Here is a 69,970-nt window from a genome sequence, read left to right on the forward strand (position 1 = left end):
TGTTGAGATTGATTTTTACAGCTCAGATGTTTCATTCCTTTTTTTTTTCTCTTTGTCTTGGCCCGGTGTCAACACAAACAGCCCTCATTGTCCTGGGAATGCTCCGCTGCACAGCCCAGGTCTGCGATCTGTGGCTCCCTGTGTTCCCTGAAAATCCCAATGGGTTCCCGAGCCCATTCCCAGGCCAACACAAACACCAGGCACACGACTCTGCCGTGCTGCTCTGAGCAGGAAAATATTGATTTACCAGGGCCAGTCCCACAGACCCCGCTTATTTCCCTGCGCCACAACCCCTCAATCAACCCTTTTTCCTCAGAAAAGCTCCGTTTATTGCACGGATGAATCCATGCGGTGCCAGGAGATCCTGTCAGGGAGGTGCAAAAACGGGATTGTGCTGAATGAAGGGATTTTTGGGGCAGTCCTTGGATCTCTGTGGAGCCCCTGGTGCTTTCCTGAGGCATCCAGGCTTTGTAACCTGCACTGAAAAATGAGACCAGAGCCGTGATTTCCTCTCCTGCCTCCGGATATTGTGATCTCTGAGGTGTCCAGTGTTGTGTTTCACGGATTTTACGTTTAATCACTTTATATTTACTGGATTTCCAGTCTCACCTCAGTGTTTTGAATTCATGGAATCCAGACTTTACAACCTGCTCTGAAAAATGACATCAAGGCCATGATTTCCTTCCCTTCCTCGGGATATTGTGATCTCAGAAGTGTCCAATATTGTGTTTTAATGGATCTTATGTTTAATCATTTTATATTTACTGGATTATTGATCCCAGTCCCATCCCAGCATTGCTCTGAATTCATGGAATCCAGACTTTACAACCTGTAATAATACCAAAAATAGCTGTAAAAATAACGAAAATGACACCAAAGCCACCATTTCCTGTCCCACTCGGGATATTGTGCTCCAAGAGCTCTCAGTGTTGTGTTTGCTGGGGTTTGTGTTTAATCACTTTCTGTCTGCCGGATTATTGATCCCAGTGCTGTTCTGAACCCATGGAATCATCACATTGCTAGGGAAGGATGGAGACCCAGATTTAAGGCCCTGGGATCACGCTCCCAAACTTCTCCCTCCAGAGAAAAGAGCAGGAAAATCCCAGGCTGGTGGCAAGAGTGGGAATGCCCTTTTCGCCCTGCAGGGCCCTGGAAAATTGCCCTTTTCCTTCCCTTTTCCCTCTTTTCCAGGCCTACATGTTCAAGTGTGTCCTGAGCTGCTTTAAGTACATCAAAGCCAGCAGGAGGGAGGAGGTGAAAGTGGAGCCACACATAGTGGAAAAGGTGAGGAAAAGTGAATTCACTCCTGAAAGTGGAGCCAAAACAGTGGAAAAGGTGAGGAAAAGTGAATTCACTCCTGAAAGTGGAGCCAAAACAGTGGAAAAGGTGAGGAAAAGTGAATTCACTCCTGAAAGTGGAGCCAAAACAGTGGAAAAGGTGAGGAAAAGTGAATTCACTCCTGAAAGTGGAGCCAAAACAGTGGAAAAGGTGAGGAAAAGTGAATTCACTCCTGGAAGTGGAGCCATAAGAAGTGGAAAAGAGGCATAAAAGTGAATTTGTTCCTGAAAATGGAGTCAAAAGCAGTGGGAAAGGTGAGGAAAAGTGAATTTTTTTTTCCATCAAAAGGAATCCTTCAGACTGGTGATCCTTATCTCTGCTTTTTTGGGATCTGAGAGAATTTCCAACCCTTCAAACCCCCAGCAGCAAGTGCTAATAATCAGTTTTTAATTAAAATATCCATTTAATTTTCCTTCTGCATAAAAATTTTAAAGTCAATGTTCAAGGAAGGTGAAACTCAGGCACAGCAGATAAATGGGAATGAATTCCCTGTGATCCCTGATCCAGGAATGTGGGGTTAATTCCAGCTGCACTTTGGCTTCCATAGCTACGAGTGTTTAAAATCAGCTTTTTCTTCACCTTTCTGTCTGAGAGTTCTGGAATTTCAGTGTTGTGAGGATGGATGGGCAGGAAAGAGGGAGGGGCATGGAATGCTGAGGGATGGGGAATGCTGAGGGATGGGGAATGCTGAGGGATGGGGAATGCCGAGGGGATGGAATGCTGAGTGTTGGCTTTTATCCTGGCACATCAGCTGAGCCCTGCCTTGCCAGCAGTGGTGCCCCAGCTGTGCCGCTCTGCAAAATTCCTCAGCTTTCCTTGGGAATGGGGCTGGGATCCCGCACATTGGGGGTCCTTGGGCCATTTATTGTGCTGGGAATGGGGTGGCCCTGGCACTAGGTGGATCCGTGCCCTGCTGCCCCAGCCCTGCTGGATTCCTGCCCTTGGTGCCCCAAGCCCCGCTGGTCCTTTGTCCCTGCTTTGGGGCGGGCAGGGGAGCCCTGCAGGATGGGATCCCCGCCATCCCATCACCTCTGATCTCTTCCAGGCCGCGCTGCCGTCCTATGAGGAAGCCCTGGAATTGCCTTCCAAGGATTCCCCCCCTCCCTACGCGACCGTCTGAGCCCAGCCCGGGGGGAGGTGACGCTGCCGCTGCCTCTCCCCTCCTGGGGGTCCCAGGGCTCACTCCAGAGCAGTTCCCAGCTTCTCCCAGCCTGGGCTCCTGTCCCGCTCTGGAACCTCCGTTTCCTGACCCTGGTTCTCATCCCTGGGCTCTGGGATTTGGCTGCTGTGGGTGCAGGGCTGGCCTGACCCCGCCAGCTGTGCTCGCCCCACCAGGACGGTGATTCTCCTCTGGCTCAGCAGGGACGCCTTTGGGAGGTGGGATTGAGGGATGAACAGGGAAGGAATTTTCTCTGGGATAACCCAGCCCTGCAGCTCCACCAGCCAGAATTCCCAGAGAAAAGGGATCAGCCAAAAATCCCCCAGGAACTGCAGCTCTAGCCCTGTCTGCTTGTGACGATTGACAGCGACCCAGAATATCCAGCATTGCTCTGCCATTTCATACCTGAGTGGGTGCCTTTTTCTGTGCTTTTATGTGACTTGGAAGACGAGTTTCAATTAAAATAAAAATGTTAATGGCTTCCAAACTGGGAGTCTGATTTCTGAGGGTGTCTGATTGCTGAGTGAAGGAAGAAATAATTTGATTTATAAAACATCAGTGAGCAAAAAGTGGTGCTTTGACCTTGGCCTGATCTTTTCTCATGTTTGTGCTGCTTGCAAAGGAAAAGCTGATATTTCTTATTCAATTTCCTCTCAAAATCTGCCTCTCTGCCTTATCAGCAGTGATAAGGATCTGTGGCCCGCTCACCAGTGACTGCACAGCTCAGGCCCTGCAGATGTCACAGATGGCACTGCTGATGTCCCTGGGATTCCACACCTGCTCCCCTTTTGGGATCATTTCCTGCTCTTTTCAAACATCACAGTGTGAAAAAAAAAAATAAAAAAGTGGGGTTTTCTCGATCTTAAATAAAGTCTCCATTCCAGTCTCCTGCAGAGCTTGGATCACAGCCCGGGGGGCTGCTCTGCTCTGAACCAGCCTCAATGGAATATTCAACAGCAAACTTCAATGGAATATTTGCAGAGGATGAATAAGAAATGTGGTGCTGCCCTGCTCTCTCCACTGGATGTGCATTTCTGTAATGGGGATGAAGAGGATGATGTTGGTTGTGTATTTTCCTGATGATTTCCCCATCAAGGGGGGATAATTCCATTTTCTGTGTTCCATCTCCTTGTTCTGGGCACTAGGATGCTCCACAGCAGACCTGGAGCCTGGAAGGGTGCCCCAAGTGACACCAAGTGGCTCCAGGGCTTCTAAACAAGCTCAGAAATCACCCCAAAAGCACAAACCACTCCAAATCCTCCAAGCAGAAAATCAATTTTCTGCCCCCACTTCTGCCAATTGTAACCAAGGAGCAAGAGAGCAACTCGAAATTCAACCAGGAAACTTTGCAGAAGAGCCCAGACTATTGCAGCAAGGCCCAGCCCAGTCTCCTGCTTTGTTCTGTGGAGAGATTAAAAATGATCTTTGAATTGTCAGTGGAATTGGTTACAGAACATTCCACACCTCTCTTGGTCACAGCCACAGGAGCAGGCTGGCTCTGGAGCTCTGCTCATTCCTCACCTGGCTGCCCCAAGCCAGGCCTGCAGGAGACCTTGGGATGGGCCTTCCCTTTGGGAAAGAGCATCCTGCCCTGGATATTCCTTACCAGAGCCTGGGATGGGGTGGGACAGCTCTGTCACAGAACATTCCACACCTCTCCTCTGCCACAGCCACAGGAGCAGGCTGGCTGCTGGAGAAGTGCTGTTCTCATTTCTCACCTGGCTGCCCCAAGCCAGGCCTGCAGGAGACCTCGGGATGGGCTGCCAGGGTGGAGAGAGCCTGGGACAGTGTGGGAAGGCTCTGGGGAATCCAACCAGGCTCTTCCCACCAAAACCCCATTAACTGGGGCTGCCCAAACGTGAAATGCTGGCAGTTCTCTTGTTTCCAAACCAGAGCGGGGTTCCTCAATGTGACCCCACTAAATCCTGTTAAAACCCCTCCTCCACCTCTTTCAGTGGTTCAGATTCTCCCTCTAATTAAATTCCCGCTAATAATGGGGAAGGCTCCTGGCTCTTGAGTGGCTGCAGCAGGGTAAATCAGTCCCTGGGCCTCTGGCTTTAATTGACTTTGCTAATAGAGCTGCAGGAGCTAAAATACGGTCAGGACGTGTCTGGCAGACACGGGGTTGGTTTAATGTGGGTTCACACCTGGTCTAACTGAGCCTGGCTCTAACCACGCCAGCCCATCTCCTGCCTGGGGCCGGGCTTTCTCTCCAGGGCTCACATTCCAGCATCCCAGCTCCCTGTGAGAGCCTCCAAACCCCAGATCTGATAAATGTATGGATTTATTGTGAGCTCCCAGCCAGGCCAGGGCCGAGCTCGAGACAGGACGTGGGTCTGGGTTTCTGAAATGCCACAGGGCTCGGCCAACACAAACAGCCCAGCCCAGCCCAGCCTGCCCCAGGGCCCACCACGGCCCCACCAGCGCCGGGCTGGAGACTCAGAAAAGTCTTTTTAATGCCCCCGTGATTCTGGTTTGGCTTCTCCAAACTGATTTATTGCTGTCTCCCCACAGCTCACACAAGGATCTCAGTGCTGCTCCAGGCTTGATTTTGGGCAGTGCAGAGGAGAAATGAGCAGCAGTTCTCTGGTGGAGCGGTTGAGCTGATGATGGAGCTGAGGACCTCAGCACTGGCAGCACAGAAAAGTGAGAGGGTCTTGACTGAAACAACAACATCTCCTGGAGTTTGAGATGTTCCTGGGTCCCAGGGATGACCATTAAATTCCCTGGCTGCCTGTGGCTTTTTCCACCCAGCAAAAGCTCCAGTGGAAAAGGGGATTTTGTGGAACATTCCTGCCAACGGAAGCATTTTACAGTGATTTTGGATGGGCTTGGAGCAACCTGGGATAGTGGAAGGTGACCCTACCCGTGGCAGGAGGCAGCACTGGATGGGCTTTAAGATCCCCTCCAGTCCAAACCATCCCAGGATTCTGGGATCCTCTGATTCCTGGGGCTTTTGTGTGCCTTGCCTTGATCCATCAGGTGTTTGGGGGCATTCACCTTGGAGACAAGGAGCTACCCACACAGTGACCACATTTACAACTGGAAAATCTTATCCTGCTGTTCTTTCAGAGAATCATCAAATTGTGGAATATCCTCAGCTGGAAAGATCCACAGGGATCATGGATCCACAGGGATCATGGATCCAACCCTGTCCCTGCCCAGACCCCCCAACAATCCCCCCTGGGCATCCCTGGAGCGCTGTCCAAAGGCTCCTGGAGCTCTGGCAGCCTCGGGGCCGTGCCCATTCCCTGGGGAGCCTGGGCAGTGCCCAGCACCCTCTGGGGGAAGAACCTTTCCCTGCTCTGCAGCCTGAGCCTGCCCTGGGTGCTCCAGCCGTGCCCTGGGTGCTGGCCCTGGCCCAGAGCAGGGACTGGAGCTGCAGATCCCTGAGCTCTGCCCTCAGGGTGCTCTGCTCCAGCTGGACACTCCAAGTGCCCTCAGCTGCCCCTCCAGACCCTTCCCCATCTTTGTGTGTTGGTTGCTCTCTAGCACCTTTAGACCTTTTTTCTGCTGTGACAACCAAAAATGTACCAAGTTCTCGAGCCATCCCAGCCATTTCCAGCACAGAAACAACCTCAGGGACTCCTGGGCCAGGCCAGAACTGGGGAATTGCACAGGTGGAGAACTCCAGGCACGGCTGGAGGAGCAGAGCCCTGCAGGTGGTCAGCAGGAGAAGCAGGAGCTGTGCCCAGGAGGCAGCTCAGTCCCAGGGGAAGGTGTGGGCAGGGGAACAAACAAGAAGTGATCCCTGTGAAATAAGTGTGACCCATAAAACACACAAACAAGGCCCGGCCATAAACAGCATTTGCTATTTCCAGCAGCAAACCCCAGGGATATCTGCCAGCTCTTTGCAGCTGGAAGGATAAACAGAAATCCCTTTGATCCTGGCTCGGTGCAGGGGTTATTTTCAAAGCCTCTCCTGCCTCCCCAGCCTTTCCTTTGCATCGTTTGCTGGATGCTTTGCTCTGTCCCCACTGCTGTAATTCCGCTTTTCCAGGGTGGGAAATGGGCATGCAGGAGGTTTGGAGGGATCCCTCCATCCCTCAGACCAAAACAGAAACATTATGGGGGTAAAACACAAGAATTGGAGCTTTTGTCATCATTCCTCTGCAGGGTGAAAAGTGGAACTGGGAATCCAGCTTGGAACACTCACCTGGAACATCAAAGGAAGCCAGAAACAGGCAGAAATTACGGAGCATTCTGTAAAACCTTGGAGCTTTCTGGAGGCTGGAGGGCAGCAGAGCTGTGTTTACTACAACTCCCGGGTTTGTTTAGAATGAAATAAAAACCAACAGCAAACAACTCAGAGTTTGGCTGCTGCTCCCTTCCCAGCCTTTTCATTCTGCCTCATCTGTGGGACTCAGGCACCCTCCAGATCCCTCTGGAGAAGAATTTCTGGACCAGGGCTACAAAAAAGTAAAGAAAAATCCAGCATTTAACTCACAGAATTTTTAAGGTTGGAAAAAACCTTTAAGATCTTCATGTCCAACTATGGCCACCACTAAACCACATCCCAAAGTGCCCAATCCAGACACCTTTTGAGCAATTGCAGGGATTTGACTCCACCACTGCCCTGGGCAGCCTGTGCCAATTCCTGACCACCCTTTCCAGGATGAAATTTTTCTTAATATCCATTCAAATCCTCCCCTGACCCAACCTGAGGTGATTTCCTTATCCTGCCTTCTGCTGGAGCTCCACTGGAAGTCTGGGAACATCTTGAGATTCCTGATTTCGTTTCTTCCCCCCAGAAAACTTTCCCATTTTTCTGGGTCATTTCCATGGCAGTGACTCAGGGATTGCTGCTGCATTTTGAATTTAACACTTGGGCTCACTGCAGGGTGAAATTTGTAGCGAGGTATTAAACGCAATCAGGGGGTGTTCATTGGAAATATGGAAATCCAAAGCTAAAATGCAGTTTTGAACTAAAACTGCTGCAGAACGAATGGCATGAGTGCAATCCCACCTCTAAACAACAACTGTCAGTCCCATGGGAAACCCAGTGTTGTTTTTCCTGGCTTTTCCCAGCTGATCAGCATTCCTGGGAAGGGCTGTGATGGAAAATCTGCACCTACATTGTTTATTTCATCAGAGTTATTTGTGTGATGACAAATGAGGAGTTGCCACCTCTCCCAGATTTAATTTTGCATTAATGTTTTCATTTTTAGTACTGTCTTGGTTTGGACAGACTGGTGTCTGCTAGGGAAGGCAGGAGCCTCCCTTGAAGATGTAAACCTCCTCCCTCCAAATTATTATAATTTTGAAATTAAGGGCCTTTCCAGCAAAGATTTGGGAATAGGAATAACAGTTCTTTACCAGGAAAATTAAAATAAAAACTCAATAGTACCAAAAAAACCCCTGCCAGAGTAAGAACACGGCCTGACCCCCTGTCGGTCAGGCTGTTGGTGTCAGCCCAGCCAAGTCCTCCTGCAGTGACAGCTGTGGTTCTGCTGGAGCAGAGATGATCCTGGAGAAGGGTCCAGTGGTGCTGAGATGGGTCCGCTCTCCCTCTGGGAATCCAGTGCACACAGGCTGTGCTGCTGTTCTGAATGCCAGCTTTGATCCAGGCGGGAATGCTGGGCTCCTCCCCCTGGGTGGAGCCTCTCCCCATGGGATGATGGGATTGGATCAGCCCTGCAGTGAGCCTGGATGGCCCATGGACAGCAGAGATCCCCTGGAGGGAGGATGGGTCCTGGAAGGGATAAAGAACACGGCCCCGGCTGCTTTAACAGCTGCCCAGTAACAGAGGATATCCACCCTGAGTTATGAGGGATGGGTCCTGGAAGAGACAAAGAACTCTGCTCCACCTGGTTTTAACAGATGGTGATAGAACACACACTGCTGGTTTCATCTTGCATTGCACCCTAAGACAAGTACTTTCAGGATTATCCTTAAGCTGGGCTTTGTTTCCCTGCCCCAAGACAGGCAGATTTGGCACTTCAAAGGTGAAGGCATCCAGCAGAGTGCGATTCGGTCATGGGGAACTGGCAAACCAGGGATTTGCAAACCAGGAAATTTGTCTGGAAAACAACAGAGGATCCAAAGGAGAACAAGAACAATGAGGAAACCGTGAGGAATTTGGGGAATCTTGCAGAACTTTGAAAGTGAAGGAAAACCAAAACTCCTGCCTGTGTGCAGATGATGATTCCCAGTTGTCCATGCAGGGGAGGACAAACTGCAGCTCCTGAGCTCATGCTGGAGTCTTGGAATCATAGAATTCCTCAGGCTGGAAAGGACCTCTGGGATCACCAAGTCCTTCTGTCACCCAGCACCACCACAGCCACCTCTGACCATGTCCCCCAGGGCCATCTCCACACCCTCTTAGGACGTTCCAGGGATGGGGACTCCACCACTTCCTTGATTCCATCTGAGCCAATGCTTCACAACCCTTTCCCTGAGAAAATGTTCCCAAATATTCACCCTGAGCCTCTCCTGGCCCAGCCTGAGGCCGTTTCCTCTCCTCCTGTCCCTGTTCCCTGGGAGCAGAGCCCGACCCCCCCGGCTGTCCCCTCCTGGCAGGGACTTGTGCAGAGCCACCAGGTCCCCCCTGAGCCTCCTTTTCTCCAGGCTCAGCCCCTTTCCCAGCTCCCTCAGCCTCTCCTGGGGCTCCAGACCCTTCCCCAGCTCCATTCCCTGCCTGGACACATTCCAGCTCCTCAAAGCCCTTCTTTTCCAACACTGCCCCCAAAATTCGAGGTGTGACCTCACCAATGCCCAGCACGGGGGACTCTGACCCTTTTGCCTTCAGCAGGAGCAAGGTGGGACCAAAATCTTCTGGTTCTCCATCAGCAGAAAGGGAGGATTTGGTGTTTTAAAGCAGCATTTTTGGAGTCAGGATCCATGGATTTGAGGGTGTTGGAGGAGAGGCAAAGCCTCCCTGTGCCAGGACACGTGAAGGCCACAACAGCAGCAGGGCCACGCTGGGGCCAGCACGGGCCATTCATGGTTCGTGTGTTTACCTTGCAGGCAGGCTGGGGAAGAGCTCGAAATGCATATTTTCCTCCTGAAATATTGACTCCAGTGTTCTCCTTCTCGGGGGCCTGGGGAGAAATGATGTTTCATATTTTAAAAATAAACACTGCTTTTCCAGAGGCATCAATGCAGCCCCAGAGCTCCCAGCACACCTTTGCCTCTCGCCCTCTTTTCAAGGCTTTAATGCTGCTTGTGTGCCGCAAGCTCTGCTGGTGAAAATATCCACCTGAAATGTATTTATCTTTGCTAATTAACAGCAGAATGACACAGAGCATCTTTATACTTTCCCCGCAAGAACAGCCATAGAGGCTTCATTTATGGAGAGCTCTGAATGATCCCCATTCACGGGGAGCAAGTGCTGTCTGCACCAAGAGATCCTTGTGTGCAGGGCAGGAAAACAGGAGCAACCCCAGCCCGGATGGGTCCAGGGCAAAATCTCCCAGATTTCTGGTTTTTATTTCACTCTGGGCCCTGATGGTCACAACCGGATGGGGGCAGTTTTGTGTGTGAACACGGGAGGTGATTGATGTGTCAGCACAGCCCTAAATCCGTGATTTTATAAATATATCCATGAAAGCATCCAGAGAGGATGGGAAGGGGGTGGAACGGAGCTTAAATCCCATCCAGTCCCACCCCCGCCATGGCAGGGACACCTCCCAGTGTCCCAATGTCCAGCCTGGCCTTGGGCACTGCCAGGGATCCAGGGACAGCCACAGCTGCTCTGGCAATTCCAGCCCAGCCCCTGCCCACCCTCACAAGGAAGAATTCCATCACAATATCCCATCGAATCCTACTCTTTTTCAGTCTGAAGCCATTCCCAGTGTCCTGTCCCTCCATCCCTTGCCCAAAGTCTTTTCTCCATCTTTCCTGCAGCTCCTTCAGGCACTGGAACGTCTCAGTGAGGTCACCCCCAACCTTCTCCTCTCCAGGTGAACGATCCCAGTCCTACCTCCCTTTCCTCATGGCAGAGCTGCTCCATCCCTCACCTGGAGCATTTCCTCCTCCTGACTGAAAATCCCCAGAGCTGTCAGCTCCAGAGCTGGCTGAAAGCCTGGGATCGATGCTGTGGGAAGACAGTGCGACAAATCCATGCTGATTTTGCATGAGAACATCGCCAGATTTTGATATTTTAATTAACATTTTTAATGTTAAAGAGTTAAGAAGAGCCTGGGAGCTTCAGTGAGGACAGGCCCTTTTTTCCCCTCATCAAAGAGCCTTTATCCCCAGGAGCTCCCAGGCTGCTGAAGAGCTTTTGGAGGAAAGAAAGACTCTGGAAAAGGGAAGAGAAAGTGGGCTTTGAGTTAAAGGCACTTTGCATGGCCCTGCACTCACACAATGCAGATTAAATGGATGAGGGATCCAAGGATGTGCTGCTGGAAAAGGTGAGCAGAACCTAATCCATGCGAGGAGAAGGGCTTTAATCAAGTGACAGCAGTGTAAAACAGTCGTCAAAAAACCAGAAAAAGATGCACTGCTTTGTGACAAAGCCATCATTAAATCTCTCTTCCCCCGCTACCAGATCTCCCTGCTGCTCCTCCACAAAGGAAACATCGGATTTCGCCTCATTTGCAGCACCCTCAGCCTTGGTGGCTGATGGAGATTGTTGGGTTTTCTGACGGGAGCTGCATCTCCCTCGTGTGTGCGCAGCTGAACGCTGCACTGCCACCTCAGTCAAACCCCGCAGCTGTCCGTCTGTCTGTCCGTCCGTCCCCAGCCCCTCCTGTTTATCCGCTTTGGGTTCTGGAGGCCTCCCTCCCTCCCCGCTCTGCTCACAGGGCTCAGCCACACAGAGGAGCGCCTGTTCCCGGCAGGAAAAAATCTTCTGCATCCCGGGTTTTCACCCATGCTCCCAAACCCTGCCCTGCTTGCCTGTGCCTCTCCTCCGCTGCTGGAAAGCCCCTGATCCCACAGGATGCTGTCCTGGCCTTGGCACAGCTGGGCACCGAGAGGGGACCCGTGTGACGCTGGCGCTGTCCCCTCCCTGGGCTCGGCCAGGGGAAGGACACGAGCCTGGCACCGCAGCGCCTCCGCTTTCGTGCGCCTGTCTGCTGCTCCGAGCAAAACCCCCGATCCCACAGGACGCCTTCCTGTGCCTGTCTCCTCTGCAGCTCTGACCAAAACCCCCGATCCCACAGGACGCCTTCCCGGGCCTGTCTCCTCTGCAGCTCTGACCAAAATCCCTGATCCCACAGGATGCCTTCCTGCGCCTTTCTCCTCTGCAGCTCGGAGCCTTCACCCGAGGCAGGGAACCCCCAGGGATCTCCAGCCCTGCCCTCGGCACCGGGGAAATGAGGGGACCCGTGTGACGCTGGGTCCCCTCCCGGGCACCGGGGGAATGAGGGGACCCGTGTGACGCTGTGTCCCCTCCCGGGCACAGGGGGAATGAGGGGACCCGTGTGACGCTGTGTCCCCTCCCGGGCACCGGGGGAATGAGGGGACCCGTGTGACGCTGTGTCCCCTCCCGGGCACAGGGGGAATGAGGGGACCCGTGTGATGCTGGGTCCCCTCCCGGGCACCGGGGGAATGAGAGGGGACCCGTGTGATGCTGGGTCCCCTCCCGGGCACCGGGGGAATGAGGGGACCCGTGTGATGCTGGGTCCCCTCCCGGGCACCGGGGGAATGAGGGGACCCGTGTGACGCTGTGTCCCCTCCCCGGCACCCCAGCTCTGCCCGCCCCAGCTCTGCGGGCGGCCGGCGGTGACTGGCCGCCCCACCCCAGGGCCGCTCTCACTGGCGCCACTGTTCCAGCCCCACATTCCGCACCTTCCCCCGCTCCGGGGCTCTTTATAGCTGCCGGTGCCCTCGGCAGCAATGGGGCCATTGTGGGGGGCTGGGGGCCGGCAGGGCAGGGCAGGGCTGCCCATCGCCCCCTCCCCACCCTGCAGCAGCATCTCCTCCTGCTCCTTCCTCCTGGCCCTCTCCCCTCGCTGCCCCCCCGGCCCCGGCGTGTCAGGGGCTGGCTCGGAGCCCCGGCAGAAGGGCAGGTTAATACTCGTGGCCAGCCCTCTGCCCCGCACTCCCAGCCCGGCTCCGGCCCCGGCACAGCCATGGCCAGGATCTGCTGTGCCCTGCTGCTCTCGCTGCTGCTGCTCCTGCACAGCCGGGGCGCCGGCGGGGCCCCTCCGCAGCCCCGCGGTGAGTGGGGACCGGGGGGCTGGCGGGGCTGGGGTCCCTCTGTGCCTCCGGCCGGCAATGGGGACCGGGAAGGAAGGGGGAATGCCCGGCAAGAGGCAGGGAAGTGAAGGAGCTGTGCCCAGCTGTCCCCAAGGCAGCGGGACCTGCGGCTGGGTTGGCTGCTGTGGGGACAGCACAGGTGGCTCCGGGTCACCCCTTGCGGCTGGAGGAGGCCCAGGTGGGACAAGGGCTCTGCCTTCCCTCCTCTCTGCAGCTCCCCAGGGGCTGGGAGCTGGGCAGGAATAGCCCGGGCACCCCTGGGCCACCTCCTGAGTGGGAGCTCTGGGTCGGGTGGTTGGGAACGGGACTTTCCTTGGACTTTGTTCCTCTGTTCCTGAGCAAAATCCTGCTCTGTTTGGCTTCCCGGGTGGGGAGTAGGGCAGCCAGGAGCAGGTGAGCTGCCTGCTCTGGAGCTTGCACGGGCTCTGAACCCCGGCCTGGAATGACTGCCAGCAAGGGCTGGACACCCGGGGCAGAGCTGGACACCTGGGGCAGGGATGGACACCTGGGGAAGGGCTGGACACCTGGGGCAGGGATGGACACCCAGGGAAGGGCTGGACACCTGGGGCAGGGATGGACACCCGGGGCAGGGCTGGACACCCGGGGCAGGGCTGGACACCCAGGGAGAGGAGAGTCTGGTCCTCAGGAGCATCTCTGCTCTTCCCTGGGCTCCAGGCAGCCTGGAGAAACCACTGCAGGAGTCGGCTGCAAGGCCAAACTTCAGGGAGTTCAAAGTGTTTGGATGGTTGGGTGGTGATGCCTCGCACACAGCCTGAGCTGTACAGTGTGACAGTGACTGCAGAGGTACCTGGGGCTGGGGGGATTTCAGATAAACTGACCCCTTTCTCCTCAGGAATTTGGGAAAGGAGGGTTCTCTTCGCTGTGCAAAGTGGGGAAATGAATCAGAGCAGTGAGTGAGCTCAGCCCTGCTGTGAGCAGTCACCAGTCTAAAATAAACCCCTTTTAGTCCTTGGTTACTGCGCTGTTTTCCTGGTGTTTTAATGGATATGGCAAAGATGCCCTGAGAGGGATTTTCTGCTAAATCAGGGAATTAATTCAGCTATTCCTGATTAATTCGTAGTGTGGATATTTGTAAATATAGAGGGAGATTTTATTTCTGGTTTAATTCCAGTTTTAACTAAACTATGCTGAGTCAAGATGTCAAGCAGAGCGAGTGACTGTCACCTCCTGGAGAGAACAGGGCCTGTCCTGCAGACACTGGCTGTGGCTGAGATCCCAAACATCTCCCACTTTATATCCTTTCTTTACTCTTCTTTTCTCTGAAATAAACTCCACTGTCACAAAAAGAGGTTAAAAATGTTATTTAGGGCCAAATCACAGAGCAGAAATAAATAAAATAGACAGACTTCAAAATTTCTATTAGCTCCAGCTGTTCTTAGGGAAATAAAATGACTTTTCCTGCTTGGTTTGTCACTAAATCCAGGCATGATTCATCAGCACAAAGGGGGATTTGTGTTTTATTTCTGGAGGAGTTAATTGCAAGGCTTTGAGCCTTCCCCTGGACCTTCATTTCTCACCTGTGAACTGGGCACAAGCAACCCCTGGAAAAGGCATTTCCAGTGCTGCAGATGGATCTCCCAGGGAGTTTTCCTTCCTCTGCAATGAATTAAGGGGGGGGGGGGGGGGGTTGGGAATGAAATTCATCCATGTGGGAAAAGGTTAGATTGGATTTCAGTGGGAAGTAGAGTTCCTGACAAAGTGGCCACTGCCTGCTTTGCTCCCATCTTCCCAGACCTTTCTGGAGCAGATTCAGCCTCGATGCCTCTCAGGAAACAAACCTGATTATTTCCTTTACGGATCCATCGCAGGGTATTTATTTTTATCTGCCTCAAAGACTGAAAGCCCCATTAGATCTCACACTGAGGACCAGCTGTAATATTTATGTCATCATTTGCAGCAGATTTGTTGGCCCAAAAGCTCCCATTTAAAAATCTGTCCACAGAAATCTCCTTTATGACAGGAACTCCCTGGGCCCTGCAGAAATCAAATATTAACAGAGCACTTGGTGCCTGACAGAGACAGGCTAAATGAGAGGAAAAAATTAAAAAGAACAGGATGCCATAGATCTGCTGGGGGAAATGGGGCTATTCATTTAGGAAATCATAAAAAAAAATCCAGGCCTCTTTTTATACTTGCCACAGCTGAAAATGAAGATGGAAAATGGAGTGAAAGTGAGAAATTTAAATAATAATAATAATAATAATAATAATAATAATAATAATAATAATAATAATAATAATTCAGTTTGTTGCATTGCTGGTGCCTCCTTTTTATAGCCTCTCCTTTTCACTGTGGGTGTTCATGGGGCTGTAGAGATTAATTATAGATTATTAATTATCAATTTCAGGTTCCAGATTTCTCTGTTGTTTCCCCCTCACCGACACGAACCAGCTCTGTGCTGTTACTGGGGTTTATTATCGGTGCCATCACTGGGGAACAGGGGTCTGGCTCCTGCTCTGCTGGGGATTTAACCTGGGAATGTTGTTCCCAATCCCGGCGGATTGCTGGGTGTCGTGCTGGGGTCTGGTCCCATTCCCATTAACAGAGATACATGTGGCTTGGTTATCCAGGTCTGAGGTGCAGTAATCACTTTCCAGCCTTTTTTGGACGCGGAAGTGCAGCTCAGGTTTCAGTCCACAGCTTTATCCCTCCTTCCCTTCCTTCTCCTCTCCCTCCTTCCCTCAGTGCTGCCACAATGCCTTCCTTCCTTCCTTCCTTCCTTCCTTCCTTCCTTCCTTCCTTCCTTCCTTCCTTCCTTCCTTCCTTCCTTCCTTCCTCTCCTCTCCTCTCCTCTCCTCTCCTCTCCTCTCCTCTCCTCTCCTCTCCTCTCCTCTCCTCTCCTCTCCTCTCCTCTCCTCTCCTCTCCTCTCCTCTCCTCTCCTCTCCTCTCCTCTCCTCTCCTCTCCTCTCCTCTCCTCTCCTCTCCTCTCCTCTCCTCTCCTCTCCTCTCCTCTCCTCTCCTCTCCTCTCCTCTCCTCTCCTCTCCTCTCCTCTCCTCTCCTCTCCTCTCCTCTCCTCTCCTCTCCTCTCCTCTCCTCTCCTCTCCTCTCCTCTCCTCTCCTCTCCTCTCCTCTCCTCTCCTCTCCTCTCCTCTCCTCTCCTCTCCTCTCCTCTCCTCTCCTCTCCTCTCCTCCCTCATCTTTATCCCTCCCTCTCTCACTCCCTCCTTCCTTCCTTCTCTCCAGGCTGTCATTCCACACGTTTATTCCTCCCTCCTTCTCTCCATGCTGCTGTAGGGGGATGAGGTTTCCTGCAGCCCTCAGAGACAGCCCAGGGTGACAAGGGCCACCCTGCTCATGACAAGTGCGTGTCACACCCTGGTAACTCTGCTTTCCCACAGGTGCTTCAATAGAAAAGCAAAAAGAACATTTCAAATATTCAGTTAAAGCTGTGAAGGGAGAGAAGGACTGAAGCCTGCAGCTCCTCTCTGCTCAGCGCTGCTTTACCAGCATCATGCTCTCCCTCCCGGGACACTTTTCCCATCTTTCCCTTTGATTTCCTTGTTGGAAGCCTGGGCACTGAGGATTTTAGACTTTCTGTGCTGACAGGCACTGACGCCCAAGCAAACACTGAGGCCTTGGAAAAGTCTTCCAAAATTGAGTGACAGCACTGGGATTGTGGGTGTGGAGTTTGGATAGAAGTGTGTGATATCACATGGAGGAAAACTTTGGGTTTAAGGTTTTGGAATATAGTAATATATATAAAGCAAGATGGAGGTTTCAGGGCATAAGCTGAGTCCTTCTTTTTCACCTTCTTCTTCATGGTTTGGGTGGTACCTTGTAATTGGGTAGAAAAACCTGCATTGCGGGCCAGGGGTGGTTGGTTATTGGGTTAAAAGTAAAAATAATTTAGGTGTCATTTCATAATTGGACAGTTTAGCCTTAAAAGACCTTGTAGAGAGAGAGAGACAGAGCCATTTTCTACTTTGTTAACTAGAACTCACAGCTTGTGAGACTGTACTCATGAGTTGGATCCTCACCCGGGGCACCATTTGACAGAGATTTTGGTGTGTCTTCATTGAAGACTAAAAGCTGAGGAATTGTAAAAGAAGTCTTTCACTGCATTGTTGCATTAGTCCTATGAGGGTAAAGTTATTAGAGCCTGTAGCAGTGCACAGAAGCCTTGTAGCATAGAGTCTCTAAGTTCTAAGCAAAACCAGCAGCCACAGCAGCAGCAGAGGCTTTGGTAGTCTGTGTCTAGTGACCGTCTTATTAGTAGCAGTCTATGGAGTAATAACAACAGTGGTATTGGTGTTCTGGTGAGTCTTCTGTGTTTGTGTTCTTAAAGTAGTGCATTTTATCCTATTTTTGGATAATTAGATATATACACAAATTTTCTACATCTTTGCTGGACTAGTCAAGTTAAGATTGATGTGCGAAGGCAAACACAAATTCTTACACAAATTCTACGTATATAGCTTTATCTGTTCTATTTAAGAATTTCTAGCAAGGCTACATCATTTTTATTATGACTAGAATTTAACTAACTTTGCAAAGGCAACGTCACTGAACTATAAGCTAGGTACTAGGTCTCCTTCTTGCTCACTAACACAAGCTTTCATTTCTAAGGCACTTAAAAATCCTCTTTATTTAAAACTAAACTTGCATTTCTGCTTTATGTGCAAGGGGGAAATGGGCCACTGAATAACAGAACCAATATGATTCCAACAGAAGCCGTTTATTGTTTACATTTCATGGCAGGTACTGATTCTGGGTCTGCTGTCCACGTGGGCACACATCTCTGGGTTGGCCAAGCTGCTTCTTCATGAGGCGGGCACACATCCTTCAGGACATCCAATTGGTCAAGTGTCCATCCTCACCTTGTGCTTCCCCTATCTAGGGTTTACATTTTTTGCAGACAGTTTCTCAGGCTCCCTTCTTATTTTTGATCCTGTTGTTTTCTCAGTAACCTTGACAAATTCCTGAGAGCTCTAACAACAAAACTGCAGGTGGTGTGATAATATTACTCACAACCAGTTTGGCTGGTGCATCAGAATGGCCTGTTGTACAGATACATTGCTACATGTCTGTCTGGATTTAGGTATTTTAGATTTCCTGAAAGTTCTAATCCCATTCTCACATCTCTGGGCGCTCCTGGGCCTATGTGGATTTGGCCCAGGGGGGAATTCATACTCCCACACTGTATTATAGATAAAAATTAATAAACATCTGAGTTGGAATACAAAACAACGTCTCTCGAGCGTTTAGTCCCGATTCTAACAGAAAAGAAGATAAATTTTAACATAAACATTCAATGGTGCCCCGTGTGAGGATGGAACTCACGACCTTCAGGTGTCCCCTCTGTCCCTGCCGTCCCCAGGCACCCTGTGCAGGACCAAGCCCACGGACCTGGTGTTCATCATCGACAGCTCCCGCAGCGTGCGGCCGCACGAGTTCGAGAAGATCAAGGTGTTCGTGTCGCGCGTGATCGAGGCGCTGGACGTGGGCCCCAACGCCACCCGCGTGGGCGTCGTCAACTACGCCAGCGCCGTGCGCAGCGAGATGTCCCTGCAGGGCCCGCAGAGCAAGGCGGCGCTGCTGCAGGCCGTGCGCAGGATCCAGCCCCTCTCCACCGGCACCATGACCGGCCTGGCCATCCAGTTCGCCGTCAGCCGCGCCTTCAGCCCCGCCGAGGGCGGCAGGGACGGCGCGCCCAACTTCAAAAAGGTAAGGTGAGGGTGTTTTACACTGCAGCTGTTAGCGCTGCAACACATAATCACAGAATGATTATGTGCAGATGCTTTTATTGAAGAACTCTGGGAATCGGGGGTACAGGGTACAGACCCAAATCTGACAGCGACATGGATTCGAGATGGACATGTTTTCATACCCTTTCGTTATATAACCACATGTTAATTTTTGAACCTATATTGTTCTATTGTATGAATTCTTGTAGTTTTCATCAGGCCCCCCAGACATTGCTTCTCATTATTCTTAAACAGTAATCATATTCAATTACCGAACAATCATTACATTTAACAATCATATCATTTATCCTATGATGATTATGCAGGTGCAGTTTCACATGATCCGTTAAAGACAAAGGCTAACCTTCATTCCCAGGGCCTACCCAGCCCTGGTTCCCTTTCCCAGGCCTATCCAGGCCCAACCTTTCTTTCCACCTCCCCTGAATCTATTGTATACAATTCCCATGAGTTTTAGAAACATTTTAAACCTGTGCTATCACAACGACACAGACTCCAAAATTCAGAAGGCTGAAAGTGACTTCTTTATTTTTGGGATGTGTCTCTTTTATACTATTTCACATAGACCAATTTGATTGGTGAAACAAAGGCAAACCTCTTCACTCACATTGGTCAGACCAGAGGGACATCAAGAACAAGTCTCTCCTAGGAAAAGGAATGAATAACAGGTACAAAAACATTTCTCCTGTTTACAGAAAATTCCTTGGGAAAAGAATTTCAGAAAACCAAAACACCTCAGGCATGGAACCAGGGCTACAGTAAGGTGTAGGGATAGAGTAAAAAACTGGCCTGTTGTTTCTTCTAAGGGCAGCTAACAAGCTATTTGCAAACTCCCATATGAAGCTGTTTTGAGAATGAGAGGTTCCTTTAACACAACAATCTATTCTGAGGGTGAAAAATAAGTGCACCCGTAATATAAAGGGATTTGTGCCGTGAGAATCAGTAAAGAAAACATGCAAACAATCCGAGAATAGACAGATTTGATGGACAAGTAAAATAGCTTTTACTAACCAATAGAATAATTAACAAGTAAGCTGTTAACCAATTAGAAGTTGCCCTTGAGGTTGGTAAAAGCTGTCTAAAGACAGCATGGGGCCATAATAAAGAGCCCTCTGAGCCGTCTGAAGATTCTGTTGTGTCACTCTGTGTGTCGTGTCCCTGCCAACAATGACAGTAAGGAGGCAAGGAAAGGGTCTGGTTCCTCCCACTCCTTGCTTGGGACTCATCATGCAGTGGTTGGGAAAAGCATAAAGATGATTTTCTCTGGGCTTTGATCGTGTGTGGACACAGGGGGGTTGATTGTCACAGGTGGAAAACCTCTGGGAGGTGAAAAGCAGAGGTTTGAAAACCTCCAAGCAGTTCACAACTCTCGATTCTTCTTGGAAACCTCTGAGAGGTTCAAACCCCTCAGTTCTTGGAAAACTCTGGGAGATTCAAACTTCTCAATTCTTGAAGACCTCTGGGAGACTGAAATATCTCAACTCTTCTTGAAAACGTCTGTGAGGTTCAAACCTCCCAATTCTTCCTTAAAACCTCTGGGAGGTTCAAACCCCTCAATTCTTGGGAACCTCTGGGAGGTTCCAACCTCTCAACTCTTTTTGGAAACCTCTGGGAGGTTCCAAACTCTCAGTTCTTGGAAACCTCCAAGAGGTTCGAACCTCTCAATTCTTTTTGAAAACCTTTGGGTAGTTCAAACCTCTAATTTCTTCTTGAAAACTTCTGAGAGCTTCAAATCTCTCAGTTCTTGAAAATCTCGGGGAGGTTCAAACCTCTCAATTCTTCTTGAAAAAGAAGCTCATCTTTGGGACTTAGTGAAAGAAAACACAAAACTCATTATGACATATTCAGTCTTAGTCTCAATTTTTGTTCTAAATGCAGTCTGACAATAACTCACAGCATTGGCCACTCCTGTAGATTGGAGAGACATTTCCACTGAGCTGTCCATAAAAATGCTGGATCCTCATCTCCGGAATCTCTTCCACACCATTCAATGTCCCCTCTCCTCGTGCACTCTTTTCCTGCTGCCAGACAGCTCCCCCAAGCCTTGCTGTTCCCTGTCACTTCTGGCTGTGTGGAACAAACTATCCTGGATTTCCAGTGTCTCCCTGAAACCTCCTTTCCTGGACAGCTGGAAAAGCTGGGACCAGTGGGCTTTGGAATGATTTATCCAAGGGATTAAAAAAGGGGAGAAAAAAAGGAAATCACTCCTTGCTTTTCCCTCTTCCCTTCCACTCCCGAGCTGATCCAAGAGGCAGAACCACAGGAAGGGTTGGGAGGGGTCTCTGGAGCTCCAGTGGGGTTGCCCAGGACCATGCCCAGGTGGCTTTTCAATGTCTCCAAGGTGGAAAACTCCAAAACCCTTTGTCTTCTTGGTTCCCTGGGTTTTTTGGGGGGGGTTTTTTTGGGTTTTTTTTGCTTTTCTCCTCTGCCTTGAAGTCCAGCCAGCTTTTCCCTTCTGCTGAGGGTGACCCCATCCCCTGCCTGGGAGGAGGAACAGGTCATGCCGGGATTTAGGGAGGTGAAGCTTCCAGAAACACCGGACACGGTCCTTGCTCCTTCCCACAGCAGAAATCCAACAAATCCGCACACAAATCTGGTTGTCAACATCCCAAAACATCACACGGTGCTTTGCTATTGCTTTGTGCAGCAAATGTCACCCCCGGCCAGGGAAAAGCACAATTTGTTTCCATAGGGGCTCCGAGAAAAACCTGCTCCCACCTTCCTCGAAACCCGCGGGGAGCCCAATTACTTCCACCTTATTTTTCAGGGAAGAACAGAACAACAAATAAATTGGCAAATTGCTGAGCAAATCCAGGGCTTTATGCAGCTTCCTGCCCGATTCTCCTTGGAGCCTGCTGGAACATCACGTTCCCAGGGCATAATGAGCCATCGTTCCCTCATTAGCTGCGGGATCGCAGGGAAATGGGAAAACCTGGGAAGGCCAAGCAACACCCAGAAGTGCTCAGGTGTCTGAGATAGCCAGGAATAAATTGTGTCAGAACACCTGGGATTTCTGTCTGACAGAAGGATGAGGGATACAGAATGTCAGGAATTCACAGGGAAGGCTGCTGGTTAAATGAGCACAAGGTTTGACCTTGAAAAGCAAAATTTCTGAGTTTTCCCACTGCAAAACTGAGGATGAGGGCAAAATTCAGCCGTTGGAGGCAACAGAAGCTTCACCTTTTCATAATTCCCCTCACATGGCTGAGCAGTGCTAGCCCCACCAGGATCCAGAGGCTGTTCCTTCCCTCCAAGCCTCTCCCAAACCGGGCACACACCAGGACTCAGCTTTTTCAATGACAGGGAATGACAGAGATCCTCAGGCTGCAAATAATTTGGAGGTAGGTTTGAAAATAAGAATTTTAAAAAAGGACGTTTTTTCACATTGACTCAGGCTGGATGCAGGGAAAATATCTATGGTGGGAATCCTGGGGGGAAAAAAACCCAGGATTTCCTGATGACTGGGCCAACCAAAAGTAATCTTAAGGGGTATTTTTTACACGCCTTCTGTCAGGCTGTCACAGAAAGGTCCCCTGGCTTCCTCTCACTGTTACATTCATTCTCCCCACGGGCTCTCTGGTTAATTCCCAATCCCAACTCTGTATCCAGAAGTTTTGTCCTCTCCAACAGCAGGGCAGAAAGCAACGTGAATTTTGAGTCCTTTATGGCAGATTTCTGCACAGAGGCATTACGAGGATCTTTCCCTCACATCCAGGTATGGACACTGCAGCTCCACCCCGTCTGGGGTTTATCTGGGCTTGGGCTTAACTGGGCTCAGGCTTAACTGGGCTCGGGCTTAGCTGAGCATGGAGAGGAGCTGATAAAACCAGGAGAATTTCTTGATTTAGGAAGGGAATTGCAGGAGGGCACGTGGCTGCTGACAGGACCTGCTGGCAGGGTTTAATGCCTCTGATCCCTGATTTGGTAATGCCTCAGATCCTGATTTGATAACTCCTCTGTTCCTGATTTGATAATGCTTATGTTCCCTGATTTGATAATTCCTCTCGTTCCCTGATTTGATAGCTCCTCAGATCCCTGATTTGATAGCTCCTCAGATCCCTGATTTGATAACTCCTCTGTTCCCTGATTTGATAACTCCTCAGATCCCTGGTTTGATAAATTCTCTGATCTCTGATTTGATAACTCCACTGATCCATTATTTGATAGCTCCTCAGATCCCTGATTTGATAACTGCTCAGATCCCTGATTTGATACCTCCTCTGTTCCCTGGCTTGATAAATTCTCTGATCTCTGATTTGATAGCTCCTCAGATCCCTGATTTGATAGCTCCTCAGATCCCTGATTTGATAACTCCTCTGATCCCTGATTTAACTCCCCTGATCCCTGATTTGATAACTCCTCTGTTCCCTGATTTGATAACTCCTCTGATCCTGACTTGATAACCCCTCTTATCCCTGATTTGATAACTCCCCTGATCCCTGATTTGATAACTCCCCTGATCCCTGATTTGATGACTCCTCTGTTCCCTGATTTGATAACTCCTCTGATCCTGACTTGATAACCCCTCTTATCCCTGATTTGATACCTCCTCGTTCCCTGCCAGCCGGCTTTGAGGGCTCTCCTCGGCAGCTGCTGGCGGCGCAGGCGGAGCAGCCGGGATGGAGCTGAGGCTGAGCCGAGGGCTCTCTCTCCTGGCAAAAGGCTCCACTGCACGGACGGATCCGTTCCCACCCCAGGAAAATCCCGGAGCTCCTTCGGCACCTCCACTCCACCCCCACCACACACCCACACCTGCCACACGTCTCATTTTTGCCACGCTAGAAGAGAAAGGCTTGAATTTGTTTATATTTCTTCCCCCTTGGAAGCACCTGTTGCGGAATTGTGATGCTCCTGGTAATTTTTAATTGTGCAGCCCTTAGGAAGTGCAGATAAACAGCTGAGATTAGATTGTAAAGCCCCACATTTTTCCTGTTTCTCCCGTTTTTTACAGAGGGGAAGCTCTTTCCCCATTCTGCGTTCCAGTTCCAGCCGTTCCTTTGGGGTCGGCAGCGGTGTCACAATAAATCAGTTGTAAGGGAAAGTGGCAGGGGCAGAAGAACTGGCAAAGAACAAGAATTCAGGTCTTGTGACAAAGTCTCTTTCAGAAGAAAAATAAAGAGGAAAAGGGAAAAACCAGAAGCAGGACTCTGGGAAGCTTTTAACTGGTTCAGGGCTGCGTTTAATCCCAGCTGAAATCCAGTTCCCACTTAAACCAGCTGCCACTTTAATGCTGGGGTTAGCAGGGGTGGGGTTTAATCCCTGCTGTTTATTTTGGGACAGAGAATCACAAATCCTGGCAGGCCCTGTCACACAGTGTGACCTCGGGCCCCTTCCCCTCTCTCTCCATGGAGCTGGTTTCAGTTCCATCCTTCAGCTCCTCCACCTATAAATGGGACAAAGTCTTCATCTCACCTTCCCATGACATTTCCTGAGGTGCTGTGAAGTCCCACACTCAGCTGGCCTTGTCCTGAGTGTCCCTGAAGATCTTTAGTTTGGCTTGAGCTCGAGTTTGGCTACGAAAAACACAAATTTTAATTTACTTTCCTTAGAGGGGGCTGCACCAGTTGTCCCTTGGTGAAACCATCAATCCCTGGCAGTTGTCCCTTGGTTAAACAGTCAATCCCTGGCAGTTGTCGCTTGGTGAAACCTTCAATCCCTGGCAATTGTCTCTTGGTTAAACAATGAATCCCTGGCAGTTTTCCCTTGGTTAAACAATGAATCCCTGGCAATTGTCCCTTGGTTAAACAGTCAATCCCTGGTGGTTGTCCTTTGGTGAAACAGTTCAGTCCCTGGCAGTTTAATGTTTTCAGCTTGGAAAGAAACAAATTCCCCCTAAAAATGCCCATGGTTTGTGTGATCTCCAAAGAATGGGAGGAGCTGGCGGGATTCCCTTTTCCCTTCATTTTAGGAATGCAAACCCTTCCCTCCTAGCCCAGCCTGATCCACAAACATTATGGGAATGTGGATGAGGACAGCAGTGCCCACCCGGCTGTCCCTCCCCTGCAGGTGGCCATCGTGGTGACCGACGGCCGGCCCCAGGACGGGGTGCAGGACGTGTCAGCGCGGGCCAGGGCCGCGGGCATCGAGATCTTCGCCATCGGCGTGGGCAGGGTGGACATGGGCACGCTGAGGCAGATGGCCAGCGAGCCCCTGGACGAGCACGTGGACTACGTGGAGAGCTACAGCGTCATTGAGAAGCTGACCCACAAGTTCCAGGAGGCTTTCTGTGGTGAGTGCTGGCGGGACTGCCAGCCAGCAGGGAACTGGGAACGGTTTGGGTGGGAAGGACCTTAAAGCTTTGCAGAGAATCCTGGAATGGTTTGGGTGGGAAGGGAATGAAAAGCTCATCCCATGATCCTGAGATTAGTTCAGCTGGTTGGAGCATGATGCTGGATCACTAAGGTTGTGGGTTCAATCCCTGTATGGGTCATTTACTTAAGAGTTGCACTCGATGATCCTTGTGGGTCCCTTCCAGCTAAGAATATTCCATGCATCCCAGCCCTGGCAGGGACACCTCCCACTGTCCCAGGCTGCTCCCAGCCCCAATGTCCAGCCTGGCCTTGGGCACTGCCAGGGATCCAGGGGTAGCCACAACTGCTCTGGCAATTCCAGCCCAGCCCCTGCCCACCCTCCCAGAGAACAATTCCCAGTTCCCAATCTCCCATCCAGCCCTGCCCTCGGGCAGTGGGAAGCCATTCCCTGTGTCCTGTCCCTGCAGACCCTTTTCCAAAATCCCCCTCCAGCCTTTCCCATGGAAACTGTACCTGTGACCACCCTTCATCCCTCTGCTTTCCTGCTCCAAGCCCTGCAGGATCAGAGCCCTGTGGGACGGGGCCTCTTTGAAGTTGCCTTTCCAGGACTGCAGGGTTTCATTCAGGGGATTTCAGGTTTTGGTTAAAGAAATCTCCCAATTTCACCGGCACTGGAGGGTTTGTAAACATGATCCACACACTCCTGGAGGCACTGGAAAACAACCTTGGAAAGAGGATTTTAGCACAGCTGAAATTATGCCACTTTTGGGGCAGTTGAGAGAATTTGTTTTGTAATTCCCCCTGCCAGCATTGCCTCCTGAATTCCCAGCTCAACAGCTCCTGAATTCCCAGCTCCTGTCAGGGCTGAGCTGCCTTTGCCTGACACTGCTTTTGGGGTTGGAAGCCTCGTGGGGCAGGAATCTCTCCTGGCTGGAGCAGGATCTCATTCCTGTCTGCACAGCACATCAAAGGAGCCCGAGCATCCCCCAAACAGCATCCTCCAAATGCATCCCCCAAACGGGATCTGTCTTGGTTTGGGAAGACAGGTATCTGTCAGGGAAAGCTGGAGGTTCCCTTGGAATGGACAATGTAAACCACCCCTCCTCTTTCCAATTATAAGTTTGCAATTAGAGGCTTCCAGGCAAAGATTTGGGAAGAGGGATAACAGTTCTTTACTAGGAATATTAAGAATACAAATGTAGTAGTACGAAAAAAAAAACAACAACAAACAAAAAACAAACCAAAAACAAGCAAACAAACAATCCTAGAAACCCTGGAATCCAGTGGGAACACTGGATATCTGCTGTTTCTGACTCTCGGTTTGGCTCCCACCACTGGGTGGAGCACCTCACACTGGGATGATGTAATGTTTGATGTCATTGGTGAGCCTTGATGGCCCATTAACAGGAGATATCCCCGTGGAGGAGATAAGGAACAGTGGGATGATGTAATGTTTGATGGCATTGGTGAGCCTTGATGGCCCATTAACAGAAGATATCCCCTGGAGGGAGGATGGATGGTGGAAGAGATAAGGAACAATGCCGCACCTGGTCTTGAAACCTCCTGGAGTTACAAGAGATAAACAAAAACATCTCCCCAGCTGCTTTCAACAGATGAAATAGAATACACATTTTTTTTTTTGTTACATAACCCAAGACAGCATCCTGCAAAAACACCATCCCATAAACAGCATCCCACAAACACCATCCTATAAAAACAGCATCCTATAAAAGCACCATCCCACAAACCCCATCCCACAAACCCCATCCCACAAACCCCATCCCACAAACCCCATCCCACAAACAGCATCCTACAAAAACACCATCCCACAAACAGCATCCTACAAGTGCAGCTTTGCTCCTACAGGAGCTGCTGAAGACTGGGGATGTTTTATTGCTTCCAAATGTGCCCCAAGGCAGCAGGAATGGGCCATAAATCCCCATTTTCTGTCAGCAAGGGAGGCCCAGGGGCTTCTCCCTGTCATTCCCTGGAAGCAAAAACGTGTGGCAACACTTCCAGAGAGGTGTGATCACCTGGAATTCCAAACACACACGGCTGGGCCTGGAGAACTTCCAGATTCTGAGAGGTGTAAAATCTCCTGGTTCAGCTTCCAGGCTGAAAGTGATGAAGGGGAGCAGCTTTTTGTCATGGAAAATTGTCTCCTCTGTGGAAAGGAGGGTAATTTTGGATACAGAGTGAGGCCTGGTTTATCGTCAGGTGATAACACAGAGTGAGTCAGGTATTATCAGGTGTCACTGCAGCAGGAGCTCCTGGAAGAGGAGAACAAACACTTCAGGCAGAAGGAGGGAGAGTGACAGAATTTGAGGAGGTGGAATCCAGGCCGTGAATCCTCGGGGGAGTTTGTGTTGGCTGCCCTGGGATCAGGAGGCAGCAGCGGTGCAGAGGCCCCACCGTCTGATTGAAGTTGAGGGGAAAAATCCTTCTTGAGCCTCCCTTGGAAGATGGCAAAGCCCTTCCCTTGGAAAAGCCCTGGGCGATGAGGGAAGCGCTTGGGATTATTGCAGGAGCAGAGGACAGCCCTGGGGGAATGCCCAAGTCCCTGTTATGGAGTCCTGCACATGCAGCTGCCCCAAACCCCCCCAGAGATGGACCCAAAGGCTCTTGCTCAGACACAGCACAGGATTTGTGGGACTGACAGCGGGGAAAGGTGTCCAAGTGCTCCCCACAGTGCTCAGCAAACTCCTGGGGAAACAGGGAATCCTTGGTGCTCCAGCCAGGGCGAGATTAACCAGAGAACTGAGCTGCAAGCAGCTCCAGCAGCAGTAAAATTCTCAACAGTCTGGCCTAGAACAATCTACCAGTGCTGGCACAGCCACGGGAAGTGGAAAGGCCAAAAAAATGTACAAAATATGGGTAGAGCAGAATACAAATGGCTCAAAATCAGAAACCTTAACTCTGAAAGACTCTGCTCCACCTCCCATCAGTTCGATCCAGCCCAGTGCCTGGATGTCTGAACACTTTTCCCTGGCATTTGTAACTGAATTTGCCTTCCCAGCCCTGTTTGCTCTGGAGTTTGTTTGCCATCCTCACTGCTGTGGCTGCCACTCAGCTACTGTTTGCTCAGCATCCCAGGAGCCACAGCCAGGACAGGATGGGCAGCAGGAATGTTTGGAGAGCATGGATCTGAGAGCTGCACGTGCAGGGAGAGCTCTGAGGTGAAATCCAATGTGCTCACACATGAATCCCATCCAGGAAGGGCAGCTGAGCTCCCTGCTCATAACTGTACTGCAGAGCTGGAACAATTGGGCCCTGGCCAGCCCAGGGGGCAGCTGGGACCCAAACCTCACCCAGGAGCTTTGCAGAGGGAGGTGTGCTGCAATTTGCCCCACACCCAGCCGGGTTTGCCCTCAAGATGGGGAGGATTTCCAGTCCTGGCTCTGCCTTGGAGCAGGAAGACTTGCAAGGAAATTTCTTCCTTGTCTTTACACCTCAGCCACTGTCCAGGATCACTGAGCTGTGTCCCACTGGCAGCAGATTTACCTGTGGGGCCACTCTGGGGCAGTGCAGTGCTGGGTGTGGGGGCCTCGGGCTGGGCCCTGCTCGCAGCCCCCCCGTCCTGTCCCCGCAGTGGTGTCGGACCTGTGCGCCACGGGAGACCACGACTGCGAGCAGGTGTGTGTCAGCACCCCGGGGGCCTACAGGTGTGCCTGCAGGGACGGCTTCAGCCTCAACAGCGACGGCAGGACCTGCACCGGTATGTCAGGGGTCACGTGGGGACAGTGGGGACAGCACCGGGACATTCTGCTAAGAGATGGCAGAAAGGGAATCCTGCTCTTACCAGGCAGAATCACTTTCAAAACATTGCCGTGATCTCTTGTTGGGTTTTCTTCCATTAACTGTCAAGTTTTCGGGGTGTCTTCTTGAAGACTATGGCGATGGGTGTCGCTTTAATTTTTTAGCCTTCTGATGATGTTTACATAGTTCTAGTGGAGTCTCTCACCAATATAACATAAACAAGTGATTGTTTTCATACCAGTCTGTGATTGACTGGTGAACTGACCACTGGGGTCAGAAAGGTGTTCCTCTCATCCACCAATCCTTGATCAAACTCCAAATCCTATTTAAATCCCAAATCATAATAAACAGTTCTTTCATGTCCCTACCGGTGACAGATGGGTAGTTATAAAAGTAAAGTCCTTTACTGCATGGCTAAATCAGCCTTATGAAGGCAGAGTTATTACAGTCCGAGCCAGTGTGCAGAAAGCCTCTGTCATAAAGTCTCTAAGTCCCAAGCAGAAGCAGCAGCAGCAGCACCCCCCACAGTCTGTGTCCCAGGAGCGTCTCAGCAGCAGCAGTCACAGCAGCAACAGCAGCATTGGTGTTTTTCATGAGCCTCAATGTGCTCATTCTCAAAGTAGTGCATTTTTATTCTATTTTTGGCCAATCAGGTTAAAACATGAATTCTCTACATCCTTGCTGGACCTGTCCTAAGCTAAGATTGATGTGTGAAGGCAAACGCAAATTCTTACACAATTTCTACAAATAGAATTCTGTGTGTTCCATCTAGGAACATTTAGCAAGGTTACATTATTTTCATTATGTCTAGAGTTTGTGTCTAGAGTTTGTTTGTTTGTGTTTGTTCTAGAGTTTATGTCTATCATTGCAAAAAGCAAAACGACTGGGTTTTAAACTAGGTTTTAGGTCCTTTTCTTGCTAGCTACTTCAGTCTCTATTTAAAACTGAACTTGCATTTCTACCTCATGTCTGTGTGGGTTTATGTATCTTCGTTTCTCTGAAGGCTCTAATTCAATCCTCACATTTCTGGGCACTCCTGGGCCTGTGTGGATTTGGCCCAGGGGAATTCATACTCCTACAATTAACTCCATTTCCTCAGCAATAAATGGCATTAGGGTTCTGTTTTTCCTACATATTTATTGAGGTCTTTGCTGCTGTTTTCTTCTGCCCTCTCCTCATGTTTTCCCTCAGCTTGCAATGGTGGCTTGGGGTCTGCTCTGGATCTTGTGTTCCTCATCGATGGCTCCAAGAGTGTGAGGCCTGAGAACTTCGAGCTGGTGAAGAAATTCATCAACCAAATCGTGGATTCTCTGGAGGTGTCGGACAAACAGGCCCAGGTGGGGCTGGTGCAGTACTCCAGCTCCGTCCGGCAGGAGTTCCCCCTGGGGCAGTTCAAGAGCAAGAAGGACATCAAAGCAGCAGTGAAGAAAATGTCCTACATGGAGAAGGGGACCATGACAGGCCAGGCCCTGAAGTACCTCGTGGACAGCTCCTTTTCCATCATCAACGGAGCCCGGCCCGGGGTCCCCAAGGTGGGCATTGTCTTCACGGATGGGCGCTCACAGGATTATATCTCAGATGCTGCCAAGAAAGCCAAGGACTCAGGTAGGGCTCCCGAATTCCCAGAGGCTTCTTTCTCCCCTGGCCCAGGCAGGATCTTCTCCCTGGATGTGTCCCTTCGGGTACAAACAGGTTATACAGAGTAATTTGGGGAGATATTCCCTGGCTATCCTTGCTCACAGAGAGCCTGGAGCGCCTCATTCTGGGGTGCAGGTGCCCCTTGGCTTGCCAAGAGCTGGTTTTAGTTCCTCTCTATGTATTTGAAGGAGTTTCTGCAGGGCAGGCTGGAGTTTCATACCCTTGGAATGGGATGGACAGGATGGAGTTCCACCCCCTGGAATGGACAAGGTGGAATTCCACTCCCTGGAATAGGATGGACATGGTGGAGTTTCGTGCCCTTGGAATGGGGTGGACAAGATGGGGTTTTACCCTCTGGAATGGGATGGACAGGGTGGAGTTCTACCCCCTTGGAATGGACAGGGTGGAATTCCAGCCCCTTGGAATGGGATGGACAGGGTGGAGTTTTAACCCCTGCAATGGCAACCCAGGTGTAATTGCTCCACACAAACGTGGAAGGAAACTGCAGGGGGAATTTAGAATTAGGAGCTTCCAGCACCTTTAGGGTTGTACAGGGCTTGGAGCAGCCTGGGATGCTGGAAGATGGTTGAACAAGAGGAGCTTTAAGCTCCCTCCTAACCCAGGCCAGTTCAGGATTTGTCTGGGGTTGGTCAGGAAACCCAGCCCAGCTCCAGAGGCACACAGGGGCAAAGACAACAAATCCCAGGAGTTGTAGGGCCAAGTTTGGCTTGGCTGCATCAGCCTCAAGGCCTGGAAAAGGCAAAGGAAAAGCAAAGAGACAATAAACAAAGCACAGACACGGACTGAAGAACCCCAGGCACATTAATAAGGAGCTGTCCTCAGCTGCTGTTGCAGGAAAAGCGCTCGGTGGCCACACACTGATGGATTTCTGTGTCTGAGCCCCATGAAATATTAATGCTGCCCCTTTGCTGACCCGCTGAGCACGTTCCCAGTCTCTGACACCCCTGGGTTAAATGGATCCAGCCCCTGGGAATTCAGTCAGGAATTGCTGAATCCTTCCCATCCTTTTAACTTCGCTCTCCACCACTAGATGGGACTCGGGGCCAGCACATAACCAGAAAGGTCAGGGAGCTCGTGAAAAACCAATGTTTACAAAGCACTCTGACATCTTACAGGGCTGTTCAGCTCTTATAAAACAAAAGGTTCTTATAAAGTGTATTTATAGAATTTATTCCTCCCTGGTGATAAAACTTTGTGCCTTGTCTCTCCCTCCTCTCTTGTCCCTGCAAGGAAATCTCTTATCTGTCCATAAGTTATTGCTGTGGGATAAACAAGTGCTGAAAATGAGACTGCAAAATTGTTCAGTGAGCTGAGCCGTGAAAAAAAACAACAAATGCTGGACATACCCAGAGGAAGGCAAAAGGGGGAGCAGGGAAACATTCCCAGTGCTGGGCACTGACAAGTAGACAGAAATATTTCGAATCAAGGCTTAATTGATATCACTCAAAATGGGAAAATTGCATTTCAGTTGAGTAGAAATGGGTTTAATGCAGATCAGTCTCTTGGCATAGCAGGATGATCCCTGGACAAGTCCTAAACTCCCAGTGGGGGCTGCGATTAGACAGAGACCGCTCAGTTCTGCTGGCCCCAGGTCTCCACTGCAGGGGGACTTTGCCCCCTCGTTAACAGGGGTTGATTAACAGTGGCTGAGCCTATTTTGGAAACTCCCACTGTTTCCTTTTGCTACATCATCACTTCCATATCAGTGGGATGGTGTTGCCATCACCTGTCCTTTCTTGCATCTCCAAAATCTTGTTCTTGTTGTCATTGGCTGGGAAATTCTAGTTAAACTCTGCCTGCAAAAATATTCTGGCTCCTGTTTGACCTGGCTGAAAGGAGTGTCTCCAAAACCTTCTTCTTGTGGCCCCAGTGCCCATGGTCTGGTAAATTTTGATAAAATCTCTGCCTGTAAAATGACTTTGGCCCTGTTTGACCTGGCTGAAAGGCGTCTGGAAGGGGTAATTCTCAGTTGGGATCTGGAGCTGTGTGGGGCACAGGGGGTGGATGGTGTGTCCAGGCTGGCAGGGTGGCACCGGGGCAGCTCCGTGCCGCTGACAGGGCCCCGTTCCCGGCAGGATTTCGGATGTTCGCCGTGGGAGTCGGCAACGCCGTGGAGGACGAGCTGAGGGAGATCGCCTCAGAGCCAGTGGCTGAGCATTACTTCTACACTGCCGACTTCAGGACCATCAGCAAGATCGGGAAGAAGCTGCAGATGAAGATCTGTGTTGGTGAGAGGGGATTGGGGATGGAGGGGCTCAGTCACAGCATTCGAAGGCTGGGGAAGAGGGGTAAAAATGGCCTTGGAGAAGCTGCAGATGGAGATCTGTGTTGGTGAGAGGGGATTGGAGATGGAGGGGTTCAGTCACAGCGTTTGAAAGATGGAGTAGAAGGGTGAAAATGCCCCTGAAGAAACTGCAGATCTTCAGACTTTGTTGGTGAGAGGGGATTGGGATGGAGGGGTTTTGTCCCAGTGTTTGAAGGCTGGAGTGGAGGGATGAAAATGCCCTTTTAGATGGATGTTATAAAAACCTCCCTGTTCCCAGTGTGTGGAGCTGGCAGAGCACACGGCAGGATCAGGAGACATCAAGATTTTGGGTCATTGTCTGAAGTGAAGCAACCCTGACACCTCAGGCTGTGTCCCCCTCTCCCAAATCCCCTTCTCCCTCCTTCTTCCTCCACCTTTCTGCCCTTCTTCTTCTTCAGAAATGATGAATTTGTCTCCAGGTTCCTAAAGACGGGATTTTCTTTCCTCCTGGAGGAGCTGGAGAGGGATAATCCCTGTGTCTACAGAGCCAAGATTGGAAGGCAGAGACCCTTTGCCAAATCTCCTTAAAAAATTAGGATCAATCCAAGAGCAAGGGGTTGGGATCTACATGAAATCCCCAACAAATTGTACTTTAAAATCATTCAAATACATTTAGGCTTCAGCCTTCAAAAAAAAAAAAAAAGTAAATTTCAGAAAAATTTTTTGGTTGTAAAATATCAATTTAGGTAAATACGCTTGCATTTGAGTATTTAAAATAAAAGGAAGGCAAGGAGATATTTGCATTTCTTTCATTCCCAGTGCCAGTTTGTATTTCTCAGCAGCTGCCCCGAAATCTTCTGTTAATCTCCAGCTTTAGGTAACTCCTGGCTGGTTTAAACGTGTTGTGTTTTGGTGCCAGTGATTCCTTTCCTTTAAAAATTCTCTCTTTTATTTACTCCTCCTTTGCTCAGCTCAGAGTGGCTTTGTAACCAACCCCTCCCTTTCTTTCCCAATGATCTTTTTCCTCCTGTTCCAGTCTAAGTTAATTTTCCTTGAAGAGCAGATGTAAATGAGTGACATAAATTAGCAAACTGATTAACGCTCATGGTTCCACCCCCTCAAGGACTGGAGTTACTGAAGCAAAGCTCAAACCAGTCTTGATGGCAGCAGTGCCTCCAATTCTTATTGGATGTTGTTGGTGAGACAGAGGTTGGTTTTATTTGGTCAGAGGCCAATTTTAGGGCAAACTTGAAGCATCAGGAGCAGAGCCCAGTGGGTTTCCAGGGAGCTGGAAGCCCAGGAAAGACTTTTCATGGCTGAAAAAAAACAGAAAAATGTGACATTCTCTGTTCATCTGAGGTTAAAGCCAGAAGAGGCCAATCAGATAATTAGAAATAATTATATTTTGATTTCCTTCCCATTTCTGACATAGCAAATAAGAATTGTTCTGTTTCACTGGGCTCAGGGATTTTTGATTCAATCAATTTTTTTGTGCCACTCATCCTCTCGCTGTTGTGACCCACAGAGGAAGATCCGTGCGAGTGCAAATCCATCGTGAAGTTCCAGACCAAAGTAGAAGACCTCATCAATTCCTTGCAGCAGAAGCATATCCTTTGGGAGTTTGGGCAGGACTGGGGGGGCTGGGATTTCCAGAGGTTCCATGGGTCTGTTCCTGGGGGAAGGGGTGCAGGAAGGTGGGAATGGGGCACCTGGGGGGTCGGATGTGGCACTCAGAGCTCTGCGCTGCTGATAAGGTGGGAGTGGATCGGAAGTTGGACTTGGTGACCCTGGAGGGCTTTTCCAGGTTCTGGGATTCTGGGATTGGGGCTGCAGGTCCTGAGGCAGCTGGAACGGGAGGCAGGGAATTCCTTCAGAGCAAACATCCAACAGTGCCCGAATTCCTTCCTGGCCTGCAGGGACAGAGATCAGCTCAGAGTGCGCGGTGTGGTAATCCACATGGACACATCCACCCATCCCAAAACACAGTGCTGGGACAGAAATCCTGGTGGAGCTGTTCCCTGGGAGCATCTCCAGCCAGGTGAGTTGGATCCCACCTGGCGGGACTGAGTTCTGCCATGCTGGGCCTTCCGTAAAGTGGCAGGAAGAGAAAAAAAAAAAAAACCCACCAAAAACTTGTGGGTATGATTAAAACTTCTCCTGAGTAAAGAAATTCACGGAGCCTCAGGGTGGCTCACAAGGGCAGGGGAGATTTCTCACCTCCGAGGATCAGGAGAGGATCTAATTTTAAAAGCAGCATTCTGATTTCTTCACACATTTCTGGGCCCTGCTGTGCCCTCGCACAGTTCTGCTCCTCCTCCGGAGCCGAGCTGAGTGAAATCCGTGACTTGTGTGGGGCAGAGGTCGCAGCAAGTCACAGCTCTCACCCAGTGGGTGGCCTCTCCCAGGGACACCATGAACAGAATTAGTGAAAAGAACAGAAAATTGCTCTGGAACTCCAGGGAAAGCGCTCTGCTCCTCTCCTCAGGGTCAGGAGCTGTGTCACCCCTCCGACACTCCCCAGTCGTTCTCCCGGTTTTCCTCCCCCTCTCGGGGTGGCTGTGGGAGGATGTGTGAGCACAGGCAGCTCCTTTCCGCCGGTGAAATCCATCAGCCTGAGCAGCTCTGGGAATGCCAGAGGGGATGGCATAGATTCCCTCTGCTCCTGCTCCCATCCTTACCTGTGCTGCCGACCCGGGATCATGGAATTATGGAGTGGTTTGGGTAGGAGGGGCATTAAAATTCATCCAGTGAATGAATTTTATCCCACTATCCCAGTCTGGCCTTGGACACTGCCAGGGATCCAGGGGCAGCCACAGCTGCTCTGGCAATTCCTGCCCACCCTCCCAGGGAACAATTCCTTCCCAACATCCCATCTAAATCTCTCCTCTTTCAGTTAAAACCTTGGCCCATCCCTCTGTGCCCACATAAAAAGCCTCTCTCCCAACATTCCCTGTCATTTTTCCTCCTTAACTGCTCCTCACTGGAAGCTGTGGCCAAAAGGATCGAAGCCCTGGAGAACAAGATCGTCTAAAAACCCACCCCAGCAGTTTTTTTACCTCCTTCCCGAAGTAACAGAACCAGAACTGCTCCACTTTTCAGGGAGGGCAGCTCAGCCCCAGGGCTCTGGGCAGCTTTTATTAAGGTCTAGGCTACCTGCATTTGTTTAAAAGGAAGAATTATTACAGTAGAACAGACTTTGTATAAAGGGCAGAGCACGGGGTGTGACTGAGAGCTAGACCAGGCTCGAGTTTGTTGCATCCTATAGACTGCATATATTAAAAAAACAAAAAACAAAAAACCAAAAACCAAAAAAACCCGCCAACCAAAAAAAAAAACAAACCTGGAAAGATTTTTTTTATTATTATTATTTAAAGCTTAATATATATACAGTGTGTTAATGGGTACTTGATGATGAGTTCTGTGAATCCTCTGCTGCAGCTTTTTGTTTCTGTGCATGGGATAATTTAATTTAAAAGTCGCAGTGACTTTGAATCACCCTCAGCTGCTGGATGTAGAGGCCAAAGCTGAGCTCCTGGTGGTTGTCAGTGATTAGGTGAGGTTTAGTCCTGATCCTGAGCGTGCTCTGCAGGCAGGCTGGGCCAGGCTGCTCCTGGCTGTGGAACAATAACGGGAAAAGCTTTCCCAGCGGGGGATGGGGGCAGTGTCCCAGTGCCCTGGGCTGAGCCTGCTCTGGGGGATGTGCAGGGGACCCTCTGTGGCCCTGAGTGCCACCAGCCAGGAGATGTCCCCTGCCCTGGTGACCCTGACAAGGTTCAGGACCCTCTGCGGCTCTGCCCCCCACCAGATGTGCCCAGCTGTGTCCCCACAGCCTCAGCTGGAGCTCCAATCCATCCCCCCACCCCGGGAATGCTGCTGGAGCTGCCCTGGAATCAGAGCCTCGATCCCTGCGCCCTCCCTGGCTCAGCCCACACCTCCCAGGCTCACCACAGACCTCTCAGACTCTCCTGCTCCTGGATTCCCTGGGAATGAGGGCTGGGAGCACCTCAGGCTGCCTGTCCCTGCAGCTGTACCTGGCCACGGATGCCCACGGCACCGCCCGATGCCTTGGGGGAGGTTTATGGGGTTTATGGGGTTTTATTTTTTGTATCAAAATATTTATACTTGAGACTACATGAGAAAATCTTTTCGGGGCACGTTGGCCTGTTCAGAAGTGTCACCAGAGCAGATGTGTTTTGGTTTTGGGGGAATATTAAAAGTTTGCTGGAAATCTGTGCAGCCTGCGTTGTCCTTTGTGTGAGTGCTGGGGAGGTTGCCTGACAACACCACCTCTCCACAGGCTCGTTAGAGGGGAGGAAATAATCTCATGTCACATCCTCTCGTCTCTGTGAAAGGGAAGAAATGAGTCCAGAGAGAACTTCTCTCCAAACAGAGTTTATTTTACAGTAAAAATTATTTCTTTCACCCCTGGAGATGCAGGGATGAGTCAAGCACTGAGTCAAGGGCTGCAGGCAGCTCTTGGTGGCCAAACCTCACCCTCTCAGGCAAATCCTGAACATCCCAGATCCAGGGGAACCCCTCCAGCTCCTGAACTTCTTGGGACGAGTTTTTGTCCACTTTTACACATGAATTGTGGATGTTTCATATTTGTGTCTCGGCAGGAGCAGATCCTGTTACAGTCATTTGTGGGATTATTCCAAGTGCACCTTTGAGGGCCCCTGAGCCACTTCCCTTTATAAATTAGAACAAATTCAGATGTGCAGGAACCTCCTAAACCTCCCTCCCAGAGGAGCAAGTCACCCCTGCTGCCACCCAGGGAATCCTTTTCCTCATGTGGAATCACTTTTCATCTTAGAAATATTTCAAATGGGAGCAGAAAATCCCCTGCTATGGAAAGTGGAAATTGTTTCTGCATGTTCTGGTTCTCAGCGTTTTTCTTATCCTTCACTCTGTCTTTCTCCTCTTCCATTTCCCCTTCTCTTCAATCAGCTGATCAGAATTCATCCCCATCGGATCAGCTTAATCATTGATTCATTTTCTTTTATTTCCAGCTATAATCCCTTTGCCCTTCATGGAAACGAGCTCCTGTGGGTAATTTCCTTATGTGCTTATTTATTTATTCTTCAAACACCCTGAAAGTAAAAATGTAATGGCCTCAGGATCTGGCAGATGGATTTGATTTCAGTTCCTGCCGTGGCACCATGGAAATGCCCACAGTGGAAGGTTTCACTGCTGCCATCCTGCAGTTGAAGTCGCTGCCCTGATTTTTCAGGAAATGGGGGAAATTCCTGGCTGGATGTTTGCCTCCACCACTCAGCCCACTTTGAACCAAACAACTTCCATAAAACTCATTTTTTGGGGAAAAAACCAATTCCCAGCCCTTTCTGGGGAAGCTGAGCCAGGCAGGGCCATTCCTGGGGGCAGGAATTCCAGTTCCAGTTCTTGGGATGGGAAGGGCTGATCCTGAGCATTGCTCCTTCAAGGCACCTCCAGGCAGGACCGGCGGGGTTGGATCCTGCCTAAATCCTGGAGTTGCTTGTTTCAGGAGTGCAGACACAGCAGCTCTTCTTCCCTGTGGATTTTGTGGAGAGAAGACCATTATATCCATGTTTTGTCAGCAGTTTTCCCAGAGTGTCTCTGCCCATCCATCCCCTCCATCGGTCAAGGAGCCATCTCCAGATTTCTCTGGGTATCACTCATTAAAACCCCAATCCCAGCTAAACTCTGGATCACCCCTCACCCAGGAAAATCCCCCTCAAGGAGCCCAGCGTCAGACTGGGCCATAAATAACAAAAACAAAAGGAACTTTTCCCTCCCAGTGCTCCAGGGCCAAGATCCAATGTCAGGCCCAGAATTGTTTCTGTGAGGAATATTCGGTGCTGTGGTGCAGATAAAGCAGAATTAAGCTAATTAACAGTCCCTCTTCCTCCCTTCTCCCTTTCCCTTAAAACAACAAAAGCCAGCCCCGAAGTCAATTAGTTCTGCCGTTCTAATTAGGCTTCATTAATGGATTGCCCAGGGGGCAGCGGGATGGGACCCAGCAGAGGAGAATCCCTGCCCAGCTTATCTGGGAAACAAAGGAACAACCAAACACAACACCAGAGTCCCCAGTCCCGCAGGGATGGGCCGGGAGAGCTCTGGATGCAGAGGGTGAAATGATCCTGCTGCACACAGGGAACCTTCTCCTTCTCCTTCTCCTTCTCCTTCTCCTTCTCCTTCTCCTTCTCCTTCTCCTTCTCCTTCTCCTTCTCCTTCTCCTTCTCCTTCTCCTTCTCCTTCTCCTTCCTCCTTTCCTTTCCCCACCTCATCCTTAAAGGAGATTTTCCAGAGAGGTTCTGATGCCACATTCCTGGACACACTCCAGGCTGGTTCAGATGGAGTTGGAAGCAAACTGATCTCCTTGGGGATGTCCCCGCTCGCTGACCAGATGACCTTTAGAGGCCCTTTCCAACCCAAACCATTCCATAATTTTATGATCTTACATCCGCCCTGCTCCTTCTTTCCACTTTCCCCCCATGTCCCAGGTTCCTTTAGATTTTCTGGAAAAATTAGTTATAAAATATTGTCACAAAATCCCAAGTTCCTCTAGATCTCCTGGCAAAATAATATTTAAAATGTCCCACCAAAAGTCCCAAGTTCCTTTAGATTTCCAGGTGAAATAATTCATAAAATGTTGTCCCACCAAAGGTTCCAAATGCCTTTAGATCTCCAGGTAAAATAATTTATAAATTACTGTCCCTTGAGTATGGAAAAACATCCTTGGCCACTATTCCCTTGCTTCCCGTTGGTGCTGAAGCCATGGGAAGCCTGAAGCTCCCCAAGGCAGAGGGAAGCTCTTTTCCCTCTGGGGAAGCAATTTCCTCCTGCAGGGCACTAATACCATAACACAGGGCCATGAGTAATCAAATTAAAAAGTGCTTTCAATTAAAGGCAGGGCCGGGAGCTCGCTGACATCTTTCAGCAGCACTTTGTAACACTCACGCCCCGTAATTGCTGCTAATGAACGGGTGGGGAGCGCACCGGGCATTACTGTGGCTTTTCTCCAGGCCCTGCAATCAGGTTGGGATCCCAATAAATGGGATTTCCCTGCCCTCAGGGGTTCCTGGGGAGGGGGATCAGGTTGGTTTCCCCGTTTCCTGGCTGGAGAAAGTGAATCCCAAGAATTCAGAGCATTGGGAAGTGCTGGGAGCATCCAGATTTTTCTCCATGCCCCGGAATCTGTCTGGGGCTGGAGGAATTTGCTGTTCTTTGGGAACAGCAGTGAAGTTCCTCTCCTCCCTCCTCGGAGGTAATTCAGTGATCAGGCAGCTGAAGGTGCTGCTGGATTTATGTTGTGCAAATTATTATTTCTCACTTTGACTCGGGGAGAAGCTTCACCAGGGTGGAGAACACTCCCCCTGTAATTCCTGCAGTGAGGAACTTCCCGAGGATCAGAGCTCTGGCCATAAATTGGAAGTGGCTCTATATTGCAAGCAGTCACTGGGATTTATTTATGTTTTAGTCACGCTCAGGGCAGGAGCAGTTCTGTGGGGTTTGCAGTGGTTGTGATGTTTGGCTCTTGCCACCATTCTGAACATGGAGCAGGCTGGGATCTCAATAAATGGGAACAGATTCCTGGGGGGATCAGGTTGGTTTCCCCCTCTCCTGGCTGGAGGAAGTGAATCCCAAGAATTCAGAGCATTGGGAAGTGCTGGGAGCATCCTCAGAGGGCTGGAGGGAAGGGCAGGAAGGAGGAATTCTCACCCCGGAGACCAAGGGCAGTCCTGAGGCAGGCGGTGACAGGGGGATTTTCCACCTTGCTAATTCCCACAGCCCTGAGGACCCTCATCCCCTCTGGTTCTCCATCCTGGCTGGAGGGACCTGCCCATGACCCCAGGAGCAGCTCTTGGCACGGCCTGTGGTGGCAGGGATGTCCCTGAGGTGACAGGAATGTCCCTGGGTCACAGCAGGAATGTCCCTGAGGTGACAAGAGTGTCCCTGGAGTCAGAGCAGGGATCTCTCTGGGGCTGCAGCAGGGATGTTCCTGGGGTCACAGCAGGGATGTCCCTGAGGTGACAGGAACGTCCCTGGAGTCAGAGCAGGGATCTCTCTGGGGTCACAGCAGGGATGTCCCTGGAATCACAGCAGGGATGTCCCTGGGGTCACAGCAGGGATGTTCCCCTCCCTGTGCCCCCCTGCACGGCCCCCTGGTGTGACCTTCTCCTGAGGATGCAGTTCCCCCTCTGGAGAGAGGGAAAAGCAGGAAAAAAGCTGTTCCTGCCTTCCAGGGAAGAAGCCCCAGACCCAGCCGGTGTCAGGGCTGGAAACTGGGAACGCCACATTCCTCATGAACTGGGAACAGGGAATTTGGCACCTCAGCACAGCCTGGCAGGGCTCAGGTGACACAGGGAGCTCCTGGCCCAGAGCTTTGGGGAATCCCAGTGGTTCCACCTGGATCCTGGGCCAGGGCGCCCTGGAATCTCAGGGATTCTGCTGTTGGACCTTCCAGAACAGCATAAAATGAATAATTCCCCAGGGGAAATCACTCCCTGCCCTTTCCTGCACCTCCAGTGCCATCACCTGGATTTGGGATTTTATCACCATGCCCATAAATTAGCCACTGTCTCAGCAGCTAATTGGAAAAAAAGTTAATTACTGATAGCAAGGTCTGCCTTGGGAAATAAAGGACTAATTTCAAACCTGTATGGGGGAGATCTTGATAGCAGCAGGTGGAAGGGAAAAATTTCAGGTGGATGTAAATTGGGGCAGGGAGATAAAATGGTAAATGTGGAAGTGGTTTTGGAGCTGAAGTGCAGCCTTTAGGGCAGAAATGGAAAATCCTGACCCCAAAGAGCCTTTCCTCCAGGAAATGAGGGAGTGAAGTGAGAGCTGCCAGAGGGCAGGGACAGTGACAGGGACGTGGGTTTGTCATGGCCCCAGGTGCTGCCCCAGGTGGGCACTTGGGGCTTGGAGGGCAGCTCTGGTGGGATCATGTTCATTTTACCAAACCCTCCAGTCTGTCCATACCCCAGCCTACTCCGGAATAACCCATAAACTTATTTCTTATTAGGGATAAGAATTCTTTTTCCCTGGCACATTTTGCCCTATTTCTCTGGGCCCTGGCACAGGGTGCCCAGAGCTGCTGTGGCTGCCCCTGGATCCCTGGCAGTGCCCAAGGCCAGGCTGGACATTGGGGCTGGAGCAGCCTGGGACAGCGGGAGGTGTCCCTGCCACGGCTGGGGTGGCACTGGGTGGGATTTAAGTCCCTTCCCACCCAAACCATGCTGGGATAACAGCAGATGCTCAGAGCACAGGGAGCTGGTGGTGGGACAGGGACAGGGACAGATCTGGAGGGAAAAGCTCCAGGCCTGCGTATTCTGCTTTGGAGCACCAAAACATGGAACAAAAGCTGTGCTTGTCCTCTGCAGGTGAGTCTGTGTGAGCAGAGGACATTTGGGACAGCAGGGATGGGGGGGCCTCACAGCAGCAGCTGGAGGGTCAGAGGTGCCCACAGGACACCCGGCTCCAGGTGACACCCAGCTCCAGGTGACATCTGGCTCCAGGTGACACCCAGTTCCCGGTGATGCCACAGCCCGGGCAGTGCACAGAATGAGAACCAGCCCTGCGGGAGGGACGCAGGAGCTGGAGCCAGGCTGACTCCGCCGGTGGGGTTGGGATTTACGCAGAGGTGAGCGGGACTGGGAGCTGCAGGGGTTGGACTGGGAGCACTGGGACCCTTCTGTCACCCGCTGCTACCCCTGGTGTGGTCAGTGGGGGCTCAATGCCACCGGCCCCCTGGCACAGGGATGTCCCCTGTCCCTGTGACTCTCCCTGGGCACCGGAGGAGCCCAAAGCCCTGCCAGGCTTATCCCTGCCCCCATCACATCCTGCTGGATGGAGCCCGGCGGGAACCCCGTGGGGGTGGCACAGCTTTGGGGGTGCCCTGCCCCAAGACCCCGAGACAAAACCCATTTGGGGACACGGCCCGAGGGATGCCCTGGGGTGACGCGGAGGGGGAGCAGGGGTGCCGGAATTCCAGAGCTGGAATGCAGGCGGCCAGAGCGGCTGGAATCCAGGCTCCCCATCCCCGGGACGCTCTGCACTTGTCGCCGTGGTCACTAGATGTCCCCACGTGAATACAAATCAGGGCTGGCGCCCTCCGAAGGCAGCCCGGCACCCCGCGCCCGGCTCCCGTCCTTGGCACGGCCGGTAATTAACGACAGCAGCGCTCCCGCTCCTCGCCGGCACCGCCGCGCCCGGCCCGGGTTTGTTCAGGAAAAATAAATAAACGAGCGGCACCAGGAGGCTGCGGGAGGCTGGAATCGCTCCCCGCATCCCGGCTGGTGCTCCCTGTTCGCCCTCCGGCCACCGCCGGGCCCGTGCGGCTCCTTCCCTGCGCTGCCATCGCATCCCTGCCCCTGGATCTGCGAAATGGAGCTGGTTCCTCCCCGAAATGGGCCGGGCTGGAGTGGGAACACTGGGCAGTGGAATGGGAACACTGGACAGTGGAATGGGAACATGGGAACACTGGACAATGGAATGGGAACACTGGGCAGTGGAATGGGAACACTGGACAGTGGAATGGGAACACTGGACAATGGAATGGGAACACTGGGCAGTGGAATGGGAACACTGGGGACTGGAATGGGAACACTGGACAATGGAATGGGAACATGGGAACATTGGGGATTGGAATGGGAACACTGGGGATTGGAATGGGAACACTGGGCAATGAAATGGGAACACTGGGCATTGGAATGGGAACACTGGACAATGGAATGGGAACATGGGAACACTGGACAGTGGAATGGGAACACTGGGCATTGGAATGGGAACACTGGACAATGGAATGGGAACATGGGAACACTGGACAATGGAATGGGAACACTGGGCATTGGAATGGGAACACTGGGCACTGGAATGGGAGATGTGGAGTCCCCGTGCCTGGAGGTGCTTTAGGAAAGCCTGGATGCAGCACTTGGTGCCGTGGGCTGGTGACAAGGGTGTGTCGGATCTCAGGTGGGACTCTGTGATCCCAAAGATCTTTTCCAGCCCAACTGATTCCATGATCCTGTGGTAACCACGGCCCCAGGCCCGTGCCGGGTGCATTCATTAACCCCGTGGTGATCGGGGCAGGGCAGGCAGCTCCGGGTGCAGGGAAGGAAGGATGGCCAGAAGGGATGAGAATTCCCTGGGCTTACGGACTGCCCTGGGGGCAGGGAATGAGGATGGGCAGAGGGAGAGGGACCGAACTGCATGAACTGAGCACAGGTGAGGGCTGGATAGGGAGAATTCCAGGGCTCAGGAGTCTAGCTTTGCTCGGATGTGACAATTCCAGGGCTCAGGGGCTCCATTTTGGCTGGATGGAGATTTCCACTGCTTAGGGTCCAGCAGTGGGACATTAATATTAATTCCCAGCTCATTAAAGCTGCTTTATTTCCTTGAGGAGAGGACGGTGGAGACTGTGACTGGAGCTGGTCAATCCTCAGGCTTTGCCCTCCCCATTTCTCTGCTGGGGCTGCCGCTCTCATTTCTCCGGGCTGGTAGCTCAGTTTTCCTGGGAAACAGGCTCATGTTTAGGGGCAGAGGATGATCCCATGGGAGACACCCCTCCTGCTCCTGCCCCCCCTGGCGTTGCTGCTCTTTAGGGTTGCTGACCTTTAGGCTCAGGGTTTTTTCTCTCTCCAGTGTCTGATTTTGTCACACCAGCCCTCGATGCCCCCAGGGTACATTTTGCTTCTTCCTCCCTCCAAAGACAGCTCACGGAAGTGCTTGGGCTGTGTGACAAGGCTGATCCCATAAAATGTCCGGGAACTGCACGACATGGTTCCCCACATCAGGGGGAAATGGCCCACAGCCATCGGAGGGGAAAACAATCCCAATCCAAGCTGCTGTAACAGCGGCCCGTTGTTTGCTGCAATGGTTCTGCTAACACCCAGCCCCTTCTGATCCGCCCGGAAATCCCAGGCACGAACCCAGAGGTGCCAGGGAGAGCTCATGATCAGTGTTTCTGTCCCAGCAGAGAACTGGGAAGTGGGATTGGTTCTGCAGGCTCCGAGGGACGGATTGAAAAATGCGTTTGGAGAGCAGGAACGGCCCCAGCCATGCTGCGGGTGGGCTCATCTGGGATTCCAGGCAGGCTGGGCAGGATTTCACTTGCCAATCAACATCTGATTTATTTCCTGGGAACACGAGATCTTCATTCCGTGGCCGCCTCTGCTTCAGCATCTCTGGAGATTGCAAAATGAAGCTGCGTGGCTTTTTTTTTTTTTTTTTTTTTTTTTTGTCCTGAGCAGCAGGAGAAGGAGGAAAACATGGATCCGAGGAGAGCTCCTGGGAAGGGTGAGATGAGAGCAGAGTCAGCTCTGGGTCACCCCAGTGCCTGCTCGAACACTGGGACTCCTGGGGTGAGGCTGGAGCTCAGCTCCAGCTTAGATCCCAGGGATCATCTGCTTGATCCTGGCTGGAAATCTCCACCCAGGGGGAGGATAAAGGCTGGGAAAGCAAATCCACTTTTCCTGCCTTCCATACCCTGCCCACATCAAGGGATCCCAGGTGGTTCACCCTGGTGACTGCGGTGACAGGAGCAGTGACCCGGAGCTCCACAGGGAGCTGCTCTCACCAGGAAAAATCCCTTGGGAAGGGCTGGGGCCGTGGAGCCGGAGCCTGGGGGCTGTTCAAAGCCCAGCCTCTGCCCAGCGAGGAGTGTGGTATCCAAGGAAACACCATATCCAAGGGAATGTGGTGTCCAAGGGATCACGACATCCAAAGAAACACAAAATCCAAGGAAATGTGGTACTCAGGGGATGGTGACACCAAAAGGATGCCCCCACCCAGCCCCTGGAGCTGGAATAACCGTGTCACTTCACTCCAGGACCACTTGGATACCTTCATGGAGCATCCCAAGGCCTTCCTGGATCCCTGGAGTTAATCACAGGAAGGGATTGCCCAGGGCAGTGCTGGAGTCACATCCCTGGAAGTTCCCCAAAAATGAGTGGATGTGGAACTGGGAGATTCAGTTCAGTGGGACTCAGTCAAAGTTTGGCTTTGATGCTCTTGGGGGTCTTTTCCAACCATCACTGCTCTCTAATTCCATGATTTCCCCAACAGTCTGGGCATCCAGAGGCTCAGGATTGTTTCAGGGAAGTACAAACCAAACCATTTCTAACAGAAACAATTGTTTGAGGTCGGCTCTTTTTTGTTTTATTTTGGTTTCGTGTTTTTTAAAGCTCCTCCACAAGTCCCGTGGTGGGAGAGAGCATTCAGATCCTCATTTTCATTCTGCTCAAGACAGAAACCTTTTCCTGCAGTTGTTCCATCAAAAAAGAACCGGATTTTTTTTTCCCCCACTCACCCTCCCTGAATCAAATAAAGAAAAAAGGTCATTTAAATGAAAGCCGGTGCTCAGAAGGTTTAATACATTAAATTAGATGCAGGGAAATAAAACCACTCCGGAGCTGTTTCCTCAATGAAGGATATGGATAAAAGAGCTCCCTATTAAAAATGTTTAGCCACTGTTTTGCTCAGAAAATATTTGAACTCCAGTACAAAAGAGACAAAAAAAATAACAAAACACTTTCCAGAAAGAACCATCAGAGAATAACTCGGAATTCAAATTAATGTAGCATGTTTTGGTTGGGATTTGGGGACTGGAAAAATGTTGTTTGGGAAAAAGAAGCTGGGTTTGCAGACAATGGGGAAGAAGGGCACAGACAGAGACATTTAGAAAACGCTTTTTGCTTAAAGCAAAACATCAAAATGCACAGATTTGGGTGAAAACAAACAACCAGCACCATTCAAGATGCCGGAAGAGCCAAGGGATTTCCTTGTCTTTGGTTTTCCAAAGCTTCCTGTTCTACCCTTAAAAAAGATGCTGTAGGTTAACAAACTATTCCTCTCACCTGGAACTCTCCCAGCCAGAGGTTTTCCTGCCTCATTTCCTTGGGAAGCTCTGGGATGGCTCTGGGGCTCGGCTTTCCACAGCTCCAGACCTTCCTCGCCTCCTCCAGACCCTCCCACAAAGATCAGCACCAGGAATGAGAAACCAGGAATGGGGATTTCTACTCAGTTAAGGTCTCTGTGGCAGGACTGGGAATTGCTGATTTCCTTCTGTTCTCCTCATTCCGTCCATCACCATTCTCTCCCCTCATTCCATCGCTGTTCTCCACATCCAGCTCCGTTCTGGGGCAGCTCCGGGCAGCTCCATCTCCCCTGCCACCAGCTCTGCCTCCAACCCTGCTCTGCTGCAGCTCCCAAAATGTTGGAGGTGCCACCCCACAGCACCATCCCTTTCATGGGATCCCAGAATCCCAGGATCACTGAGGTTGGAAAAGCCCTCTCAGTTCATCAAGTCCCAGCTGTGCCCCATCCCCACCTTGTCCCCAGCCCAGAGCCCTGAGTGCCACATCCAGGAATTCCTGGGACACCTCCAGGGATGGGCACTCCAAACCTCCCTGGGCATTTCCAAGCCCTGTCCACCCTTTCCATGGGGAAATTCCTGCTGCTGTCCACCCTGAGCCTCCCCTGGCCCAGCCTGAGGCCGTTCCCTCTCCTCCTGTCCCTGTTCCCTGGGAGCAGAGCCCGACCCCCCCGGCTGTCCCCTCCTGGCAGGGACTTGTGCAGAGCCACCAGGTCCCCCCTGAGCCTCCTTTTCTCCAGGATAAAGGAGGATTGGAGGATGTTTCCTTTTAGCCAGGCCTTGGCAGGGGCTGCCCAGAGAGGTTTGGAGTCCCCACTCCTGGAGGTGCCCAAGGAATTCCTGGATGTGGCACTCAGGGCTCTGGGCTCTGGGGACAAGGTGGGCATGAGGCACAGCTCGGACTTGATGATCCCAGAGGTTTTTTTCCAGCTTCAGCGATCCTGGGATTCTCAAGGCTACTGTCACCTTGGGGGAGCAATGACAGCCAACTCACAGGAAGTTCTGAAGGAAAAAAATGCTCCATCCTTCTACTGGGAGAGCAAAATCCAGCCCAGGCCCATCCCAGCTCCAACCCCAGCTCCATCTGAGCTCCAGGAGCTGCCTGGCAAAGCTTCAGTGGAACCGCTGTGACCCAGAATTCCCATTCATCCTCCCCGCACGGAGCCGGTCCCACCCAGAGCGGCTGCTTTCCCTTTCTTCCCTTTCACTCCTTTGTTTCATCCTTCTGGGAAGAAACCCAAGATGAAATCTCAGCCCCTTTTGAGCGCGGGGCAGGAGGGAAGGAGCCTCAATGAGGATCGCGAGTGCTGATGAGGAGGAAGCACATCTGCAGAGGATACTTCCAATGGCGCATTGTCTGCGGGGTGTCGCCGGCCCATTTCCTCCCATCGGAATTCTGCTGCTGGAAGCACTCCCGGGGAGCGGCCCCGCTCCACATCTGCAGCAGCCCCCGAGCTGCCAGCTCTCAATCCTGCCTTTCAAACGCCGGGGATGAGGGAGGAGAGCGGGGGAGGCAAAATCGCGGCTTTTATTGATGAAATTCCCCCTCCCTTCCGCAGCCAGCGCCAGCCTTCACCCCGGAGAGGCCGGGAAGCGCCGGGCACCGCTCCCCTCGCTCTGGAATCTGTTGGAGGAGCAGCCCCAGGGATCAGGGGCTCGATTTGGCAATGCCAGGGCTCTGGCAGCTCCTGGAGAGCTCTGCCCGGCTGCCCGCGGGGATGATCCGTCCCAGGGGATTCCTGCGCAGCTCCCGGGGTGTCCGGGCAGGACGAGGGAAGAGCAGCGCTGAGCTGTCGGAGCAGCAGCGATTCCTGAGCCGTCCGCGCTCCCACCAAAGCGGAGCCGCCCGAGGGCACCGCGCAGCCCCGGGCAGAGCAGGCTGGAAAAGAGGGAACTGTCGGGGAGTACAAGGGAAGAGCAAATCAGCCAGGCAGGGGCAAGGTCAGCAATCAAAGATCTCCTAATGCTCGCGGCAGCGCTGGGAAAGCAGCTGCAGCTCGCTGCCAGGGAATGGGTAAAATGAGGATGTCTGTGCAGGAATCACAGCAGCGATGCTGCTCTCGGGGCTGGGATCAGCCGTTCCCAGGAATTCAGAGCACCAGGAGCTCCTCGTGCAGGGTAACTGGGACCGGCAAGGACCGGTCCCAAAGGTCCTTGTCACAGCCAAGGGTGGCAGCAAGGCAGGAGGAGGTGACAGGGCTGCGTTGGCACCACCCAAAACCATCAGCACTGAGGTGGAGCTGAGTGATGCAGGGGATCCCCGAGCCTGCCCTGTGCTTGCTCCCCAGTGACCCTGGAGGTGACATCGGGGACAGTGTCCCCCTGCAACCCCTCAGTGACACCAGGCCTGAGCTCACTCCACAGGTGTGACAACTGCTCAGCACCACTGCTGCTCGCCCCCAGGCTGCCAGCCCTCATCATTCCCACCCTGTTTTATTATTTTCCCCTCTTTTTCCCTTTTGTTTTGAGATTCCTTTGACAAGCCAGTGGGCTCAGCTGCAAAGCAGCAGCTTCTCCCTGGCAGGCCAGGGAGGAAATTTCTCCCCTCTGAAAGGAGGCAGCAGGGAGATGATCCAGGGATCAGGATGGGATTTCTCCAGTGCAGGGGGTAGCAGGAGCAGACACCATGAGCACCCAGGATCCAGGGACGGGACAAAGAGCAGGAGGTCTGCAGGTCCTGCTGCTCCTCGGAGGGTGGAGAGCCCAAAATCTGCACCAGGGACCACTCAAATCATTTGGAGGAGCTGATTCCGAAGGGTAAGAAGGAAACAGGGTCAGGGAAAAGGGGGTTCAGCACTTCTACAGGTAAAAACCTGCAGTGCAAGGAGCCAGACTCACCCTAAACCCCCAGAGGGCTCCGTGGCACAGAATTCCCTCCAGCAAGGAGGGAAGTGTTCCCATTCCATCCTGCGAGGACTCCTCAGACTGAGGCACCACATCCACGCTGTTATTGAGGACAGAGCCATTTGCAGCTGGACTCGAGGGTAAAAGGATCCGTGGAGCTCTCTGGTGCCAGCCAGGACCTGGGATTTCCATCAGCAGCAGCACAAGTGATGAACCAGCAACCCCAGGGGGATAAAACCCAGCACATCCCCTGGATAAAAGTGCCCCCGTGTCAGGGATAATGCAGCAAAGCTTTTAATCAATCCCATTAGGGAGAAGTGGAATCAAACCTGCCCCTCTGCCAGGCTGCCTCAGAGCAGCTCGTTCTCCCGGCAGCTTCTGCAGGTGCAGAGATTGCCCTGTGCTGAGGTGAGATTGAACTGAGCCAAAACAAAGCCGAGGATGTTTCAGGCATTAAAGTTCCTCGGGAAGGTCGGTGGTTATGTGGTACAAGTATCTCCTTTTCGATCTCCCCTCGAGTTTCAATTTAGAGGAAGATGGAGTGCTCTGATTGCTGCCTTCGGAGGGAAGTGGAACAAATGAGGCCGGGCAGGAGGGTTTGGATTCACTGGAGCAGCTCCGGGGGCTGTGACAGTGCTTGGAGCTGGGATCTCTCGGCTCAAAGCTCATTCCTGGCTGGTGAGAGCTGAAAGAAAACACAAAAACAAAGAGATTTTGCTGCACTTGGGCCCTTGACAGAGAACCTGCCACTGCTCCTCGCCCCTGGGGCCTTATGAAGAGCAGGGGGGAAGGAGAGGGGGGAACGGGAAAGGTGAGGCCTGAGAGGTGGGACATCCTGGGGACCCAGCCAGGGCAGGACACAGAGGCCATCTCCAATGGGGCACAGATCACAGGACAGCAGAATATTCCAGGCTGGCAAGGACCCAAAGGGATCATGGAATCCAGCTCCTGGCCCTGCACACTGGGGCAGAGGTCACAGAATACCAGAATATTCCAGGCTGGAAAAGGACTCACAGGCCTCTCCCTGAGAGGCTGCAGGTGAGGCCTGAGAGGCTTCAAACTCTTGTGTGAGGTGTTGTTAAAAACGTCCTACACTGAGCCCTGTGAGGAGCTGCTGGGACGGGGATGTGGCAGGGAATGACCCCGGTGTGACACACTCAGGAGGAGCCCCTGGAAGCCCTGGAACACACTGGGATTCTCCTGGAGGAATTTGGGGACACGGAGTGCAGGTGACAGGGGGGCACTGCAGGGGAACTCGGAGCCGTCGTCTGAGAATTCCATGGGGACAAGGTCAGCCTGGAGAGGGAGCAGCTCCTGCTCGAGCAATTGGTGTCACAGCAGGGAAAATGAGCACCGGGAGCTCAGAGCTGCGGGACAGAAACGGGGTGAGGGGTTGGAGCAGAGGAGGGAGAAGCCGGGGCCGGGGCCCCGGGGCCGTTCCCATTGTGGGTGTAAAACTCCCGATTCACTCTGGAATGACTCACACTCCCTTGTTTTCCTCCTGTGGAAATGGTGATGCTCAGCCAGATGGAGCTGCGTCCCTGCTCCCACTCCCGGTACAACTTCCAGGAGCAGCGCTCTGGAATATTGCAGGGCAGGGATGGATTGGTATCAGCCCAGACATCCTCGGGGGGAAAGCCACTGCTCTCTGTCCGTGAGGGAAGGGGAAATTCCCTGCACAGAACACGAGCTGGAGTTTTCCTTGCGGGAGCAGCTCCTGGAGGGAGGCATTGGCACACCGCGGCTGCCAGATTTCAGTCACGGGATCATGGAGGCTGGAAAAGAGCCCTGCCAGGGACGGGGACTCCACCACCGCCCTGGGCAGCCCCTGCCAAGGCTTAACCGGCCTTTCAGTGAAGGAATTTCCCCTAAAACCCAACCTGACCCTCCCCTGGAGCAGATTGAGGACATCTCCTCCCCTCCTGTCCCTATTCCCTGGGAGCAGAGCCCGACCTCCCCGACTGTCCCCTCCTGGCAGGGACTTGTGCAGAGCCACCAGGTCCCCCCTGAGCTCCTTTTCTCCAGGCTCAGCCCCTTTCCAGCTCCCTCAGCCCCTCCTGGGGCTCCAGACCCTTCCCAGGTCCTTCAGGCGAATTTGCGGCAAGTTGTCACTGCTTTCTCTCCCAAAATCAGCATCACGCCGGGAGAAGGCACTGCCGGTCCCGCTGCATCCCTGGCGGTCCCTCACCACCTCCGCCGCTCCAGAAGCCGCAGATTCCTCTGGGCACCCTGAACAACCTCTCCTTTCCCAAATACTGAAACCCCAGCCTCCCTCTTTGCCCCGTTTCGGGGACGGTTCACCCCCACGTGAGGCGTTTCTTTCCTCGGTGCCTTTCGGCTTCCCCCGCGATCCCTTTGCTCTTTCCTGTCCGATTTTCCGGCCTGTTTGCAAACTGGACCGCGGCTTTCACGTCCGGGCGGGGCAGCCTGGAGGGCTCGTTTGTCTGCGGCTTATTTTGCATTTCAGTGCCGGCTCAGGGTGTAAAACAGCATCAGCGCTCCTTTCCTTATTGACCGGCGCTCCTTAACTCAGCTTGGTTGGTCCCAACGGCCTTTTTTTTTTTTTTTTTTCCCCTCCCCCCATTTACCCCTTTATTTTTAAAATTTATATTCAGTAAAATTGAATACGAATTCTTTTTAACCTCTTACTCGTGCTTTGTTAACTAAGATCAGTTGTTTTAGTAACTTTTCACAGAGCCAAGCCCCGATTTCCGAGCGGATTCCAGCTCCTCGGGCCACCCACGGCTGGGTTCAGGTGGGAGCGGAAAAGCGGAAAAGCTTTGTCCTCTCTCCGTCAGGACGGGAAGGAAATGCAAATTTGATGGAAATACTCGAGACTGAAAGTGGACACAGCCAATTCTCCTCACCCCTTGGAGAGAGCCAGGCCATGAATCGGATAAAAATGCTTTAATCGTGTTGGGGGTTAATACTGGGAGTGAGGGGAACACGGCCCCCCCGCCTCCTGCTCTGTCCATCATTTATCCCCAGCCAATTAACTGCTGCAGGATTAATAGTCTATCACATTATGCATGCCTCTTTCCAGACAGAATTCCCAAATTTCTGCTCTCTCAGTGGGAAAAAATCAATCAACAAAAAACTCACTCCTGAGCCAGCCCAATGCCCCTCCCCGCCACCCAAAATGGCAAACAAAGACCCCAAAGTTGAAATATTTCCTGAGTTTCTGCAGTGATCGAGCCCTCCCTGCTCTGCCATGGGCTCAGTCCATGGTGGGGAAAAGTTTTCTCTAAAAACTGGGAAATCCGTGTAGACCAAGTGGAAGTGCCACTGTTTCCCAAGGCTTTCCCTGTGGTGACCTGGCAGGAGGAAATTCCGGGCCGTCCCTGTCCTGTGTGTGTCACCTGCAGCCACAGCCCCCCAGAGATGTCCCTGTCCCAGTGTGTGTCACCCACAACTACAATGTCCCTGTCCCAGTGTGTCACCCACAGCCAGTCCCCAGGGCTGTCCCTGCCCTGTGTGTGTCACCCACAGCCTCAATGTCTCTGTCCCAGTGTGTGTCACTCACAGCCTCAATGTCCCTGTCCCAGTGTGTGACCCACAGCCAGTCCCCAGGGCTGTCCCCGGAGCTGTCCCTGCCCTGTGTCCCCCCACCCCGGCCCCCAGCCCTGCCCGACCCTGTGCTCACCCTGACTCAGAGCAGGGGTGCTGCCCGAGCCCCCCCAGATCCCAGCTGAAGGTTTCCCATTCCCGGTGGCATCCTGGGAGGGAACCGGGGCCATTGCCACCCTCCGGCTGTCACCTCAGCGCGGTGACAATCGGCTGATTGCATTTAGCTCCTCATTACGCGCCTGATTGAAGCCTGTCACTGATGACGTTTCCCGTAATTAAGACATGATGACGGGAGCGGGATGTGGAGCGGGAGGCTCCGCATCCCTACAGGGCTGGGGGGGGCCGGCAGGACCTGTCCTCTCGGTCCCCTCGGTCCCCTCGGTCCTTTCTGTCCCCTCTGATTCCGACTTTGCAGAGTTAATTAAGAGCGGTGTCCAGGGTTCATCTGCCGAGGCTCCTTTCTTAATTCGCACAGCCCGGAGCAGTAAAACCGCCCCGCAGTCGGGGTTTGGCATCTCCCCACTCCTCCCACCCTGCCTGCGGCGATAACGGGACATGGGGGTGCCCAGGAGGGTTCAGCTGAACAGGAGGAGCCAAATTTTGGGGTTTCTCCAGCCCTTCCTGTCTGAGTGTCCCCAGTGTCTGGATGAGGGAGATTCCACCGGTGCCAGGGACCCTGGAACGGTTGGGATGGCAGTGGACACGTGCTGCGGACAGAAACACAGGGAAAACCCTTTCCAGAGGGACCCCAAAATCCCAGAGCAGCAGGAGGAAAGAGGAGATGCAGTCAGTCAGAGAGATGGAATTGTTGGGGCTGACACTGTGATCTCTGCACACCTCATTTCCAGAGGACAGCAAGGACCCCACCGGGAATCTGGGCACAACATGTGGCTGTTCCAGCAGGGATTTGAGACAGAAACAGGGAATTATGGTTGGGAAATGCTCCCAGGGACAGGATGGGATTTTGGGGTGCCTGTGCAGGGCCAGGAGCTGGATTCCATGATTCCTGTGGGTCCTTTTCCATCTCAGGATCCCTGTGGGTCCCTTTCTGTCTCAGGATATTCTGTGATTCTGCAAGCTCTGCCTCACTGTGCAGGGCCGGGAGCTGGACTGGATGATCCCTGTGGTTGTTTTTCCAGCCTGGAATATTCTGGTATTCTGTGATCTCTGCCCCAGTGTGCAGGGCCAGGAGCTGGATTCCACGATCCCTTTGGGTCCTTGCCAGCCTGGAATATTCTGCTGTCCCGTGATCTGTGCCCCACTGGAGATGGCCTCTGTGTCCTGCCCTGGCTGGGTCCCCAGGACGTCCCCAGGCCACCCCTCCAGACTCCTTTGCTGGCAGCTCCAGGCCATCCCAGGGCCGCCATTCCCAGGCAGTGCCTGTGGCTGGGAATGATGGAGGGTGGCAATTTCCAAGTTCTCCAGAGGAATAGCAAGCCCTGATATGATATCTGAGCACAGAGCCACCAAACCCCTATTAAGAGTCTCCTCTTCATTATTCCTTTGATTTGCATGCTGCTGTCTGAACGAGCTTAAATGTGATTATTCCTCAGTGCTGCTTCGCCTGTGTGAGAGGGAGCCAATGCCACAGGGCCTTGTTCAAAAACCGCCTGGATAAATATTGTTAAAAATAAATGCATAACATTAATTCTCGATCGTTCATGTCGCTGTTTATTTAATGCTCTAAAAAGCTAATTACCACTAATTTTATTCTACATCTTCTTCAGGTCTCCCAGTCTCGGCGCTGGAAGATAAAAGAATTAATTGTTAATTAGCATCCCTTTCTGGGAGAACACTTTTTTCTTTATCAAAGATTACAAGAGGAGGGAGAGAGGGAGGGAGGGGGGAAGGAACAAAACTCTCAATATTTCTGCCAGCCATGGTGCCAAAATGGGATTTTTTTCTTAAACAGCAACACCGAGCTCTTATCTGGCCCTGGGGAGGAGAGGGACGAGCTCTGGGGTGTGAAGGCAATAAAATCATCCCTGTCAGGAAGATTTCTGCTGGCTCTGGGTGTCTGAACACGCTGTACTCGCTGGTGTCTGCAGCCGGGGATGTTCCTGGAATCTGAGACAGCCAGGGGCAAATAATGAGTCAAGGCAGGCTCAGGCTGCAGAGCAGGGAAAGGTTCTTCCCCCAGAGGGTGCTGGGCACTGCCCAGGCTCCCCAGGGAATGGGCACGGCCCCGAGGCTGCCAGAGCTCCAGGAGCCTTTGGACAGCGCTCCAGGGATGCCCAGGGGGGATTGTTGGGGGGTCTTGGCAGGGACAGGAGCTGGAATCCAGGATCCCTGTGGGTCCTTCCAGCTCAGGACATTCCAGGATTCTACAAGGGGCAATGCTGAGCTGGGTTTGACCCTAACAGAAATTTCCTTGCCTCGTTCCCAAGTTTTCAGCCACTCCTTGGCATGAATCCCCCATTCCCTTCCCCTTCCCTTCCCCTGGAGCATCCTCCCTAGTGTGTGGGAACACTCCGTTTGCTGCAGCCTCACTGGCTTTGGGATGCTGTTAGAGAAGCTTTCCTCTCCAGCTAATTGGAAATGTTGGTGAACTTTTAATTTGTAACAATGAAGTGAAAACTCCGCCGCCTCCGTATTTACATAAATTAGGGAGACTTTGCACACAAACGTTTCCTAGAAGAGAAGACAAAAAGGAAACAATTTCAGGATGAGTTTCCTGCCCAGAATATTCATGAACTGAGACGTGAAAATATGGAGAGTGATTGGAGAGTGTTGTCAAAACAAAGAGTTAGGGACAGAGGGTTGGGGATGGTTCATAAACATGTCCTGGGTAAGGCTGGGAGAGCTGGGGGGGCTCCCCTGGAGAGGAGGAGCTCCAGGGAGAGCTCCGAGCCCCTGGCAGGGCCTAAAGGGGCTCCAGGAGAGCTGCAGAGGGACTGGGGACAAGGCCTGCAGGGACAGCACACAGGGAATGGCTTCCCAGTGCCAGAGGGCAGGGCTGGATGGGAGATTGGGAACTGGGAATTGTTCCCTGCGAGGGTGGGCAGGGGCTGGGCTGGAATTGCCAGAGCAGCTGTGGCTGCCCCTGGATCCCTGGCAGTGCCCAAGGCCAGGCTGGACATTGGGGCTGGGAGCAGCCTGGGACAGTGGAACATGTCCCTGCCGTGGAACTGGAAGAGTTTAAATTCCCTTCCAATCCCAACCATTCCAGGATTGTTGCCTTTCCCACTCCTTTGGGGAGGGCTCTACCTGCCCAGGGTCTGTCCCAGCAGCAGCGTACTGTCCCTGCCCCGAGTCCTTGCCCCTGCTCAGCCCCAGGCAGGGCCCAGGGCTGGAGGAGCTGGTGGATTTGAGGCTGGAAAAAGGGAATTTATTCCCCAGCAGGAACTGGTGGATTCTGCTCCTCCTCAGAAGGATGGCAGAGCCTGAAATATTCAGTGCTCCTGGCTCCATCTGCTCACATTCACGACCTCCAACGTGCTCCCAGTGAATATTTAAATCTCTCCCAGTTAAATCTCAGCATTTTGGGCTGTTTTTTATGGCACCTGCAGGCAGAGCCCAGCCAGGGGCAGTGATTCAGCTGCTGGCAGAGCTCACACCCAGCACTCTCCAGCCTCATCCCACGAATCTCCCATTAACCTGAATAATTCCATTAATTCAATATTTATCTCTGCCGCTGTTAATGGAGTGTTTGATTTAACAGTACATGAATATTGCATCCAGCAGACGGCACGGAAAGAGAAGAAGAAGAAAAAAAGGTGAAATTCGAATTTAAACCCAGAACAGGGTAATTTCCAATCTAACACACTTGCAAAATTGTTAAACACAAATCGTGCCAGGCCTCCCCCCACTGTGGGGCTGACATTTCAATCCAGATGGAGCAGGTTGGGATTCCTTCAGAGGGGCACAGCCCACCAGGGCTGCCGGAACTCCAGACGTTCACATCTGCTCTGTATTTCCTGGGATTTGCTGCAGCTCCACCAAAAAAAAAAAAAAAAAAAAAAAAAAAAGAAAAAAAAAAAAAAAAAAAAAAAAAAGGAAAAAATTCAAATCTGAGGCAAGAAAAAAAAAAAGAAAAAAAATCTGTCTCAGAGGAGCAAGAAAAGCCTGAGTCAGTGTGGAGGCTTTGTCACCTGGCAGCTGTGGTGGCACCATGTCTTGGATTGAAAAGACAGGTGTCTGCCAGGGAAAGCTGGAGCCTCCCTTGGAATGGAGAATGGAAACCCCCTCTCTCCAAATTACTGTAATTTTGCAATTAAGGGGCTTGCAGGCAAATATATGGGAATAGGAATAACAGTTCCTAACTAGGAATATTAAAAATACAAATGTAGTAGTACAAAAACAAAACCCAAGCAAACAAAAAAACCTTGAAACACTGCCAAAGTCAGAACACGCCCTGACCCCCCGTTGGTCAGGCTGTTGGTGTCAGCCCAGCCAAGTCCTCCTGCAGTGACAGCTGTGGTTCTGCTGGAGCAGAGATGATCCTGGAGAAGGCTCCAGTGGTGCTGAGATGGGTCCGCTCTCCCTCTGGGAATCCAGTGCACACAGGCTGTGCTGGTGTTCTGAATGCCAGCTTTGATCCAGGTGGGAATGCTGGGCTCCTCCCCCTGGGTGGAGCCTCTCCCCATGGGATGATGGGATTGTATCAGCCCTGCAGTGAGCCTGGATGGCCCATGGACAGCAGAGATCCCCTGGAGGGAGGATGGGTCCTGGAAGGGATAAAGAGCACGGCCCCAGCTGCTTTAACAGCTGCCCGGTAACAGAAGGCACCGCCCCCTCCCCCTGGAGTTCTGAGGGATGGGTCGTACAAGAGATAAAGAAAACACCTCCCCAGCCGGATCCAGCAGATGGAAATAGAATACACTCTGCTGGTTACATATTGCAGCCCAAGACACACACGGACACGAGGTCTGGGCCCTACAGGGACAGCCCAGAGGGAGGAGCTGGGCTGGGGGAACAACTCCCTTTCCTTTTTCAGGTGTTCCTGTCTCCAAAATCACTCAGAATTTCCTGCTTGGGAAGTCCCCCAGCAGCCTGAACTGAAGCAGCAAAATGGGGAGAAAAGAGAGGAAAATGAGAGGGAAGGGAAAAATGGGGGGAAAAGAGAAAAAATGAAGGAAAAAGTGAGAAATGAGGAAAAAGAGGGGAAAAGGGGGGAAAGAGGGGAAAATGGGAAATGTATGAAGGTATAAATTTGGGGGTTTGTGACTCTACCTGTAGAACAGTGATTTTTGCAGGGACTTGGGGAGTTCTGGGGAGGTTTGGGGGATTTTGTGGGAGGGGCGAGGTGAGGGCATGGCCCTGCCATGGAAAAGCACAAGTATTTCTTTACACCTTGGTGCCCCGGGCTTGGAGAGAGCTCTGAGCTTTGTGCAGCTCTGATTTGGTGCAGAAAATGGACACCTGACAGATGTTTGGCCAACAACTTCCAGATGTGCCATATTTTTATTGGAAACTGATCAAAATTGAGCTGTTTTAAGAGATGGAGTGACAGGAAGAGGGGGACTGTTTTAAACTGACAAGGAGTGGATTTAGACAGGATATTGGGGAAAAACTGTTCCCTGTGAGGGCAGGGAGGCTTCCATCCCTGGAAGCGTCCAAGGCCAGGGTGGACGAAGATTGGAGCAACCTGGAAGAGTCTGACATCAGCTCACCTCGAGGTTTTTACACTTTGTCGCCTGATTAGATTTTAGGACTGGGATAAAATGTTTGCAGAAAAGAAAAAGAAGAGAAAAAGAACAAAATGAGCTGGCCAAAGTGGAAACTGCCCCAAACTGCTGCCTTCTGACACCGTTGTTCCATAGCTCAGATCCACAGCCTGCAGGGCCTCAGGGCCATCCCACACCGAGCCCACTCCCCAGTGTGACCCCAAAACCTTCCTGGAATCCCTGTCCTGCCCTGAGGACAGCACTGGGCCCAAGAGGGGACTCCCTGTCCTGCCCCTCCCGCTCCATCCCTCAGGGGCTTGGACAGCTCTGCTTCCTTTTATTGGAGATATTCTTGCAGATTCCTGCCTGGGGTTTAACCAAGGTGTCTGCAGGCGGTTCCTGTTGAGTTTTGTCTTCATTCCACACCTGGGATGGGATCTGGAGCTCTGTGGGCACGTGAGTGAAGGAAGCTCATCAGCCCCTCATCGCTCTGCCCCTGGCTGCAGCCCTCCTGGAGAACACCTCAAACAGGTGAGTTTGGGGACGGAGGGGACCCGGCCCTCCACTGCCTGCTCCATGTTCAGGTTTTGCCTCTAATTAGTGCTCAGTGTTAATTAACTAGCTGATGGGGAGTTGGCAGCGGCAGCAATCTCACCCTTGCCAGAATATTCATGAGGGGTTTTTGCCTGGTTCCCAGACCTGCTCCAGAGTGTAATGAGGAGAATTTGGAATTTTTAACTGGGTTTTTTTCCGTGGAGGTTGAGATTTTCATTCCATCAGAGCCTCGTGCTGCATCCAGAGCCATATTCCTGCATCCCAGGGGAAGAGGAGAAAGTGTCTTGGGTTGCAATGTAAGATTGTCTTGGTTTAGATAGACAGGTACCTGCTAGGGAAGACTGGAGTCTCCCTTGGAATGGAGAATGCAAGCCTTTCCCCCTCCTTTTCCAAATTATTATAAATTTGCAATTAAAAGGCTGTCAGGCAAAGATTTTGGGAATAGGTATAGCAGTTCTTTACTATGGGTATTAAAAATATGAATATTGTAGTACAAAAGAATTAGCAAACAACCAAACAAGAAATCCTAGAAAACCCTGACAGAGTCAGAAATGCAACCGGACACCCTGTTGGTCAGGGGGTTGGGAACAGTCCAAAGGTAATCCCTCCTGGAGTGGCAGATGTGGTCCTGTTGGAAGTAGAGATGGTCTTGTAGAGAAAAGGGTCCAGAGATGGGTCCAGTTTTCCTCCAGGGATCCGGTGGAAAACTGGATGACTGGTGACACTTGTGGCTCCTTTTTATCTAGGTGAAGATGGTTTGGCTCCTCCTCCCTGGGTGGAGCATCTTACAATGGGATTATGTAATGTGTCATGTCAATGGTGAGATTTAATGGCCAATTAACAGGAGATATCGCCACGGAGGGAATGGGAGGGTGAGCAGAGATAAAGAAACAATCCCCCACCTGGTTCTAACAGCTGGTTTGTTATCAGAGAAGGCCGTTACCCCTTTCCTCCTGGAGTTACCACAGATAAAGAAAAAACACCTCCCCGGCCAGGTTTCAACAGATGGAATAGAATAAACACAACCCAAGACAAAGATGTATTCTGTTCCCAGTCTGTTGAAACCGGTTGAAGAGGTGTTTCTTTATCTCATAACTCCAGGGGGAGCGGGCGGTGCCTTCTGTTACTGGGCAGCTGTTAAAGCAGCCGGGGCCGTGTTCTTTATCCCTTCCAGGACCCATCCTCCCTCCAGGGGATCTCTGCTGTTCATGGGCCATCCAGGCTCACTGCAGGGCTGATACAATCCCATCATCCCATGGGGAGAGGCTCCACCCAGGGGGAGGAGCCCAGCATTCCCGCCTGGATCAAAGCTGGCATTCAGAACGCCAGCACAGCCTGTGTGCACTGGATTCCCAGAGGGAGAGCGGACCCATCTCAGCACCACTGGAGCCTTCTCCAGGATCATCTCTGCTCCACCAGAACCACAGCTGTCACTGCGGGAGGACTTGGCTGGGCTGACACCAACAGCCTGACCGACAGGGGTCAGGGCGTGTTCTCACTCTGGCAGCGTTTTCTTCTTTTTTTGTTTGCTTGGGTTTTTTTTTTTTTTTGTACTACTACATTTGTATTTTTAATATTCCTAGTTAGGAACCGTTATTCCTATTCCCATATATTTGCCTGCAAGCCCCTTAATTGCAAAATTATAGTAATTTCGATTGAGGGGGGTTTCCATTTTCCATTCCAAGGGAAGCTCCGGCTTACCCTGACAGACACCTGTCTTTCCAAACCAAGACAGAAAGGGATGGTTGTCCTGCAGAATGTCCAGAGGGGTGGGAGACGTTTCCAGGTGAACATCCCCACCTGCAGGAAGCACTTCTGAGGGAAAGTCTGATTCCCTGCAGCTAAAGAGAAACCTGCCCCATCTCTCCTCGGTGCTACTTCCCTCTCTCTTCTCCTGTTTTGCTGTTATCACTCCCTAGAAAATCATTAACGAGCTAAATTTCAGAGCGTTTAGGAGATTTGTTGTTGGATGTGCACCCAGCCCTTCGCGCCTCAGTGAGGGGTGGTTCCACACAATATTCCCATGGAAAACAATTCCTGCCTCTTGTTCTCATCCTCACAAGAAACCCCTGAAAGGAATTAATGGTTACATTTTTCCTTGAGGTGGAGGGAGCCAGGCAGAACCTGGGAGTCTCCCTGGAGGTGCAATGAGTGCCAACCTCACTTGGAATAAGTGACAATAATTGAGGTTTTGGCTCCTTAGTCAGCCCTGAGGAATCCTCCCCTCACCCAAAGCACCCCCAGAACTCCAGGTTTGAGAATTCCAGGTTTGAGAATTCCAGGTTTGATGCTCCCCTCCCAGGATGATAAAAGCATCACGAACCAGCTGGGGAGATCACAGAGCACTCTGGGTTTAAACTGAGAGGAATCAGTTCAGGTTTGAGGTTTCTGTGCCCCTCTGAACCTTTAGAAAAGTTAAATTTAGGTCACTATCAAAGCAAAACCTCATTGCAGCACACCAAGGCCAAGTGCTCAATTTGCCATGGTAGAAAAGGACTTTTCACATTTTTATGTGTTATTGTCTCTCTTTGCCTCTTCCTCTCCTTTCTGCTCGGAAACCTTTGTCAGAAGTGCCTGAGATTCGTAAATAGTTATTTATAACCTGGCCAGGAACAAAAAGAGCAGAGCTGCCCCTCGTTCCCCATCCCCCCGGTTCAGGGAAGGGTTTGGAGCCACACGGAATTCTGAGCCTTGACACAGCAGCAGGGTGGACACGGGGTGGCTCAAAAGGGGCATTTTCCTCCCAGATTCCCCCACTCAGGTGTTTCAGCTCCTGACACAGTTAAAGGCGGTGATTGAAGCGTGGCAGATGATTCCTCTGCCTGTTTATTCACTCAGCTGCTTCAGGAGAGCCGCCAGAGCTGATCCCACCCCTCCCTGCAGTGAGGGATGCTCCAGAGCATCGCCCCTTTCCCACCAGAAATCCATCTCGAGTGCCCCTGGCTGTAATTAGCACCGTAATTAGCACAGTCCTGGCCGGCCCTGCTCTCCACGGCTCGTTTTTCATCCCTCTGACGATTCCCTGGCTGCTGGCAGGGGCTGTTTTCCACCTCATCGAGTGACAGGAGCTGCTTGTCAGCACCACAAATGTTTTACATGGAAAAGGAGCCCCCAGGTGAGCCGGGAGCAAGGCAAGGGAAACACAGTTGGGGTGGGATAATTGTGCACAGGGATTTTCTCACCTGGATGTGGCCCCACAGGGGCCAGTGGGGAGGTGATGAATCCACTGTCAGGGGCAGGGGTCAGGAACATCCTTCTCCTTCAAACAGCACCGTCCCAGAATTGTTATTGCTGCAGCTAAATCAGCAGCTGGGTTTTCCAGGGGCTCAGTGGGATCTGAGGGCTGTTCCACAGGGACAAAGCCTCCCACAGTCAAATCCTGTCCAGATGTGCAGCTCCAGCAGGATCGAGGATCCTGGAATAACCACTGGAATAACTGATCTGATGGAATATTCCTCAATCCTGACAAATGTGGAGCTGAACAACGAACGCTCATGCAGGGAATGTTTCCAATTCTCCCCTCCAGGGTTTTATTGGCTCATCCCCGGCTCTGTCCTGGCCTGGTGATGGACAAACCTTTGGGACACAGCCTGAGGTTGTTCCTCTGGGTGTCCACTCAGCCTCACGGCGCAATGCCTTTGTCTCCATCACCATTCCCATCAGGAAATTGGCTCCCAGAGCAGAAACCATCCCACCGCTTTGCTAAATGCTGCCCAGGCATTGATCCTGCAATGACTGGAGCTGTGAGGATGGAAAATGTTCCCACACTGGGAACTCCGTGCTGAGCATCGCAGGGAAAATGTGGAAACAGCATTTCCCTGCCCCCTGAACCGCACCCAAATTCCCCCTCCCTCCCCTCTGACAGAGCTCTCAAGCTGAGGCAGTTTGGGTTTACCCTGCCCTGATTTCCACGAGCCCATTTAGCAGGTCCAAGCCTTGAGCTGGTAATTAACAGCTGTCTAATTAGCTGGAGAGACACTGTGAGGGTGATCAGCACCTTGCCCTGTCCCCCTCCTTCCCTGGGTGAGCAGTGTAAAACCACACAAACAGCAGCAGGGAAAGTGAAAGAGGAACACTTTCAGGTCTTTATAAAATGGGTGTTTTCAGTGGTTCAGATTAGAGTGAGCCCAGCTCAGCTGGGCTCTGGGTCAGCAGCATCATCCAGGGAAGATCACAGCTCTGTCCTCTTTGCCATGGAAAAAATTGCTAAAATCTCCCCTTGTTCAGGTGTTCCTTCAGTTTTTGGGAGAGATGGAGGGAATCACAATGAGCCCCTGCCCACGTTCCCTCTGCCAGCCCCCACCAGGACCCAGCTCCCTGCAAACTGTGGAGATTTGGTGATTTAACACCAAGGTGGAGCTGCCCTTTGCTCCTCCTTGCCCACAGCCCATTCCCTGTGTCCAGAGCCTGGAACAGCACTGGGGAAATATCAAAAGATGTTAAAACTATGAAAACAAGGCACTGGCAGACTGTAACCTTCACCAAGTGGGAATGCAAAGAAATATCTTTATTCCAGATTTTCCTGCTGGCTGAGAACTGGTTTAGTGTTCAGTTTTATTTCCCCACTCCTGTTTGAAATGTTACAGGTTTGGAATTGGAGGCAACTTTGGGGAACTGATAGTTGGGAGGCGCTGGAAGGGGGGATTGTGCACGTGCCGGCCAAGGAAACCCTTGGCTGTCCCAGCACAGGGACAATAAACACGGCCATAAATTCCAATAATGCCAAAACGCTCCGTTTTTCCTGGAGACGGAGCCCAGGGAAGGACTCGGTGAGGATGGGGGTGATTGGTCCCTCCTGGATATTCCATGCAATTGTACAAACACATCAGGAGTTGCACTCTAGGTGCCTTCCAGGGAGAGATAAATAAATAAATTCACTTTGATGGGCTTTGTTTTGTCCATGGTAAATGCAGGCTGGGAGAGAAAATCTATTGCTCTTCCTTTTATTGCTGTCATTCCCAATAGCTGGGAGATGGGAATGGGGAAATATATCCAGGGAGTGATGGGCTCTGCTCTGTCAGAGGTTTCAGAGGTAAATAAACAAGTTTTATTGGCTGCTCTTACATCTCGATGTAGCATTTAATGGATATATTAAATACTGATCCAGCTGCCAGATATCCCAAGGAAATATTGTGCACATCCCAGCTCAGCCTCGCAATGTCACAACAAATCTGGATTTTCCTAATGGGAACAAGGTTTGCTCCCATAAACCACTCTGAGCTTTCGGAGCTCATTTCCTGCCAGTCATTTCTCCCCCCGTCACACCAAGGTTTTGCAATTCCACCCAAATGACCTTCACTCTCTCCTGGCTGGGGGAAAGCAGGGATTGGGATGGAAATTTGGGGTGGGGAAGGCCTTGGATGAAGAAATGCAAACAGAAGGACTCTTGACTGGCCCACGGGAGCTCCTCAGGCGAAGGGGATGTAGGGCCAGCCCTGTACCAAAACCAAGATTTAAGCAGCTAAAGCAGACCCCCGTGGATGCAGAGTTGATGCCTGAACACAGAAATAAAAAAGAAACAGGATTAAAGAGAGGCAGAGTCACCTTATCCCTGCGACAGCCAGGCCTGAAGAGGAAGAGCCAGCCGAGTTTAATCTTGTCGGGAACCCGACACCTCGGGGCATTGGTCCTATTTATATCCTCCGGCGAGAACAGCTCGGCGGGCTGGCGGTGCGCTCGGAATAAACGCTTTCAAAAGAAGAATAAACCTCATTTATTCTTTATTCTTCTCCTCAGGCAGCATCAGGGGCAGCTGCCCTGGGCGGGAGGTTTCAGGTCATGAGTCCCGAGTGCTCCGGGTTTTGTTCCCTGTGCCCAAATCAGCCCCAGGGGCTGGAGCCAGGCCCTGTGTGACCTCTGGGGCTGAGCTCGGTGCTGGGCTCCTCTCCTTCCCACCCAGCTCCAGGGAATGCTGCAGCCTCCTCTCCTTCCCACCCAGCTCCAGGGAATGCTGCAGCCTCCTCTCCTTCCCACCCAGCTCCAGGGAATGCTGCAGCCTCCTCTCCTTCCCACCCAGCTCCAGGGAATGCTGCAGCCTCCTCTCCTTCCCACCCAGATCCAGGGAATGCTGCAGCCTCCTCTCCTTCCCACTGAGCTCTAGGGAATGCTGCAGCCTCCCCTCCTTCCCTCTCAGATCCAGGGAATGCTGCTGCTGGATCAGGAACAGCCACTGGCCCCGAGCTCCTCCTGCTCCAGCGGCTCCATGGAAACCATCCAGGGGTGCCTGGTCTCCTCTGGATTCCAGCCTGAGGTTGAGGCTCCTCTGCAGGGAAAGTCCCGGGGATGGAGGGAGGTCATCAGCTGATGACACTCATTAACAGTGTTAATTCAGTGTAAGCCCCAACCGCTCAACCCCCAGTTAATTCACCCTCTGCTCCCTCAAAAGCTGCTCTGAGAGCCGGCTCAGGCTGGGGAACCCCGGGAAGGAGCCTGGGATGGGCAGCGCTGAGGCTGCTCAAAGGTGCTGCTCGTTCGGCTCCTGCCGGGCTCAGCATGGGAAGGGCAGTCCCAGACCATCCCCAGGTGATCCAGGCTGGACTTTCCAAACCTGAGCACAAGAAATTCAGTCCCAGACCATCCCCAGGTGATCCAGGCTGGACTTTCCAAACCTGAGCACAAAAAATTCAGTCCCAGACCATCCCCAGGTGATCCAGGCTGGACTTTCCAAACCTGAGCACAAGAAATTCAGTCCCAGACCATCCCCAGGTGATCCAGGCTGGACTTTCCAAACCTGAGCACAAAAAATTCAGTCCCAGACCATCCCCAGGTGATCCAGGCTGGACTTTCCAAACCTGAGCACAAGAAATTCAGTCCCAGACCATCCCCAGGTGATCCAGGCTGGACTTTTCCTGCCATGCCCAGACTCTCTCACAGACTCTGCAGTGACTTGGATAAAGATTTTGGTTGTTTCATCATAAAGATTTTTTTTTTCTGCTGAATTGTTGAGACATTTTAACATTTCCAGGTCTCTGGCCATCCATGGTGGAAAGGGAAAACAACTTCTCCAGTGTGCTCAGCTCTCTGTGGGCAGCCCAGCCTGAGCTGGAGATGCTTTTCCCAAACCCAGGGCTCAAGAGGCCTCCATAGCCTCAGGATAAAATACAGACAGGGCTCAGCAGGTGCCTGTTCTCCCTGAAAGTGCCTGGAGTGCAGGGAAATAATCACAATTTTTAGGGGTTTCCCAACACAGCCCCAGAACTGACTCTGCAAAGACCCATCTTAAAGCCCAAATGTCTTCTCTGCCTTCCTGGGAATCCTGAGGAGGAATGGCCTGACCTGGCTCAAGTTCTGCTGCAGCTGAACAGCCCCTGGTGTCTTCTTCACAGCTGTCTTCCTCCTCATGGAACCAGTGCCTGGAATTTCCATGGAGCTCTGAGGTGGATGGACCCGGTCTCTCATGGAAATGCAGCTCAAGGCAGGTGCACCCTCAGAGTCCCTGGTTTGCTCTGGGAGGAATTCCCTGATGAGGAATTTTCCTAAGAAAAGCCTCTGTGAAAACCCCAAATTCCTGGGACCACACCCACACAGGAAAACTTTGGGAAAGAGGGAGAGAGGCAAAGCCTGGCGAAGGCAGAGGATGAAAAATGCATCAAACATTGAGGAGAGACGAACAGATGAGAGAAACAAAATAAAAACAAAGAGCAAAGGGAGGATCTGAAGAAAATTCTTTCTGATACAGCTCTCAGTAATAAATAAAATATGTTCTACCACAATATGCTCCAGCAACTGGCTCTGGGCTGTTCCTTCTGTCTCATACAAAGTTCCCACTGCTGATTAAATTCATCAGAGCCAGGCCTCTGCTGCCTCGAGCTGCTTGCTCTCCTCAAACTCTCGCTCCAGAACTGCTGCGGGGATTTCATTTGGAGTTGTTCCCCGGCTCGGTTTATCAGGGTTTCAGAGCAGATCTGATCACCATGCTAATGAAACGCTGTCCTTGTGCACACTGCGCTCTGCTCGCAGCCACGAGTTGTGTTCTCCCCCAGAAATACTCCAGGAGAGAAGGTTTCCCGGGTGAAATAAGGAATAAATATTCCCAGTCCCAAAGCCAGCAGATGTTTCCATTAGCGTTGGGTGGCTGAGTTTCCCTGATCGTGCCAGTCCCTTCCGGAGGGCAGAAATCCCTGGAGAAGGTTCCCTGCAGGAGAACCTGGGTGTGGCTCCAGTCCTGCTCACCTGCAGGACTCAGGGGTGCCACACTCAGCTTGGAGCAGCAGAGCAGTGAATTTTTGGGTTCAGGGGGTTCATTCCTGTTTTTCTTTCAGGAGCAGGGCTGGGCCAGGGGCTGGAGAACTCCTGAGGGAGCTGGGGAAGGGGCTCAGCCTGGAGAAAAGGAGGCTCAGGTTGGACATTGGGGAAAATTCCTTCCCTGAAAGGTTGATCAGGCCCTGGCACAGCAGCCCAGGGCAGTGGGGGAGTCCCCATCCCTGGACTTGGGGACGTGGTCAGAGGTGGCCCTGGCAGTGCTGGGGATGGTGGCGCTCGCTGATCTCAGAGGGCTTTTCCAACCTGAGCGACTCCGGGGTTTAACTGACAGGACAGCAGCTGATCCTTTCCTTTTCCTGATGGCCCCAGAGTCCTCCTGGGCCCTGGAATGACCCCTCTGATCAGCCTGATCCCAGCACAGTGTCCAAGGCTCTGGAATGACCAATCCCCAGCTGGATCTCAGTACAATGTCCAGGGCCCTGGAATGACCCCTGGGATCAATCTGATCCCAGCACAATGTCCTGGAATGACCCCAGGGATCAGCCCCAGGCTGGATCCCAGCTTGGTGTCCAGCTGTCACCATCAGCCTGTCCCAGCAGGGCACAGGAGCAGCTCAGGCTCTGCTGGCCCCGTGCAGCCCTGGCTGGGCTCTCTCTGCTCCCAGACATCCCTGTGGAAGTTGGATGAAGGCTCTGAGTGGCAGGAGCTGCAGGGGAATGGTGGCAGGGACAGCTCGGGAGTGGGAAGGGCCTGGGGACACCAGCGCAGGGCTCGGTGACATTTGGCTCCAGCTGTGCCCAGGGCAGTGGCACAGCTGTGCCAGAGCAGGGACAGCTGCCAGAACAGCTGCAGAAAAAACCCTGAGAGTGACCTGACATCAGATGAAGGCAGAGCTCTGCATAAAACCAGGCTGGGTTTTCCACAGGGGGAAGAATCCTAATGAGGAGGCTGAGTCAGGCCCAGGAATGAGTCACAGGCAGGGAATAAAGATGATTTAAATTCCCAGGGACTCCTGGCATCATTAGATCAGAGCTTCAAGGCCCAGATCTGGTTTGAGCCGCCTGATTTTTGGTGTTTCTTGACCTTTAGATTGGTGTGGCCAGAAGGAAATACCAGGTGCAGTGGTGTGGGAATGGAGGGAAGCAAACCCTGGGTCTGTCTCCTCTTGCCAGCCAGGATCAGGGCAAAGGGACCCTCTTGAATCTCTGTTTTTAATTCTTTATTGAATCTCAATTTTTAATTCTTTATTGAATCTCTTATTTGTAATTCTCTACTGAATCTATTTTGATAAGAATTGCATTTTCATGCAGAACAGCCATTTCCTGAAGCACCTTTAGTCCTGAAAAAAACCCCAAACAAACCAAAACACTTTTCTTTCACTACTCCAAACATTTTTTTTTAGTAGAAAAGCTGCTTTGAAACAGTACAATCCATTTTCCCCCTCTGATAAACCCAAACCTTTCTGCTCAAATTCTGTTTGCAGTTTTCAGCAGAGGCTGAAGGCACAAATAGAGAAATTCAACTGACCAAGAAAACACACGTGGGGAACATCTCACCTGTGGGCTCAGGTTCTGTCTCTCAGGTAATTTGGGATTTAATTTTCCTCTCACGTGCAGAGAATTCCAGCGGAGATGGTGGAGGAGTTCTGATGTAAAAAATTATGTCAGACTTGCAGGATCAGGTCTTTTCTTGTTGAATCCATTAAAATTAGGTCTCTTCTTGTTAAAAAAATCCTTCAGACTTGGGGTTTTTGCAATATTCAAACACTTTTCCTCCTCCAGATCATTGCAATCACCCAGCCCCTGGTGAGCCCTCCCAGCCTGAACAAACAGCTCAACCAAGACCTCCAAAGATCAAAAGCAGGAGGGAAAGAATAATTCAAAATAATTCTATCCTCAGAAAAAATACATGAGGAACTGAGACAGAGAAAACTCCAGGTTCTCCTGGTGCAGATCCCGTGGGGGTGCCGGGATTTGGGCGCTCCAAACCTCCCCTTGCAGGTGCGGGAGGGACTCAGAGCAGAGCCAGGCTTCGCTCCCAGGTCACCTCCTGGGTGATTTTTTAATGCAGGACAGAATCTCAGAGAAACTCCATCTCCCTGCACACTCTCCTTGCACTCACATATTTTCATGGTTTCCCTGAATTTCCTTCTCATTTGCAGCTGAAAGCGGGAATCGGTTTGGTGCTCCTGTGGAACTCCTCAAATTCCCACCCAAATTATCCCGGAGTTGGGCTGCTGGTGCAGAGGGGCTCTGCTGGCTGTGATTCCATCCTCTGGAATATCATTTACACCCCACTGAGTTCAGGGATAAAGCTCTGCCAGCTGGAGAGTTGAGGTCAGCCCACAACATTCCCAGGTGGCTTCCCAAAGAGTTTCCATGTTTGGAAGCCACTCTTATTCAGACATTCTCATTTTCCTGGTGAAATAAAACAAACTTTTTTGTTTTCTTCTTCTTTTTTTAAAGTAGGGTGTTTTGTTTTTTTCCCCAAATGATCGAGAGTTGCCCTAAGTGCAGCACCAGCTGCTGTGTGGCTGCAGCTGCAGTGGGATCCTGGTGCTGGTTTTGTTATTCCATTCATGGTCATACCTTGAAAAGCCAAGGGAAAGCAGACGAGCAGGAAAGAGCAGCTCAGCGAGGCAGGAAAAGTTGGATTTGATGGTCAAAGCTCATGTTCTGTTATCTGGGCAAGGTGGGAGAACATCCCACCCAAAAAACAGTGTATCCCACCCAAAACCAGTGTCCCATCCTAAAACCAGTGTGTCCCACCCAAAATCCAATGCATCCAACCCCAAACCAGTGAGTCCCACCCCAAACAAGTGCATCCTACCCCAAACCAGTGCATCCCACCCAAAACCAGTGCATCCCACCCAAAACCAGTGCATCCTACCCCAAAACCACTGTATCCTACCCAAAATCCAGTGTATCCCACTCCCAAACCTGTGTGTCCCACCCAAAAACCAGTGTGTCCCACCCAAAACCAGTGTGTCCTTCCCGAAATCCAGTGTTGGTACCATCCTTGTGGAGGTCTCAAAGAACATTTTCTTCTTTCTGAGCCAGGAA

General features: G+C 51.8%; 2 protein-coding genes across 4 annotated transcripts in view; both read left to right on the forward strand.

The window, feature by feature from the left end:
* The window catches only part of LAPTM5 (lysosomal protein transmembrane 5), a 19,534-nt gene extending 16,468 nt beyond the window's left edge, over positions 1–3,066 (forward strand). Inside the window, exons 7-8 of one of the 3 annotated variants that reach the window (XM_066204466.1) lie at positions 1,192–1,284; positions 2,384–3,066. In XM_066204466.1, coding sequence (XP_066060563.1) covers positions 1,192–1,284; positions 2,384–2,458 — 168 coding nt within the window. In that variant the 3' untranslated portion in view covers positions 2,459–3,066. Of the gene's footprint in view, positions 1–1,191; positions 1,976–2,383 lie in introns of those variants that run through there. The other 2 variants (XM_066204464.1, XM_066204465.1) reach the window with 2 other exon arrangements.
* Positions 3,067–12,516: 9,450 nt separating this feature from the next.
* Positions 12,517–36,349, forward strand: MATN1 (matrilin 1). Its single transcript, XM_066204325.1, has 8 exons — positions 12,517–12,604; positions 17,984–18,330; positions 24,375–24,597; positions 28,209–28,334; positions 29,567–29,980; positions 32,110–32,262; positions 33,805–33,885; positions 35,261–36,349. The coding sequence occupies exons 1-8, from the start codon at positions 12,517–12,519 to the stop codon at positions 35,308–35,310; spliced, it is 1,482 nt and encodes a 493-aa protein (XP_066060422.1). The 3' UTR covers positions 35,311–36,349.
* The last annotated feature ends 33,621 nt before the right edge of the window (positions 36,350–69,970 follow it).

Source organism: Chamaea fasciata, unplaced genomic scaffold (assembly GCF_029207755.1).
Source record: "Chamaea fasciata isolate MVZ Bird 193981 ecotype frontalis unplaced genomic scaffold, bChaFas1.0.hap1 SCAF_26, whole genome shotgun sequence".
In the NCBI taxonomy this organism is placed as follows: Eukaryota; Metazoa; Chordata; class Aves; order Passeriformes; family Sylviidae; genus Chamaea; species Chamaea fasciata.

What these genes read in the sequence shown, in the direction of transcription:
- MATN1 (XM_066204325.1), top strand. Translation starts at nt 12,517, where the DNA reads ATGGCCAGGATCTGCTGTGCCCTGCTGCTCTCGCTGCTGCTGCTCCTG. An exon ending in GGCCCCTCCGCAGCCCCGCG is followed by an intron (nt 12,605 to 17,983) that starts GTGAGTGGGGAC and finishes TGCCGTCCCCAG; the next exon opens with GCACCCTGTGCAGGACCAAG. An exon ending in CAATTCCTTGCAGCAGAAGC is followed by an intron (nt 33,886 to 35,260) that starts ATATCCTTTGGG and finishes ACTGCTCCTCAC; the next exon opens with TGGAAGCTGTGGCCAAAAGG.